This window comes from Vigna unguiculata, chromosome 1 (assembly GCF_037176805.1).
Source record: "Vigna unguiculata cultivar grain cowpea cultivar isolate G323 ecotype 2 chromosome 1, ASM3717680v1, whole genome shotgun sequence".
NCBI classification, from domain to species: domain Eukaryota; kingdom Viridiplantae; phylum Streptophyta; class Magnoliopsida; order Fabales; family Fabaceae; genus Vigna; species Vigna unguiculata.
This window is the reverse complement of record NC_140792.1, coordinates 32048940-32103581: the sequence shown is the minus strand read 5'-3', so window position 1 is coordinate 32103581 and position 54642 is coordinate 32048940. Positions and strand designations below refer to the sequence as shown.

Below are 54642 nucleotides of genomic sequence, written 5' to 3'. Positions count from 1 at the left end.
CCCCCCCAATTTTTTTTTTAATTTATAATATATATATATATATATATATATATATATATTTAAAATTTATTAAATTGTAGGTAGTATATTTTAAAAATTGATGAAAATTAAATTTTGTATTTTTTCATTTATTTTATAAAGTACAAAATTTAGTGTTAATAGATAATAAAACATAAAATTAAATATAATAAAGAATAGAAATATTTAGGTTTAATTTTTTTTTTGGTTCCTCTCTTTCTCAAAAATTGATCCTACAATAATGTTAATTACACCAACAAAGCAAACCATATATTAAGAGTTTCAATTTTAATAAAAAAAGAGTCATTGATTTGTTTTAAAAAATTTAACGAAATTTATAGTAAAAGATCAAATTGTATCAATTTTTCAATAATTGGGACTAAATTAAAACTAAAAACTAGAGGATCAATTTAACATTTTTAAACCAAAACATGAATCAAAAGAGTAATTAAGCCAAATATTTTTTAAGATAATTTTTATTTTCTTTCTCATTATCTTTTTAGTTCTTCATAAATTGTAATAATTTCTCACTCTAATATTGTAATCATTTCTTACTCTCATATGTTTTCTTTCTGTTCTTGAAGAAAAAAAAAGTTAGAAACAAACTCATTATTTTTGCTCTCATTTGTCATTTATCACATCCCTTTCTTGTCTCTTGTATCAATAACGAAAAATATTATTTTTTATCTCATGAGCTTTTTTGTATATTCATTTTTTTTATGAATATAGAAGAAAAAGAAATAATGTATTATGTGTTTTTTCATAATCGATTTTTAATTATGACTTGATTATAATATTTTTTTTAATAATTATGTGTCTCAATTATAAAAAAATACTATGATAAATTATTTTTTAATGTCATTTACAAAAGAAAAGTATATCGATAAAAAATAAAAGAATAAATTCATTTTTTAAAAGTAATAAAAAAGAAACTATTGATGAAAAGAAGATAAACTCTATTTCTTCACATATTTTGAAGCATTAGACTAATTATCAATTCAGTTAGAGAATTCATTTCTTAAAACATTATACTAATGATCGAATTTAATAATCTTAAAATTATATTACTTTAGCCCCTCCAACATTTTTTGTCAAGATCCGCCACTATATATATATATATATATATATATATATATATATATATATATATATATATATATATATATATATATAATCAAACAAATAACATTTTTTAAAGATATAAGTAGAATATAAGTAAATAATGTAAAAATATTAGAAAACTAGCTAGAGGAACGTGTGACTACCAAAGAAGAATAACAAGATTTAACCAGACTTATTTTGGTGAAGTTCCTTAAAACATGAAACTAGATTGGAAAGATTTGAACAACAAGAATAATATCTCATAAAGTGATAGGTATAAGTGGTAAAAAGGCTCAAATAAAAAAAGAAAGAAAGAAGCATTTATCGACAATGGCATTTTAAATTTAGATTTTAAATTAATTCATTATAATTAATAATTGAAACTAGATTAGTAGGTTTTAATAATTTAGATTACAATATTTTTACATATTTTCATCATTCAAATAGTATAATGAAAAAAGGATTAAAAAGGCTCACCTAACCCATGGAATAGAACCCCCACTTTATTACCCGTGTAAAATTATTATACTACATTTTAATACATATTTCAAAAATATTATAGTAGTGTGAACTAAGTATAAGATCATATCTTTAAACCTACAAATATAGCTTAAACGTATACCCAAATTTTTAAAATATTATATGTGAGCTCCTTTTCTTTTGTTATTTCCACCGTGAGTGCCTAAGTGAGAAAACTAAAGTCAAATTCCTTCAAAACACCCTCCACTTTCACATTGTTTTCCATCTGCCCTCTCTCCCAATAGTTGCCCTTCTTGTTTTCCATTTGTATTCCTTCCTTTTTCTTGCAATCAGATTCTGGAGGTGAAGTCCCTGCAGAGTCCTCTATTGATCTCATTCTTCGCTTTCTTTCTCCGAGTAAGTCAACACTCTCGTTTTGATTTCTTTTCTTCTTTCAATTTGAAATTTCTGACTATGTTCTGAGACTAATCAGAGATTCATTCTCCCCTTGTGTCCTCGTGTTACAATTTTGTAGGTTGAATAAAGATTTTTGTGCCCTTAGTGTTTGAGGTTATTTCTCACCAAGCTTAATTTCAGTAGAGGTAAGGGAAGCTAAATTGTTTTCTTTAATTTTGTATAGGAACTACTTTCTCATGACCTTGATTTCATGTTAGAGTGTTGTGTTGATGCTTGAATTGTATGATAATGTTTGTGGATGAGGTTTTTGCTTGATTTTCTAGATTTCATGTGAGAGCAGGTTGAGAATATGATTTTTTGCCCGAGCAAGCGGCTCTCGCCTAAGCGAAAATACTAGAAACTCACCTTTGCCCTTTGCTCGAGTTGTCGCCCAAGCGAGAACTTGTCGCTTGAGCGAGAAAGTCTAGCCTAAGTGATAACTCGTAGAGTTTTTAATTGCTCTCTATTGTGAGCCTCGCTCAAGCGAGAGAGCATATGTTGCTTGGGCGAGACCTTTTGGCTTGAGCGAGAATTATTGCAGTCGAGTGCTTAGTTTCTGTTGAGTTATGGATGAATGAGTACTTTAAATTCTAAAGCATGAATTATGAGAATGAGTATGTATGAAATGGTATTTGATAACAGGTGTGAATTTAATGTGTGATTTCGAATATGAGAGATGTTGTTGATTTGAGAATTTTAAGGAGGAATTCTAAAGGGTTATGTTTTTAGTGTCTGTAAGGGCATAAGGACTCACTATTGGAGGTATCATGAAACTCTAATAATCATTCACGTTCAGATAGAGCATAATGGATTATGTCGTGAGGAGTAGCAAGAGGTCCTAGTCATTGGACTTGATCAGGTCCTAGACGTGAAAGGGACTTACCTTGTGAGTGATTGGGTGATAACCCCTTGAGGTCAGACTCTGCAGAGTTTGGAAATCACACACAAGTGCTAACCACCAAGAGGTCCGATGCCATATACATAGATCCGGATAATTGAGTCTAGTGTCAATTGTTTATTCGGTGTTGGTCTGATCTAGTGATTTTGCTAAAGCATGAAGTTGATAATATGTTCATGAATGAATTGTATGATTCTTTTAATCACTTTAGCTTACCCTTTTTGTTGTTCTCTGTGCTTGTGCTTGGTTACTTCTCTTGCAATGATCACTTAATTGTGTGAGCAGAGGAGGATGCAGGTGAGGATACTCCTCTCTTTGATAGCAGTGAGATGGCAGAGTAGGATCTGTTGGTGTTAGTGTTAGTTTATATGTTTTGTTTAGAGTTGAAAATCTTTTAATTCTATTTTATGGCAGTGTTGTAAATATAGTTATCATTAATATGGTTATTTTGGGATGGTTGTATTAATACTCTATATTGACATTTTTATACTATTTGTTTTGCATTATCATTATATGATGTTTTGTTTAGTAGTATAATAACTATTAAATGGGATGTTAGGTGTGATTTAAATTTATAACTATGTTTTAAACACATTCAAAAATGTTGACAAAGGTGTATTTTAATAAAACCTCATTGTATGACAACAATTTAAAAAATATTGTACAATATTCAATTATTTTTGCTTTAGAGAAAAAAGTATTATATGAAAGAGATAACATTAAAGAAGTATGATCTAAAAGTATTACAACATTTTAAAAAATATTGACTAAAACACTTATAAATATGTTGTTTAAACATAATACAAAAATGTCGATATTATAATGTTATGGGTAGCATTTATATAAAATTTGTTGCCTTAAAAAAAATGTGTTGTTTATATGCAATGCCTCCAACTGCAAACTTCACAATTGAAATTTCGTTATCAAATTGTTGCTAAAGCTTATGTCACTTATTTAATTTCAAACATTTTTTTTTAATTATTGTCTATGTCATCACTTTTGTGGTAATGATGAGTAAAATTCACAATGGATCCAAAATGAGTATATTAAAAGGAAATAAGTGGGTAGGATTTAAAAGATATATCTCCATTCTATGTCCCCTTCCCCGTACCTTCAATAATTTGTTGTCATGTGAATTAACGAATACTTCCATTTAATGATCATGTGCTATATTAACTTATGTGGAAAAAAAAATCATTACATCTGTAATTTTAATTTATATGTAATTTTAATTTATATGACTAATGGATCTCACTATTTTAATTACCTTCTTACTAGCGATAACATATGAATATTACCCCATTGTTATAACCATCTTTATTTATATGTTAAAATACCTTGGTGCTAATTTTCGTCAAGTTTTGTCAAATACATTTTAATTTTGTATTTGTGCTAAAAAAAGTCATATTTTTTGTCAATTTTATTTAATTTGGTCATTTTTTGCTAACACTGTTTAAATCATTAACGATCATTAACAGTGACGGTCACGTGTCACTCGTGATTTTGTTTTTAATTTTTTTATGGGTTAAATATGTTTTTGGTCCCTTAAGTTTTAGTGAAATTTGGAATTGGTCCCTTTATGAAACTTTTGATCAATTTAGTCCTTCATCTTTAGAAATGTATGGATTTAGTCCTTTTAACCAGATTTTGTAAGTTTATCCAACGTTTCAAGCGCATTTCATGATAGTATTTGAATTGTTTATATCGTTTGACCCATTTTCGCTTAAATGTTAACTCAAATATTATCATAAAACGTATTTGAAACTTCAAATAAACTTAACAAAATTTGATTAAAAGGACTAAATTCACGCATATCTAAACATGAAGGATTAAATTGGTCAAAAGTTTCGATAAGGAACTAATTCCAAATTTCACTAAAACTTAAGGGACCAAAAACATATTTAACATTTTTTTTAATTTTTTTAATGTACATGTGTCAACCCAACAACGTGCCATGTGTCAAAGTCAATGTTTTATATTCAATTTGGTTCCTATATTTATTATTTTTGTTCAATTTAGTCCATATTTTGTTTAAAATTAGCCAATTTTGTCCTTGTCGAAGATGTGACCAAATTTAATTTTTATATAAAAGTTATAATTATGTGAATTTTAATATTATATTAAAATATTTAATAAAAAATGTGAATTTAAATATAAAAATTAAATTTGGTTTCAATTTGGAGAAGGACAAAATTGGTTCATGTTAACATAAATTGGAACTAGATTGAACAAAACTAACGAATATAGGGACCAAATTGGATATAAAATATTGACTCTGATATGTGGCACGCCTTTGGGTTGACACGTGAACATTTAAAAAAAATATTAATAATAAAAAAAACCATGAAGTGACACATGACATACACTATTCATGATCGTAATGATTTAAATCATGTTAGCAAAAAATGACCAAATTGAATAAAATTAACGAAAATTGGGACATATTTGAGCATAAAAAACAAAATTAGGACTTATTTGATAAAACTTGATGAAAATTTGAACAAAAAGGTATTTTAACCTTATTTGTATATCTTTTCAAGAATTAAGTTATACAAATAAATTTATTTGAGAGAGAAATGTTAACAATTGAAGAATTGTTTACTTTGATTCTATATATTTAGATTTTTATTTAGACTTATGGAGGTAAAGTTCTTTTTAAACTGCATAATCTAATTTATTAAAACATTATAAGATGTAAGATGTGTTATTCACATTTTTTTTTTAAAGATATGTATTGTTCACTTTTATTTGAATTAGTTATGTTGTTCAATGTATGTGTAATGTACTAAATGAAGAAATATAATATTCATGAATCCTAACAAGATGATTAAAAAGGCACCTTATGGGCATAAAGGCATCGAGAAAGTCAATAATAAGTTTATTACACCTCAATTCAATATGTAAAGTAAAAGGTAACATAACAAGTAAAATAGATTATTTTATTAAAGAGTCACTCAATGAAATATATTAAATGTCATTTAATGAAATATGATGGTTTTATCTATTCTCATAAAATAGATACAACTTGAATATATATTATCGATATTTCCTAATGATTAGCTTTCTAAATCATTTATTTTTTTTTATATATGAACACTTATAAACAAAAGGACATAAGAGAAATCTATCTACGATTCTCTTTGAAACCAATCTTTGCTAAATTGATATCACTCTTTCTTTGAGTATTTTATAAAATAATGTGAACTTTATTTTACATTTATTATCTAAGAGACTTTAGTATGTAAATAAAATTTTCAATTCGATTTAAATTGATTATAAAATCTATAGAATCTATTGGGTAGGGGTGGCAAAACGGGCCAGTTCAGTCCGTTTTGGTCCACCCCGTCTCGCCTCAGGACGGGCTAGCGGGCTGATTCGCCATTTTTTTATTATTAATTTTTTTTAACTTTTTAAAATGTTTGTTTATAAAATATATATATTTGTTTATATAATATAAAAATTTATTTATTTTTAATTTTTAAACATAAAAAATAAAAAAACGGGTTGACAGGCCAAGGTGGACTGATCTGCCTTTGGTTCACCAGTTGGACAAACTAGGCAGGTCTGGCCACAGCGAGTTGGCGGGTTGGAAATTCCACCAACCGGTTCGCCCTTTTCCTAGCGGTCGACTAGTCCAATAAACCTGACATGTTTTAATATCCTTACTATTGAAAAAAAAATACATAGGAATTTCCTCCAAGAAACAAATTAAAGAAGACTTCTATAAATTAAAAGTATTAATGAATAATGCTTGTAATTTAAAGTCTCAGGAGATTTTCCAAGAATAAAATTTAATCTTAATAGTTAAAAGGAATCGATTCAGAAAAACCTACCACATTTATTCCTCCTTCTATCTGTACTTTAAAACTTGCTTTACAAAAGATACACCATCTCTAATTTTTACTCCAAAACCTACAATCACTTTTATTAATACTAGCGTAACACAAGCGCTATCGCGCTTATGTGTATGCATTTTTTAAATATACGTGATATTATATTAGTAGGTGATGATATTATAATGTTATTAAGTTAATATATAAATTAAAATTATATTTATTAAAAATAAAATAAAATATATCAAAACAGATAAAAGAATAACCATTGATAAATAAAGAAGAAGAGAAGAAGCAAAGACATCCGATTTTATAAAAAGTTTGTAAAAGTAACGGTCAATTTTTAAAAATTTAATAAATTATTATATTTAAAGGGTAAAATCGGTATTTTGAAAAGTGGACACAAAAAGGAGAATCCCCTTTATATATTGTTATAGATTTCATTTTATATTTTAAGTACATAATTTAATTTAATATTTCATTATTGTTTAGAGTTATTGAAAGGAACAATTGAGGTTAAAAATTTTATTTCCTATAATAATATAAAAATAATTATTATTGTTTATTTCTAAAAGCATAATCTAAAGTATATAAAATATTTATTTATGTAAATTTTATTATTATTTAAAAAAATTATCATTCATAATATATTAAAAATAAAAATAAATTATAATTTATTTATTTATTTGTTAAAAATATTAAATACTTTACTTAATTGAATTAGACACATAAAACAATCTATACAATGATGTTATAATTATCAAAATTAATATATAGGAAATAAATTATACTATTTAAATGTTTAAAAAATATTTTGATAAAATACATTTTAAAAATATTTATACGTAATTAATTTATTTATATTAAATAATAAATATATTACCTAATTAAATTAGGTACTTAAAAAATTAATTATCTTAATTTGAAATATTATTTGTCAATTTAATTATATTATTTGATTTTAGTTTTTTATTATTTAAATACTAGTTATTGATTTTTGTAAAAAAGAAAAAATCATGTGACATCCCATTTATAAATTCTATTAAATAAAACATCACATATTATAATATAAAGTAGAGCACGCGATAGAAGTATATGAGAATCAACCTTCTACAGTTATCCAAAATATACCAAACCAGGAGTATTATAAGCACAAAACAATATCATAAACAAAACTTAAACATTAAATAGTTTTGCAAAAGGACTGCTCAACAGAGTAAAAAAATACAATTAAAATTGTTCTTCAAAAGGGAGCTCTAGTCTAAACAGCGACATCTCCCCATCAGAATGATCTCCAAGATTCTTCACATCTACTCACACCAAAATTTAATGATCTTTGCAAAAAGGAAAACCATACAAAAAACATATACAAGGAGAAAAGAGTAAGCTAATTGCAAAAAGAAAAAGAAATACACACACGTGTGCGCGTGTGTGTGTGTATATATATATATATATATATATATATATATATATATATATATATATATATATATATAACACTCAAAAGAATTGCAAAACAATATACCAATTACACCAAGCTAAGCAAAATCAACTAACCCATCACACATGATGACACTCTAGACTCAATTATCCGGATCTAGACATTGATGTATGATTCTTGGTGGTTTTTGCACTTGTGGTGGCTTCTACTACCTACAGAGTCATTGTCAATGGGTTTCACCCTACCACACAAGGTTGTCCCTTTAACCGTCATAAGAACCCTGAGACTATTCTTAGAGACATAACCTCATACCCCTCTTAATACATGACTCATTCCACTCTACATGAGTCTTGAATGAGCATTAGAGTATCAGGATAAACCAGTACTGACTCCTTACATCAATGAACACAATACTAATTAAATCAAATATGATTTCCCTCATGGAATCTCCTATGTTCTCACACAAGGATTTAAAAACACATATTAGAAACCATACAACATATGTCTCTCTTGGACGAAATTGGGTGTTGACAAATATGAGATAAGAGATAAGAGATAAGAGATACAAAACAAGAGATAAGAGATAAGACATAAGAGATAAGATATAAGAGATCAGAGATAATAGATAAGGGATAAAAATTAAGAGATAAGAGATAAGAGATGAGATATAAGAGTTAAGATATAAAAGTTAAGAGATAAGAGATGAGATATAGGAGGTAAGAGATAAGATATACGAGATACGAGATATGAGATAAGAGATACGAGATAAAAGATAAGAGATAAGAATAAACAAAAATAGTTTTTTGGTTGTAAGGGACCCGACAAGGTTAAGTGATAAGTGATAAGAGATAAGAAATAAGTGACAAGTGATAAGCGATAAGTGATAAATGATAAGTGATAAGGGATAAGTGGTAAGGGATAAGTGGTAAGGGATAAGTGATAAGTGATAAGTGATAAGTGGTAAGTGGTAAGTGATAAGTGGTAAGTGATAAATGATAAGTGATAAGTGATAAGTGATAAGAGATAAGAGATACGTGATAAGTGATAAGTGGTGATAAGTGATAAGTGATAAGTGACAAGTGATAAGTGACAAGTGATAAGTGATAAGTGATAAGTGATAAGTGATAAGTGATAAGTGATATGTGATAAGTGATAAGTGATAAGTGATAAGTGATAAGTGATAAGTGATAAGTGATAAGTGACAAGTGATAATTGACAAATGATAATTGATAAGTTATAGGTGATAAGTGATAAGTAATAAATGATAAGTGATAAGTGATGAGTGATAAGTGATATGTGATAACTAACTAAAGGGAAGAGACAAGAGATAAACGATAAGAGATAACAAATAAGTGATAAGAGATAAAAGATATTATCGTAACCGGCATCGCGACGGGATGATAAATTAAAAATATAATTTGAAAAAACTTAGTTTGAAGTCGCCACCATAGTTTGTTTTAAAAAACTACGGAAAAACCAAAAAAATAAGACAATGTCTGCAAAAACTAAATTTTAGGTATGAGAGTTGGTTACGCGTGAGACATGTATTAGCACTCCGATATTGTCTGTCCTAACCTAAGACAATTTCCTTTACTTAAATTTGCAAAAGGATGTAATTTTTTCAAAATATTTGTTTTCCCAAAATATAATAATAAAAGAATGTACAAATGAAACTAAAATATTTTTATTTTGGGTAGTATCTCCATTTATAAGGGAGAATGAAGGTTACATGTAGTTCTTTATGAAAAATCTATTTGAAAAAATATTTGATTTTTTTTTTATAATTTTGAAAATATTGTTATGTTTTTTTAATATTTTTAATTATTTGAAAATCATATGACTTGAACCGTCAGAAAGATATAAAAAGTAAAAAAAAAATTATTTTTTAATTTTAGTTTATATATATATATATATATATATAATAAATTTTAAAATGGGGTCGCACGAAATTCTAACCACAATAAAAGCAATAAGATAAACTTTTTTTTTTATTTCTAGAGTAAAATATCTGTGAATAATAAAAAATAATGTTCTTAACCCGTAATACAAATGTCATGTGTAAAAAAATTGCTCGTAAAATATTAAAACAAAATATAATAAAAATTAAAAATTCACAAATATTTTAGTTACTGTACATGAAAATAGTGATTTAAGAATGCGAAATTGTTGAATTTAAAATTCACCATTTTTTAATAATATTAATAATAATTTATATTTATACTTTATATTGTTTTTCTCTGTGACCGTTATTTAGTGACATATTTTATTATCTATTTTATCTATAGTATTATATAAAGAATGTGTACATTATTTTAAATTTACCCTTTAAGTAATATATATATATATATATATATATATATATATATATATATATATATATATATATTTATATAACCGTTTTTTATTTAATTGTTTTCTAACTTTAACCATTTTTAAATTAAATAACTAAAAATTGTTTACAAAATAAATAAAAATTATTATAATCAAATTTTAAATTTATTTAAATTTATTTTTATAATTATAATTTTACTATTTTTTTGTTATTATAAAACATAAATACAAATGTGTATAAACTTATGTGTTTTAACTAATTTTTATTGATATACATTATTTTTTTTATCCTTTAAATTTTGTATTATTTTTTGTAATAATTTTTAAAAATTAATAATTTTTTTATTTTAATAATAATTAGAATAATTATTTTTATTTTTTTATTATCGTAAGATATATGCACGGACAGGTGTTTATATTAGTAATAAAAATGATAATTATTTGTGTTTATTTTCATTTTTCAATTACTAATAATTATTATATTCTTTTAATGTTTATATGTTTTTTAACTAATAACATACATTTATAAGAATAGTGTTTACTATTGTTTAATTTTTAATTTTTTGATATGGAATATCGGTTTTGTGTATATAGCTTTGTAGTTTAATTTGTTTATACTATAAATAGATATGGAAAATATGATTTTTTAAAAGTATTTAAATTCTTTAAATAAGGTGTTTTTATTGAATATTCTTTTAAGTAGAAAAGAAGGGTAAGCCGCCTTACTCTTTCCATGGGAGAGGCTGTTAGACAGAAGAGAAGAGTCCAAAGAAAGAACTCATTCAGTCACTTTTTTAATATATTTTCATTTCCATTAATATATTCTAATTCAATTAAATATTAAAATTGATTCATTATAAACTAAACTCAGAAAAACTCTAAGGAGGAGCAACACAATAACAGCGTAGAGAAGGCAAAAAACCCCAAAAACACACTGTCGAAAGGTCGTTACTTTCTGCTTCACTGCGAAGATGAACGGAGGCCCATCTGGTTTCAGTGCGTCAATTCTCTTCCCCAAGCCGAATAATCATCTGGGGTGTTCATTTCCACACCCCCTTTATGTTTTTGTGTTAAAGTTTTGCCCTTTTTGATTTGTGTTCATTTTGTTCAAATGCTCTGTTATGTGTTTGTGTGTTCACAGCAAATGCTCCTGTCACAAGGCTTTTCATCGTGGCTTCGGCTATTTTCACAATCTTCTTTGGGATCCAAGGCCGTTTCGGCACTCTGGGGTTGTCTTATCAGGTGCTCCTCTGTATTTTATTTTTAATTTCTCGTTTTTTTTTTCTTTAACTTTTATGTAACAAGGTGATTAGGTACAAGGTGTTGTTTTAACAATGTGTAACTGGTTTTTTGTGTGATGTTCGTGTGTTTTTGGACTTAAGGGTGAATTGGGTCGGTCATCTAGTTTTGAAATTTTAATTTTGATCCAAAATTAATTTGAAGGTCGTTTTTGGGGAATGATTTGGATTTGTTTAGAATTTCCTGGCATAACATGTTAACTTGTGATGATAAAGGTACATAGGATTGATCCACGGGGTAAAATCGCCATTTAAAATTGAGCTTCGGATTCATTTCATTATTTCTCTTTGAATTGTAGTTATGGAAATGGTACGAGTAAGCAAATCTGGTGGTATAGAATATATGCTACATGTTCGACATTTGCTTTCTCGAGTGTTTAAACACTTGAAGCACTGGAATTGTGGTATCTCTCACACGGAGCTGAACTTATTGTGCATTAACTATATTGTCTTAACCTGTTCTTTTCTCATTCTGGCAGGATATTTTTGGAAAACTTCGCCTTTGGAAGTTGATCATGTCCATATTTTCCTTCTCATCAACGCCAGAGTTGATGTTTGGACTGTATCTGCTATATTATTTCAGGGTCTTTGAAAGACAAATAGGCTCCAATAAATACTCAGTAAGTAATTGATCTTTTCTAAGTTATATTCAGGAGCTTATGTTCCATATCTATATATATTTTTTGGAACCAAGTTCTAGCTCATAAAATACAAGGTACATGATTTGTTAGATTGATTTGTAAGATTGTCCCCTGATAAAAAATAACCACTTATTGGTCATCAACATGTGCCTTGATGTGTCAATGCTACCATATCTATCCCTATCATTGGTTCTCCATCTGCATGACAACAACCTTACAAATGTGCATGTGCACATAGTTGAGGGAGTGGGATGTTTTGCTTTATACATTTTTTGTGGTTTGAAATATCTGTGTTCGCCCTTATGCAGGTCTTTATCGTGTTCTCAATATTAACTTCACTACTCCTTGAGGTCTTTGCTGTAGCACTTTTAAAAGGTATTATTCTTGATATTGGTCTTTATATCGCTTTCTTTCAATCTTTAACTTCGATTAATCTTCGTATTTGATTTTTTTCTTATGATACATTTTGCTTAATGTTCAGTTCTACATTTCATGTCTGTTCACTTGCTGAATTTTTCTTCTTGACTGTTTCTTGTCTTATCTTTTGACCCTTTTTTGACATTTGGTGACCATTTTCTAATATCAATCTATTAAGGAACATATGGCAGTTTATATAGTTGACTGTTTGTCAGGAACTTCCCATCATATGAGATGTTAATGACAATAATCATAAGCTACAAATTTTCAGATTCAAGAGATCAAGTTATTTTTGCAGAAAAAACTTATCTTAACAAATTTAGGTTATTATCACAAACACAACTTATTTTACTAACGACACTTTTTTCTCACTAAACAGCTGAAATTCCAGACGTGCTCATCATGTGATTATTTTCCTTCAAAATGTCTATTATCAACTAATCAACTATTAATAACTTTCTGTTCTAACAAACAGGTTTGAAGTTTACTGTAAAAATTGTTTGCTAATCATCCTATTGTTGCCCACTAATTTCCATTAAAAACTAGTTCCTAGTTCAAAAGTGCTCTTGGCATTACATGTAACAAACTAGGTTCTGAGATAGTTTTTCCTACTGATCATTTTAACTAAGTAGGGAATAAAAGAGAAACAATGCCCAGAGTAATAAATTTATGCTGATATTTGATGTAAAGGTTGTATTGCTAAACACAATGCACTAACCTAGGCGTATACTAGTGTTAAACTTCTAGTCATAATTAATAAGAAACAATTCGTGCAATATAATGAAAGGTGGAAACAAGTCCCAAGAGATCATCTAAAGTGGTTTACCTCCTCTAAGTGAGGAGCCATGTAAATTTAGAAAGTAAGAAATATCCACCTTAGTTCAAACTAAAGCATTTCATTAGCATAATCCATTTAAATCAATGATAGATAAGCCTTAGCTTTCTTACATTACACATCTTATGGTAGAGGAGCCAAATTCATCTTATTAGAAAATGGAATTTAACTCTAACTCAATCTCATAAAACCGGCTTTTAAGGTAATGATTGCACCTATTTATATATTATAATATGACCTTGTTTCTGGTTGATATGAGATCACCAATACACCTGCTAATGCTAAGAATTGGATTTCTCTAGTGTGGAACTAAATATTGTATGGGTAGTTTGATGGAAGATGACATGATAGAACCATTGAACCTCACTAGGATAGACTCTAATATCATATTAGAAAGTGGATTTTAAGCTTAACTCAGCATCACAAAATTAGTTTTTAAGGTGGGCTTTGCATCTAGTAATATATTACTATTTGATTTTATCTCTAGCCAACGTGGATTTTTTGACACATCTAAAATACACTAAATATTTTATAATACAACATTGATCATGAGGTATTTTCTAGGTATTCTAAAAGATCCTTGGCAGGGACAACACACCCACCCTGTTTGATTAATGGTCTGGAACTTCTTTTAAGCTTCAATTCTGTTTTGAATTGAGTTCCAACACATTGTGTTGTGGGTTCATTCTTTATTCATTCTTCAAGCTCAAAGAGCGTTCACATGATGGGGTGTTTTAGAAATGAAACAATTGTAAGTCATATTGTTGAAGATCCCTCATTGACTGTTGATATGGCAAAATCATAATGTATAAGTAAGTTGTAAACTTCACCTTACAAGCTTGTGGTTGAGTTTGGCATAAACTCATTTACTAAGGTGGTATCAAAGCCATTTAGAGCCTATGCTAGAGAAGTTCTTTTGGGGCTATTATGCCATTGTTGTCGGGCTCCTTTAGACCATCCACAAATATCATTCCCACGATCAAGATGTTCATTCCTCTATGTGAGGGGGTGTGTTGAAGATCCCACTTTAACTTGTGATATGTTAAAATTATAATAGATAAGGTGAAATATATGTTCATAATATATGGCAAAATCATAATACATAAATGGATGAAAACTTCACCTTACAAGCTAGTTTTTGTGAAGTTGAGTTAGGTATAAACCCATATACTAAGACTCATAACCAACATTCCCCTTTGTTTTTCATCCTAACAAATAACTGGCTCCAATATCAGAAGTATTGTGAGAAATCATCATTATTTGAGAAGTCATCCTTTGGAAGGCCTGAAAGGGTTTTTCTTTAGGTATATTTCATCTGCCCAAGCATGAAATTTTGATTCCTAAAACTCTACTTCAAATCTTCATATTGTGAGCTGGGTTTTGAATTGAAATCAACGCATGACCCATGATTATGATATCTTCCATCAAGAAGGTTGAAAACCGTGAAACATATTACTCGTTTATTGTAGACAGTTTGGTCTGCAGCAGCATACCTAAGTTGCAGTATAAACGAGTTATACTAAGCTGATCACATAAATCCCAAGCCTTGCTTGCAAAAAAAAAAAAAATGATGCATAGTATTGACTCTTCTGTTTAGAGGAGTTAAATTTAAAGCTTTAGTTACTTGTTTAATAATGCAAAGCTTGAGCTGAACTTATTTAACTCTATTAATTTAGTATTTGATTAACAATTGTGGTAAAAGATGAAACAGTGATTTAAATCAAATGGGCTAAAAAATCTCTAAACATGGGAGTTTGGAAATAATTGATTTAGATAAAATATATTTTGCTAAGTACACAGTTTTCTTATCTAAAATTTATACCTCCTCAGTTATTTTATACAAGAAACAACAAATGAGAGCAATTTTTTGGTTCTAATTATTTGAAAAATTATCTCACTTAGAAATGTTTGAATTGCTAATTGTCTTTCACACTGTTAGTTTATTGTGAAATCAAGTGATGAGATATTGGCTCATTGAGAGAAAACGGATGTATTCATTGGGTATTGACAATATAAGTCAATATAATGCATACTAGGTTGAAGAAATTATCCCTTAAATTATGAGTAGTGTCATTGAATATTAACACAGTTTATAATTCATTTAATTCTATGGACTCTTGTAGAATGAAAATAAAATTTATAACATTGTTAATTAAAATTAATTTATGATTGGAGGTGGTATCCTTTTATCATTATATGAACACATACAGTCACGAGTGACTCATGAGTTTCTGGTGTTGAACTTAAAGTTTGAGCTTGGCCGAACTATCTATTTGAGTCTGTAGTCAAGCTTGAGCTTGTTAGCTTTGTAAACATAAACATGCCTGATCAATATTCAACAAGCGGAACTCAAATAGTTCACAAATAGTTTTTCTCAGCTGTAATCCTCTTTTGGGAATGTTGAATGATATTGAATGTTCTGCCTTCTTTTTTATAGTGTCAAATGAAGCATACATATTATGTAAGAATTTGATACATTTATGTCCAACTCTTTGCAGATCCTACAGCAAATCTAGTCACTCCTGGACCATATGGCCTTATATTTGCTTCATTTGTACCCTTTTTCTTTGACATTCCGGTTTCAACACGGTTTCGTGTGTTTAGCTTCTTCTTCTCAGACAAGTCATTCATATATCTAGCTGGTATTCAGGTATTGATCAACTTAATTATGGGTGCTTATTTTATAACTTGCATTTCTAGAATCATTCAATGTCTAAAAATTAATTTAAACTATTGTAGCTTCTTTTGTCATCATGGAAAAGGTCCATCTTACCAGGAATGTGTGGCATCCTTGCTGGTTCCTTGTACCGTTTGAATGTCTTTTACATCCGCAAAGCAAAGGTAAGTTAAAGTCTGAAATTTGAGTTTTTTCTTTTCTAATTTTATTTTAGTTCAATTCAATTATGTGTTATGGCATTCAGATGCCCTGTAATATCATCACCTTTTATGTATATAAAATTTTATATATACTGTGTCAGGTTTCATTGATATTGATAAATTGTGTTAGTATATGTTAATATGATTAACTAATACAATCATATTAACATATACTAACAAATTGAAATCAATCTTAATCAAATTAATCACATTTACTAGGTTGAATATTTCGTCTGTCTCACTGATAAGGAAAGTTCCATCATTCACATAATGTTTTGTCATTTGATGATGTATCTTTAGATTAATAGAAGTCACAATTTTTGAGGAAAAGTTCATAACCTATGTGATCCGTCAAGGTTATTTTAAATTTTAAAAAGTTGGTGAGCAAGTTCAACATATCAATTATAATTAAATTATCAGATTGTGTCCCTGTATTTATACACAACATACTTTTGGCTGTTTATGTTTATAAAGTTTGAAATGCAATATCGACATTTTAAATACAATTGGTGCTTAATTTTATGTAAACACCTTCTATATTGAGTCACACGCACATATACAAGTATCGATATGCATTCATACATATAATTACATAAATGTATTTTAAAATTTTCAAAATTCAGCACAAAAAAGTCAACATATTCATTACTCATGATTCCATAGTCAAATTGATTTAAATCACTTTTCAGGTTATGCATGTTTTGAACATTGCTTCTTAGAGGTAAAACCAAATGAAAAATCTTTCTAGTATTTGACTATTACTGTTGACACACAATTTGTATCGCTACCTAGTGATAGCCAGATTTTCAAGTGTACTCTAGCCACTGTTATCAATAGCACACTTTTGCAAAAGTGCGTGGCGGAATGGCCACTGGCTGCCATCTTTTCAATAGTGGCGTGTTTTTCATTTGCATGTGATGTCATTTTCACAACCCAAAATATGGCATTTTGCATTTGCATGTGCTATTCACCACTATCCAAGATTGATTACTATGATTCTACCAAGTGAGTCTATTCATCTAGGTTTGTGTGAAGTCTATTTCATCGAGCATGAGGATAAACGATTAAATTCCTCATTTATCAGTGGCAGTAGTTGACTCTATTAAAATTCACTGACAGCTTTAGGATATGCATCACGCAACTTAACAAATCCATCTTCAATCTTCGTGGGTATTTTTCAGATTTTGCCTGCCCTTTTATCTTTAAACCAAATGCTAGATATTGATATTTTGTTCTGATTTGAGGTGGATGCTGATGATAAATTAAGACTTTGTTTCACTATCAGTATGACTCCACAATGTGTTTCCTTCATTCAGTGCATTGCGTAGGTATTAGATATCTATCTGTTCTCTTCATCGAAGTCTGCTATGTGAAGTATATTCATGTTTCTCTTGTTACTGTCCATTACATTGACATCTATTATTATGAAGTGCAACTGCCGTAAAAAACTATTTTTTGAGTTTAGACTATCTTGTTATTTCACTGTCTCCACTTTTACTCTTCCCCCATAATCTAAATGTGTAAATTTCAAACAGTATGCAGTATATTATTAAAACCATAAGTGCATATTGATAAATTGTTATTTGTCTTGTTTATGTAATCTTACACTACAGTTCCCAGAGTTTATCTCGTCATTCTTCTCACGAATTACATTGCCATCTATGGGAAGTACACATGCAACATCATCATCAACAAGGCATAGTGTTGGGAATTTACCTTCCCATCCAGCTCGCCAAATGGAGGCAAGTTTTGCTTTGTGCCTAATTCTTTTATCGTTACAATCTATTTACTGTGATTCATCAACATCTCAATATGCAAGGCTCATGAGTTGGTGAACTTTGCTTGATACTCAACTTAGCTTGGGGCATTTCCAACCCTAGAGCTAGTTAGTAGTGTGTAATAAACCCAGAATGCTGTGGCTAAACTTTTTCTGATAAAATCAAGTTTGTTTCAAGCTATGATTTGGCTTAAGAAGTGTGTGATAAAATTTGATGATGTGATTTATGGCCTTGCAATATTTAATGTGTCAACAACATTCCTAGAAGGAACATTTAGGATTCTATACTCTCTTGACAATGAGTATGATCTTTGTACTGCAGAGAAACTACCCTCCTCCAATGCAATCTGTAGAACCATCGGAGGACTCGATCACTACACTTGTCTCGATGGGCTTTGACAGAAATTCTGCGAGACAAGCTCTAGTGCAGGCCAGAAATGATGTGAATGTGGCCACCAACATTCTATTGGAGGCACAGTCCCACTAATTGCATTAATGTTGCAAGTAAATGAGAGCCACATTGTTCAGAGTTGATTGATGATAGATGAAATCCTAATCATGAAGGATTGGAAATTCGCTAATGATGTGAGGATGTTTGTGAACTTCAGGCATTCGTATATATTCATATATATTATCATCATCATCCTCAAGGACTCCTCCTTTCTCAGGATCATTTTTCCCACCTTAACTTGAATCTTGACATTTTGATAGACAAATGAGTTAGGATCTGTACAAATTACTTCAATATATTCAAAGTATGCACATTTATGAATTGTGAATCAGATATTTGTTTGTAGTTTCAGGTTCTATGTGCTGTTTGTTCAAAGCACATAAATGCATACCAGTTCCACTCTGTTGAGGTTTGCTATAATATTCTACAATGAAATTACTTGCCCCTCCACTCCCACACTAAATAAATCAGAAAAAGAAAATCGTAATATTGCAAGTTGTTGAGGATGATTTCGTATCCGAATGGTGAAAAAAATTTAAGCTTTTCTTGAGGAAAGTAATTGTGATTAGTTATCCTTTACTGGTTTTCTCTTCGGTATATAATTAAATCGAGAATTGCCAGCAACATTATTTTTCTCCTGGTTTAAAATTTATTGAAAATTATATATTTTGGGAAACATCACTTCATATTTAAGTTTTTCAATAAATTTTTATCATGGATTATATTTGAAAGAATGTGTTCTTGTAATGCATTATTAAGGCTTGTTGATTGTCAGTCATTGTATGTGTTACTTTTGTTATGTGAATAAAGGTTTACAAACAATTATGAGATTAGATTCTTGTTTCTTAGGGCAGCAACATGGTTGTTTTATTTGCAAATTACTGAAATTAGTTGTGATATTCATCCATCATAAAACAGAGCTCTCCTTTTTATCCTTAAATTATTAAGTGCTGATCATTTTAATTATTAACTTCATAATATTATTGTTTTAAAGGGAGGTACAATCTCCAGAACAAAAATATAAGTTTTCCCCCCTTTGTATAAGAAACCGCTGGTTGCTTCAATCAAAGCTGAAAAGAGCTGAAATTGGATTATACTTATTTCTTGGGGAATAATGAAAAACATTCAAATTACTCTATTTTTCAAAGATTTGACAGCTCAACATATCAATATTGAAATCTAAATTATGCTCATCTTATATTAACAAAAAAAAAAAAACATTCACATTAAAATAAAAAGTTGTTTGAATGCAAATGAAAATCCTGATACAAGAACATATTTCACGTTATTTCTAAATTCTGGAAAAGTCATTAGATGTAAAAATATTGACAATTTTTTAAGAATAAAATTCTTTAAAGGCTTAGACATTTAATAAATTTGAAATAAAACTAAAATAAACTTTATATAGATCTTTAATTGATTAACAAAATTTTGTTTTTAAATAGTTATAGATATAAAATTTTAATTATTTTTTAAATATCAATTCTTTTTAAAACTGACTTTTTGTTAAACATTACACTATTTAATTGAAAATTTGAAACAAATAATATCAAAATAATTGAGATATGCATTGAGGAGATGCTTTATTAAAATAAATCATGTCATATTTAATTAAGTAGAGGATATAATTTTATTAAATACGGTAAGTAAACATGAAAAAAGATAAGGCATAAGCTCAAAATGTTATGCCAAGTGATGTTTGGAAAAAAAAGGCTATAGGTTAAGATCATGTTTATTAATATTGTATTCAAGCTTAGAAACTAGCCATTAAAAATACTTGTAAAACACTCTTTTAAACCGAAAATGTTCAATAAGGAACTCGACAAAATTTGTGAAGCATAATAACAGCGTTCAGAAGCACACTAGAATTTTAAGAAATAAAAGAAAGTCAAGGAACATATATACAAATCAGAAACACTTCCTACGAAATTTTACTTCTTATATATTAAGATGAGAGTGCAAAATTAAATCATGCTGGCTTTCAAGAATGAGCTTGAAATTTGACTCCAGCCTTGCATTAATTGCCCCAATAATATGAACTCCAATATCTGAGTGACCAAAAACTTCATAGCATATGCAAAGAAGCAGGTCCAAACACAACGACTCATTGTTGACTCAGTCATCACTAGTTGACAAGAAAAACTTCATCAGTGCTCAATAAAAAGCATTAAGATCGTATTTGAAATACAAGCAGCAACCCTAGATTCAATGTTCCGAAACAGTCACATATGGTAGCACTTGAACAAACGCAGTTTGGAAGTGGACATATGTTCGGATCATAAACGTGGGAAAGAAACTTATTACACAACTTAAGCAATTAATGCCACCAAAGGAAATCAATTGACTGTAACAACAGTTGGATTGTCAATCCAAGTGATATAATCAAGTGACATGTCAGGTAAAACACTCAAATAATACTTTCCTTTCATCTTTATTTCACTTAGCAACTTAATTCTTGTATGAGAGCAGGTATTCATTTTATTACTACCACTGGCTACTCAAACTAAAACAAAAATACACCTACTACATTGTGTGTAAAGAACCTAAGCAGAAAAATGGCTTAAAGTTGGGGATGAAATATACAATATTGATGGATCAAGGATTCATAGATGATACTGAGTTTTCTATGAATCCAACAACTGCTTATGAAAAATATGGTTTGAGAAAACAAACAGTCGTCTAATGCTTGCATTTTAAAAGAGTATAATTAAGATTTTTCCAAGGATTCAGCAACAGTTTACCGCTAACCTTTCAATGCAACAGCATTCGATGATAAACAGAATAATTCGATGATGAAGATCACTGAAGATGGAAACTCCCAGACCTATTAAAGTTAAACATGTATTGCATTTAACATCATAGACATTAGAAGCCAGAGGAAGCGGTCAACAATAAAACTAAAAGGACCAACTTAGATTTCCTCATTGCATATATTACCATCATGGCAACAAGAAAAATCTTGAAGTAACTTGAAATCATTAGTATGAGCAAAAGGTCAATGCCCCTGCATACATGGATAATTTAAGCTGAAGTGATCATGATGGTCCAGAAACACCAAACTGACATGATAGAATTATAGAAATTTAACAGAAAAAAAAAAAAAAAAACTAATGCTTCCATAACAATACAACGAGAAGAAAAAGTGTCCCAAAATCTATCATGCATTATCTTTTCTCATCCCATTCATTACAAGGTTTAAAAGTTGCAACTTGATTGCTTATCATTAGGTCTATCAACTTATGGCGGCCATCTAGGGCATTAGTATAGAATGCTAGTCCATTACAAGTCAGTCACAGCAATAAAGCCACAGCTGTCCTAAGGCTAATTCAGCTGTAACCTACATAGCACAAATTCTGACATGAACACTGGACACAGACACCTCTCAACACATGTAGTCTCCAAAATGTAGGATACCCGGACATAGATTTATATATTAAATCATTATGAATTATTTAACTTAATAACCAACATTTTCATATTCAAAATCATCTATAAATTAGGTTAGTCAAATATAATAATCTACAAATATTGTCACTTAATACAAAAATAAATTTAATCCATCTATCTAATATCCAAAAAGTTAAAAGTAGTGATCATATAATATTTGTTTTTTATTTCTATAATCATAGTAAAAACTTATGCAATAAGTTTATAAGTTTATGACTTTTAGAAAGTCATTGTATTTGTTCTTATTAACATTGTATTTCAACCATGTCTAAATTTTGTAAGCATAAGCAACAAAAATATATCTTCCAAACTGGACACTTCACATGTGTCGTAGGAGTGTCATACGCGTGTTGGTGTCTAGTACTTGTCGGACACGGACACACCATTTGTGAGGCATGTCTGAGCTTCCTACCATTTTCAGTCACTACATAAGCTAAATTTGTACTCTTGCAAGTTAAAGCAATGAGTTTCTTCTTTTTACCAAATTACTTAACTTTTCTAAATCTCTCTCTCAAACTTTAACAATATATCATGTAAAAATATTTCTAAACTCATACTCATTTTTGTAACAATAGAAATAAGGAACTCATTTTATATAATCTAAGAATGTTGAAATAAGGAATTGATGGCATATAATAAAAAAAATTCTAGATTATATATGTATTATTAGGAACATTTTTATTTATTCCCATATCATATCTTTGTTATTAAAGAATGTAAAATCTCCCCAATTTATTATATTAATTCCTTTTTTTCTCAATATAAATAAAGCACCTGTGTTGTATCAGAAACACACTATTTCATCTCAATGTTTTTTTCTTCTCTAGACTTCTGAATACAATATTGGAATCTATCATAACGAGTTTTGTTGAGTATAGTGTATTACTAGCTATTAGATAACTATTGGATCACTCACAAATATCTAGTTTCACACTTAAGATATTCATTCTTCAATGTGACGTTTGTTGAAAATCTCAGATCATCTAGAGATATGACTAAATTATAATACATAGGTGGATGCAAACTTAGGGCCGACTCGCATGGTATGTGTTGAAAGTGTCCCATATCGACTAGAGATAAGGCCACTTCACAATATATAAGTGGGGTGTAATTCTCATCTCACAAGCCGGTTTTGTGGGGTTCAGTTAGACTTAAATTCCACTTCTAACATGGTATCAGAGCCAAATTAGAACCTATCCTAGCGAACTTTCTTGGATATTTTGTTCCACTAACGGACCACCCACCCCACTTCTAACATAATGTGATTCAAGTCAGGTCAGGCTTCAAAAACAAGCCAAAATAAGTATAGCCAATTTGGCCCAATGCCCATATGGGCCAAGGCCGGGATGGCCCACAGGCTAATACACTGTCCAATTTATTCTTCTATTTTAAGTTCTTAATTCTTATGAACCCATATGAAAGAAATAAATCCTTAGGGAGCTATAATGGGCGAGTTAATAACTTGAAACTAGAATTGGTTGTGTTATATTTGGGGAGTTAAAATCTTGAAGAAACATCTTAACTATATGAATCTTTACATGTTTTAATTACACATGTTATGGACGTTGGAGATATTAACAAAATTGTTTTAAGCAATATTTAGACTAAGAGGCATGTTGCATCTATTAAACTTCAGATTTTTGGCCAACGATATATCATGATTTTAGTTATGGACAAATAGTAATCTTTTTAATTGTCAATTAGGCCAAAAATGAGATGTTAGTGTGTCGGCCTAATATAGGCCAAGGTAGGAAAAACATTATGGCCCATTTTAAATATAAGTCAGGCTGGGTGGTCAATTTTTTTTAACTCGGGTGTAAGCCTAGGTCAGGTTGGGACAGATAGCCTATTTTGGTAATGCAAACCTCAACTTACAAGTCAATATTGTAATGTTCAGTGAAGCTTAAAGTCCACCTTCTAATAGTCAAAATAGGCAAGACCCTAGAAGCAATTATCCTTATCATATATAAAAACACACAAAATGTCTTTAATTTATAATTGTGATAGACTCGGGGACAGTTTTGTTACTAAATCTTTCTTTCAATTGCTAAAATAACAAACATATTTTTACTTTTTCCTGTATTACTAATTGTCCTTTCTTCATCACAAGGTATGGCAAATAAATAAAAAATATATACCTGGAGATGGTGATTGATACATGAAAAAATATCTTAATCATAAAGAAGAAAGTTAAAAGAAACATAAAGTTCCCAAATAAAACATCCACCAGCACCTGACAATTGAAAGCCACAAAACATTCATCATAATTGATATAAAAATCCAGACTAAGTAATTTGAGAAAAAGGGTGATTTTAATATAGATGTCTGAACCTTCGAGCATATTGATAATAATGAAGAGAAGCTCATTGATGAACCCGTTTTTCCCTTGCCACTTTCCAAGATCAAACATCTGTCTTCAACAAACAATGAAGTCCTCCTATGTGATACACGGTTTCGTAAAAGAAAACCAAAAGCTAGAATATATGATTTTATACTGCCTAAGCATTAAAAAGAATGATGTCTGCAAAAGAATGCATACGAGCTTCAAAGAGAAGAAAAACGACAGCCAATTTCCAGAGTAGTCCCTGCAAAGTCATGGAAAGTATCAGCTTGTTAGTGTTGTAAGGTAAAAATTAACAGAGTATGGAGTACAAGTAAAAGAATAATGATGAATTGGATCTCAATATTCTGAGCATTACACATGCCACACGTTAAAATGAATTTTATCAGTGTTTATTCTGTGAACGTTCATTCAGAAAATGCACTCTTACATAGAACCATGCATATTATTCAAGTTCTACCTGATTATAAAACCAAAAGAAATATCTTGTCTGCATTAATCAGGCAAAAATGCAAGTAGCAACTGAAGCATATTAATTTATTTATTTGACTATCCAAAATCTAATGATGAGATATTCTTAATATAAAGATTAGGCTTCTCCAAAAGTAACAATGTAAATACTGTTGGAGATTCCAAATATAGTTCAAAACTAAAATGCTTCACGTTTGTTATTATCAGACAATAAAATTACGACTGCATAATAAAGCAATACTAATGTCAGCAGCAATGCTAACCGGAATAATTTGATTGCCAATATGTAAAAAAATAATAATCACAATTGCACTATTCAGAACAGCAAAAATAAATTTAGTGCTCATTAATAAACATAAAAAAACAAGACTCATGCAATAACAGCAGGAGGGATAATGGAGGAGCTCAACCATACCTGAAACTTCATTGTTTTTTGATTGATGACATTGTGGAGGAGATGTCTATAGGCCTTGGGCTTGTGAAGTATCAAATCTATTACCAAAATCTACAAAGGGGAAGGGGAAACAGAGTCATCTCAAGAAAAAAACTACGGGTCCGCTTGGCAAGAGGGAAAGAAATAGGGCAGATGCAAATAGAAGTGGATGAAAATAAGTGAGAATAAAGTGGATTTTATGGGTGTTTTGTTTGAGAGAAATAGGAAAGACACAAATAAAAAAAAAAAAAAGTTTGTAAATCATTTTCAGAGAAAGACAATCCATTGCCACCTTCATAAACAACGAGAAAGAAAATAGATTATAGGCAGCTGAAAATGAACCGATTTTATAGTGTGACAATCTATTGTAGACATATGAAAATCGTTCCACGACAATCAATTGAGTTTGCTTTGAAACTGTTACTGTTGAATTTTCAAATAGTTGAGCAAAGAAATAAAAAGGTATTATTCTCCTTATTTCTACGCTGCCAAATGATTGCAGATTTAAAATCTCCACTCTTTTTCTCTGTCCTCCCTTCTCTCGTCCCACCATTTCCACCATACCAGACAGACTGTTAAGACGTTTTAACTCATAAATCAGTGGCAAAGGGAGTACTAGGCACCATGATTTCACATTCAATATATTCGTCTGCCACAGCCCTGCAATTCTTCTACGACACAAAAAGGGTCCGAAAATCAGTTCACGAATTGGGTAATTCAAGACACAATAGAATGAATAATCATGAATTTCATCTTATTCAGTAAAAAGAAAAAGACCTACGCATTTCATCAAGCGAATGTTGCCTGGAGAATACTGCACGTAAAGCGTTTTGACAGGGCACCCGCACTGAATGCATTTGTAATCCATTGGTGATGAATTTATAGTTTAGATTTTATCAAAACAGCACCTTCATGACAGTCAGCATCCGGAAACACACCGAAGTTCTACAAACAGAGACAAAGGAACCTCAGGTGCCAAACCCGATAAGAACATAAAGAAAGAAAATATATTAAAATTTAAAAGTTAGGGTGACGCATTTTCTTTCAAGGAAGGTTAATCAAGTTGCAAATGAACTCAGAACAGCAAAAGAAAAAAAATGCATGCGCAAGGTCAAAAACACCAACAAAATTGAAAAGCCAATATGATAATAAAAACATGAGGAATAGAAAAAAAAAAAAACAAAGAGAAATTGCAAGCAGATTTTATCATCTAGCATTGAAGGTGGAAGTCCTCTGCACTATCTACGGCAATGCAACCATTAAAAAGAAAATGGAGCAGAGTGCAAGATTTATCCTTCAATCAAAGAGACAACGAAGCTTACAAAATTACCTCAAATAAGCATAAATCAATTCAAACTGTGTCACAGATGGCGAAGTGGTGCAGTTCTGAACCCGCAAATTTGTTGGGTGCTAGCAATTCTAAAGTCTCTCTCCTCTGATTTTCAAAAATGGACTGGGCCTGTTTTGGGCTTTTAATAATTTTAATAGTTTCCTCATTGGTGTTTGTTAACTTTACTCCCCAAACTTGTAATTTCTTTTATCATGATAGAAACTTATTTATTTTGTAAACAATACACAACAAAGATGTAATTTTGTCAGGTAATAACTGGTGTGAGCGGTTGTGACATCGCATTACTTAAAAATACTTTTTTTTTTCTCTTATTGGAAAGTCACATAGCCTAATAATGCAATGAAAATACATTTTTGTTGTGCTTTGAAATGTCCAATGAGAGACAATAAATAGATACAAACACTTGTCATTTGAACAGATTCTACACACATTTTTATAATTTTTCTAAATTTAGGTTAATTAAACAGTTTTAATTATAAAATAATTAATTAAAAACTTAAAACTACAACTTTTACTAAACATAAAATATATTTTTTATTTTTTATTTAGTTTATTGTTATTTGTGTATTTTTTATTTAAATAAAATTAATAAATTGATATATAATTTAATTAACATGTATGTAAAAATAAAAATTGTCAAAAATGATGTAATAGATTATTTACAATTGATAAAACTCGGTAGATGGTCATGGATATTAAAATGGTTGATGGACTACACGAATCATCTTAAAATAGTTACTATTTATTTTCATTTAAAAATATCACATGCTTCTATGTAGGATGTCAACGGGGCGGATAGGGATAGTAGCTCCTCGTACCCTATCCACTGGTTAAATATTCATCTTGTACCCGTACTATATTCGTCGGGTATCCGTTATGCGGGTACTTACCAATTTTATTTTATATTCGCGGGTGTCCAAGGATACCCGCGAATATTTACAAAATTATTTACAAAACAAATATTTAATCATAAATTCAAATAAAATAAAATAAAATACATCACTGTCATAAATATAAATATATATATATATATAAGGGTATTTTGGTGAATTAAAGTTTAGCAGATACGGGTATCCACGAGTACGGATATTATGATACTCGTACCTGTCCCGTTAACATGCGGGTATAAAAAATATTCGTACCCACGGATAGCAGGTATCCATTTTTAATATCCATTTCCTATCCGTTGCGAGTTTTATCCGCAAATACCTACGAGTACGAATTTTTTTGACATCCCTACTTCTATGTTTTGTTATTTGACTGATAACAATGAAAATATATCACTTCTAACTGGTCAAGGGGATTTAGGTCATTTTATTGAGCATGGTGCATGGGTTATTCTAAACTATCTAATATATATATATATATATATATATATATATATATTCATACAAAAATTGTAACAACTCATTTTTTACATAAGTGGAAAACAAGCCTTGGTAGTAATATTTTTTGTTAAAGTCTAGGCATAAAACCACTTAAAGCTACTTTATCTTAATCAGTTTTAATTTACAATCAGTTCATAAAATATAAAATCAAGCATACGAATATTTACTTACAATAATATTAACTAGTGTTTTAGTATCATGTTAAGTGATGCCACGCAAATTTAAACACCCACAAGAACTAGATGTATACAAAAAATGTTAAGCCAAGGAGAAATCCTAATTTTTTTTAATATATTTTAAACCGTATCCTAAATCAAAATTTGACAAGATATCTTTGTACATCCAGCGCATCTTGCGGAGACATGATAAGATCTGATGTAATGTTTAACAATTAATTGTGATCTAAGCAGCAATCAAGTTCTTATCCAATTGCCTGGTGGATAATGATCAAAAGAGAAGGGGCCTGGAAATGATAGACTAGAAATAATATATCAGCATTCGGGTTTTCGCGTATGTATTTCAACTTGTAGCCAATTTCTTCACACCACAAGAAAAAATTTGCATATTTGAGAATAATGAAAAGAAAAGTACAATGGTAAAATCATTCGAAGATTGCTTATGGTAAAATCATTGGAGGAACAAATCCTAATATTGAAAAACCCAAATCATGCCTCTCCATCTGCTAAAACCCGTAATTTTTTAATATCTAATCGTAGCTCCAAACGCCATTCTGGAAGAAGCGCAAGAGTGTAACACTATAATCCTCCCCCTTTCATAACAGCATTGGTTTTACCTGGAAAACTTGAACAAGACTTCAATCTTCTTTCCATTACTTCATTGGCAGTGGACCGACTTGGAAAGCTTGAGGCAGAACACAAGTCCAAGAACAACGACAAAAATATAGGGTGCATCCCTTATTGAGGAATGAGGATATGCATAAAGTGGCGAAAGAAGGGTTACATGGGGCTTATGTCTATCCGACTTTTGTGGAGTTGAAATGCTGGGGTTATCCAGCTTCCGCAGCTGCACTGTAAGCCTGCCCAAGTGAAGTATCCCAAACGAGCATCACAATGAACACAGGACAGCTTTCCCTCCAGTGCACCTTCCTCAACTGAGTAACAAGAAATATCAGTAAAAAATTGTCAATTTTCTGCATATTTATGTGTATAATTTTCCAAGAGGCGCAAGAAAAAAGTGTTAACACACTTCAAAATATCAAAGACCATTCTTTATCTATTATACAAAAGTATGGGAACATTCTTCACAAAAAGTGTGGCATAGATTCCCATCTCGTTTGAAAAATAGACATTGTAGTATTGTAGTTGAATGTTTTCTTACCAGCTTTCATCCACCGTAGAGGCTCAATAAATATGGATGAACATTCCGATTCTTTAGATTTGTTGAAAGGGTTGCCACCTCTTCGCTTGTTCCACCCAAAGGCTGTCTCACCCTCACCAGGAACATGATCTATGACATGTTCATGCAATGCAACAAGTCGTCGGCACTTCCTACAGCGATATGTAGGTCTTCGATTATTTTCTACTTTAGTAGTTTCTTCAGCCCCTGAAGAAATTTCGACAGGCATGCCAGGATCTGCACCAAGTTTAGAACTGTCTATCCTCAACCCTGATAAATGATTCTCACCTGAAAAAAACATCCATTTCTTTCCTCAGATTGCATAATTTTTTCCATATTCAAACTAAAACTAGTAAAAAGGATTAATATGAGCACAAAATAAGCGTAATCAAAACACTAAAACAGAAACTACAAGGAATAACTCAACTTGAAAATTAATACAACTAGATAGGATGATGACACATAAGAATGAAGAAATAATGAGAATAAACACTTAACTTTTGTCAAACGTGTTTCTGTACAGAATTTGGGAGATGAAGGAACTCTAAAATCTAGCCCATGATTTTCCTACTTCCTAAAAATGTACTGGGCATGGTGACATGTGAAAATAAAGTAAACAATGCAAGTTGAATCACTCCAGCGATGACATGTGACAAACAAGAGGGTACCATACACACCAAAATGATGCATGATGTAGCTTAGACCCACCCACTATATTCTTTTACTAAGTAGGGTCAAACCAAACATCTCCATTCTCTTCAATACCGCCATGACACTTGTATGAATAATAATAAGTACCAAAATAAGTCGGGGAGAAGAAGTCATACCTAGTGCTTTTAGACGAAAGCGCTTGTATATAGGGCTGGAGTGATCAACCTTGAAACCCATCCCCTCAAACAGTTTCAACTAAGATTTGTGAGAGAGAGGAAAAAACGTCATAATTTTGATTGGTGTTTCGTTAAAAAATAATATCTTCACGACCATACAAAGAGACCTTTAACAGCACACACCTGCTCTAGAAAACCATCATTGGGACAAACATTTTCACAGCTCTGCCTCAACGATTCAAGGGCATCTGAAGTACATAAAAATACATTTAAAAACAGAAGAACATATAAGTCCGAGACACAGACCATTCAACTTCTAAAAATAAGCAATAACTACTCAGCCTATTTTCAAAAAAAATACTTACATCAACTTTTAACAACAATACTGAATTGATGATAATGATGTTAATGCACTATGCACTATAGAAACTAACAATAATATTTAGGTTTAATTATGTATTTGATCTAATACCTACATAAATCTTTATGCCTCATCTCTATGTCTAGAAACTACTTATTTTAGTAATACACTTTTAAACTCGTCTTAATCCCAACAATTTTGGATGACAAAGACTAAAAACGGATTAAATATCATTTGTGTAGTGACTAATACCACCAGTGTTTAGGTGTAGAGACTAAACCATCAAAATGTGAGGGTAAAGCATCAAATTAATAATTAAATATGGTATTTAAAAATAGCTATACATAATTTCTTGAACAAAAAATTTTCAACTCAATTTAATAAACTTGGCAGAATAAACTTATTTTCAAGCTTATTTCACTCAGCTTTTAGGTAAAGCTTATAAACAAACAAACTTTGTATTGAATTATTAGTGTTTATTCAATCGCGCGTCAAATACACGGTATCATAACTTTTTAAGTATTGGTTTCAGTTTCACACCTTCTACAGATAGACGTTCGATTCTCATCAAATAAGCCGTAATAACCGCCGCACTACAAGAACCACCGCAAAATCCATCAAACTCAGAAAAATGATAATAGTAATAAAGAAATCGACAAAATTAAAATCAATCGGCACCTTCTGGAAACTCCGGCGAAACAGTGGACGAGAACGGAACCTTCCTTCCGACCGCGATCAATGAAATCGATGCAAACTTCCAGGTAATCCAACAAGTTCTCGTTCTCGGTATCTCGGAGAGGCACGGCCATCCTCACGAGCTTCAGGTCGCGACCGGCGTACTCGAGCGAGTAAAGAAGCTTATCCGACGCGAGCGCCGATTTGGCGGCGCCAGCCCCGGCGTCCGCCACGTGGACTTTGGTGATTTCCTTGGCAGGGATGGAGATGCTGGGACGCCATTCAGAGAAGAAGGAGATGGAGGCGGAACTGAGTACGGAGAGAATGTGCGTGACGCTGTGAACGGTGTCGTTTTGAAGAATCCTCGCCGCGTCGCCGATGTTGCCGATCGAGAGGTTCTCTCGTACCGTGTAAGGCATCACAGTGAATCGAAATCGAAATCCAAATTCAAATTCAAATTTAAATTCGATTGCGTTAGGAAACTGGACTTTGTGTATGAGAAACTCAAGAGAAGTGCGAAATTAGGGAATCGAAGGAAGACGAGTAAAAGGTTGGGACGATTGGAATAAATAAATAGTGACGGCCAAGTGGGCCCCGCATGTCTTTATTCACAAGGGCTATTATGGTCAATTACTGCTTATCCATCAGTTTGTTCATATTTTTGCGGGAAGATGGCAAGTGATCTAAATTTAGTTGAATTTAATTTAATAAAATTTTGAATTAATTTTTTAAGCTTTCAAAATTATAATTTAGCATCATTTTATTTTGATGGAAAGGAAATACAGACAAAAATATAAACTAAGTCAATGCGTCTAAATTAAGAAAGTCATGGTCCCTAACTTGGAAGAGTATACGAAAATATTAAATTTTACGATAAATAAATAAAGGAGATGAACTCCATATATATATATATATATATATATATATATATATATATATATATATATATATATATATATATATATATATATATATATATAAACAAACGGAGACTTACGTTTTAGAATACAAAATAGATTTGATATAGTAAATTTAATTTGAAGGGAGTGGAATACATATAAATTTAAATTTAGGAAGGAAATTCAAAACATTTTTTATGTCAGGTCTTATCGAAAAAGTTTCATTAGAGAGATACAACACCAAATCGACCACACTGTACTCATTTGAATAAGTTTTAACAATCAGCTCTGATACCACTTGTTAGCTTTTATAAAGACATTGATGACACCACTCTCAACCCAAAACCTTAAGACAATGAGTTTATGAATTTTTGTTTTATATGTGATTCTAGTTTCTCATTTATAGTCAACATGGATTTAGACTTACATTGATCCCTAAAATTTAATATCACTTATACTTAAAATTAGAGAAAACGTTATATTATATATATTTTAATTAAAACATTGATATAACACCAATTTAAGTTAAGAAATTTTACTGTTAATATATAACGGTTTGAAAATTTAAATACGAAAACACCGAATCATATTTGAATAATTAAAATTATAATTCAAATTTATGGTTTGTGAGAAGTAAATTTTAGAATATGATTTTATCAAAGTTTATCGTCAGTTAAAAGACTAAGATGGGGTGGAGCTACTGACATTGTTATTATTTAACTCTAGCATTGGATTTAAATTTTAATTATGTATTAATGCTAAATATGTAAACACAACATATATTATTTTCTATTATAATTAATATAGTTAATTAACATTCTTAATTATATTATTGATATTTGATTCCTATCTATGTGAATAAAAAACTTAGCAAGAAAATATAATTTTATTTTATTATTTTATGCAATGAAAATAACTACTATAAAGATAAGAATAGTAATATGAATTGGTCTATTCTCGTCTAGTTCCGTATAAAAAATATTAGTTTTTCTAACGTTAGGCCAGTTGCAGGAAAGGAAATAAAAATGAATAAGTTGCTTAAAAGAAACACTACAATATTTTGTATTGATATTGCTGAATTTTAAGAATTTAAGTTAATATAAACTGGACCAGTTTTTTATTGACCTGTGAAACAGAAATCATCGAACTAAAATATTAAATCCACCTCACGATTTTTTTTTTCGAATTGACCCATCCTAGTATTATTCCTAAATATACACATTTTATACATATATATATATATATATATATATACTTTATTCAAATGATTTTTTTTTTGCGTCATCAGAATTATGTTAAAGGTAATATAAATATTTATAATATCACGAAGGTCCATGTCATTTATGGTACATTTAATTTGATGATAAAAAATAAAAACTAAATACATTAATTGTAAGTTGAATTGTGAAGTCTAAACCAGTGAGTTAGGTTCCATTTTTCGAAATTCTTGGCTGTAATGAAAATCATGCCTTCAAGTTTCACTGATTATAATAAGCTGAATTTTAAAGTCTTAATGACACATAATGAAATCAAATCTATTGACTCATATTGTCTGATCTAATTAAATGTTGACATGGGATTAAAATGACACTTTTAAACACTTAAGTTACCTATAATGTCAATCCTTTATGTATATAAAGGTTATGTTACAACTTTGACGCATGTAAAATTTATGTAAAAGATAAGTGCTTTATTTTATTATTTAGAAGATAAAAATGTCATTGATAATTTATTTGATATTAAAATGTAATTAAGTAATAAAATAATTATATTTAATATTACTAAAATTAAAATATAATTAAATATAAAAATTAATAAAAAAAAATATTGGTTGTTTTTTAATACAAACAATATTACATTAATTATTTTTTATCTTTTTTATTAGAAAACAAATAATCTTTCATTTCTTGTTAATTTTAGTTTTTTTAGGTCTAATTATATTTTAATTTTTAGTAAAATTAAAATATAGATACTTTATTATTTAATTAATTTTTTAAATTTTTTTTAGTACGTAACAAATATATTATCAATTACAGCTATATAATATTTATGGACAATTTTGTCTTCTCAACAAAATAAGTCTATTAATATTTATTAAGGTTATATAATTCATTTAATAGTGTAGTTACCTATGAACTTTTACAGAACTCAATTTTTATTAATTACACCTTCAACAAAGTCTCCTAAATCTTACGATACTAATTAAAAATAATTAATATGCATTGAATCTTATAAAAAATCAGAATTAACTCTAATTTATGACCGTTCTTGTTTCCCAAGAACACTGCCTCTACATAGTTTTCTTGGGTACCTTCATCAAAGGTTATCTGATTCTCTCGAAAATTGTACACTTGCACTCTTCGTCAAAGCCTCTCCAACTGAGGTATATAAGCATCTTGTTGTAAGAATTTGGCTTCCAATTCTACACCCCTTTAAGATAATCTTGCATGCAATCTTATTTCTTCAAAACTCTTCGGTAGTTGAATATCTGCAACTATGGTTTTCTCCAAAGCCTCCATTCTTAATTTCATGATTCTTGTAGTGACCGTGTGCAATAAACCACAGAGTTCAAATTGAGCTCTGATACCAGCTTATAGAAACCTATTTGATACTTCAAGTGCCATCTAGTTTGAACTTTCATTTGAACAATCTACCTCTAAATTTCATAAATTCAATAAATACATTGAATAAATATATTAATTTGTAAAAGTTGACTGAAACTGTGTAACTAACATTAAACATCATTAAATGTATCTAAATGTTTTTATCTAAATGTTTTTAAGGTATTTTATAAATTCTTAAGACAACTTCTATGCCTACTACTATTTTGGCTCTAAACTAGTCTTATCCCTTTATTGCTTTTTTAACACTAAAACTCTTCTCGCCAGCTCATGAGACTCGTCAAGATGTGTTCATGCAACATAATCGGTCGTTGTTTGGTGCTTGTTAACTAACTCACCTTACTAGCTTACGTAAGTGCTTTGAAACTGTAGCTTTTTAATATTGTTAAGTTAAGATAATTATATTCATTCATTTTTAAAGTTTGAGAATCAAAATGTATCAAAATTAAAATTGAATTTCGATCTCACATAAAAATATTGAGACTAAAAATATATTTAACCCTTAAAATAAATCTCATAATAAATTAATTATATAATATGTTTTCATCTAACATATTCATTTATAAAAATTTATTGCATCCAATCAATTACGACAACCAATTATATCTATTAAAATAATCTATAAATTCTTCAACACACATTTAATGTTGTTCTGTAATTAAAATTATAATATTTCCTTTAGCTGTCTATTCTATTTAATTTAGTTATACTCATCCATAATATATAATATAGTTTTGAAAATTCTCATCTGGTAATAGCTCAATCTTCTTTCTCGGTGCATGGGTGCGTGGCCTCTCTTATCTATATGCACTTACTAATAATAACTTGAAAACTCCACATTTAGAATAATTCCACCTAATGACATTCGCAACGTGGAGTTATACTGAGAGTCGTAAATTTGTATTTTAAAACACTTTCATTGAAACTTGTTGATGTGATGTAAGAAGTTCATAAATTTAAGATAATTATGTGTCATGGAAATAAAAATTTAATAGAATTTGTTAAGTTTATTAATCTCTTCCTTTAAGTATGATATTATTTTTCATTAGATCATATAGTGGTATTAAAATAATATATAAATATAATAATTGAATTAATTTTAAATTTTAAAAATTTAAGTGTTAATAAATATTATTAAAGTTTGAGTCTTGTACAATTTACATTTTAGAATAAAAGTTGCAAAAATATTTTTAAAAATTTGTAGTGCAATTAGATACACATAAATTAAAATATAGTCATATAATATGACCCCGTAGAGATCACTTAAGGTCAACATTATCATTCCTTTATTGAATTGATGTATATAATAGAGTTCAATTTATGTGCTCCATTGTTTCTTTATTACACATTACATCATGACTCTAAACTCTAAAAATAACTAAAACAGCCTCACATTAGTTGATCATCGTGGTCAGTGATATATTAAATTTAATCTTATATAAGTATTAATTTATATTTTTAATTTTGTAAGTTGATTTTAAATTTTAAATTTTGGTTTAAAGTAATTTTATTTAATTTTTACATTAGATATAAATTAATAAGTCTAATATTAAACGTTACTGCTAATTAATTTTTTTTAGAATAAAAGTGTCTAGACACATATCACTTTATTGTAAAATTAATTTCGTAAATGCCTAGTCTAACATTCAGTAAATTAATACAAGGAAGTCTACTTGGGGAAGAATTTAAAAAAGGAGGACCAACAAAGAATTGTTTATTTGTTTAGATCAAAGGAGAGGAAACACACTTTTGGTGAGATCCATTTCAAATATTGAGTAAATTATACTACCCATTTCAAGGATAAAATCACAAAATTTCGCTACTTTTTTTTTATCGCTAATTAACTTCCACTACTATACTAGTTCAAAAATATTACATTCTTGTTATTTATATATTATATTACCTCCTTTATTCTTTGAAAAATAAACAAAAATATTCACTGGTTTTTTTATGTTAAATAATGTTTTCAAATGTATAAAATAAAAATTGTGTTAAAAGGTGAATTTTAAGTTTAATTCAATGTCTCTATATACATATCGATGAGACTAGATTTTAATTAGTGGTCCGATAGGGGCCTAGTGGATGACAAGATAGGCCTAACAAATAACAAATTTCGCTAAGATAGGTTCAAATTCATGACCTTGAAACCATGTTAAGAAGTGAACTTTTAAGTTTAACTCAATCAAACAAAATCACTTTATAATGTAAGGTTTGCTTTGCACTCACTTTTATAAACTCACTTTATCTCTAGTCGATGTAGGAGGTTTGCACTCACTTATATACTACAAATTCATTTTATCTCTAGTCGATGTAGAATTTTCAACATTGTGATATCGATAATACTAATACTAATTCACTGGTTTTAAAAATGATTCATCTCTTTAAAAAAAACCAGGTAGATCACTTATAACAAATATCTTTTAATTTTTGTTTTCATCACAATAGTAAAACTAAGGTATTAACTTAAAGGGAAAAAAACTTAAGGAATTTTAATCCACTCAAACCATTAACATTAATGAGAATTTTCAGTGGAAATGGTTTTGGCTTATCATTAATCCAAATGAACAAAGTTGAGAATCATGGAACCAATTAATTTGCTTAAACTTTGACATAACTATGCAATTGCCAAGAAATTTGAAGTTTCTTGCGAAGATAGTGGTCGTAATTTTATATACGGGAGGAGACACAAAATATCATGTCCTATCATTTAGCAAATTATATATATATATATATATATATATATATATATATATATATATATATATATATATATATATATATATATATATATATATATATATATATATATATATATATATATATATATATACTTGTTTGGTGTCAACCAAATTGCAGATACCTCTCTTGGCCAATAATGGGAGGACAAAAGAGTTGGAGGCAATGAAAAAGTCAAGATACTTGCTATGGTACGTGAATGTAAGCTTCATGCACCAATCTTTTTCTCATGAGAATTATATCAAGAAGGGATAAACCTACCTCATACCATGTACCCATCTGGGTCCCAAAGACATGTTACTTCTCCATTTAATAAAATTTAATTAAAATATTATAAGTAATTGTTAATTTCTATTGATATTAAAAATTTAAAGTGATAGTTTTTCATTGTACAAATAAATTTTGTATATATCATTACGTTTCAATTCAAAATCTTGATCAACTGTACGATTGATCTTCAAAATAATATTTTTGTAATTGTTCTTGATTAATCTCAAAAATGAATTGTGCAGGTTTATGAATGTTGGGATCCAAGTGTGAGTTTAAGTTTCACATTGAGTAAAAATGAAAAAGTTGAACATCATATAAGAATTGAGACTCATAAATCTATCGCTTATGTGTTGATCCCTTATGTGTTAATTGGACTCATGTCTTATTGATGTTGTATCTCCCAGTGATCCTCTCTAGAAAGACCCAACAATGAAAAACTTGAAATTTGAAAATTAAATTTATGCACTTACTAAAATAGAGAAAGAGACTTGAGACTTCAAGATACTAAATTCTATGATCAAGTTTATTTTCTAAACAATCAAAACCATATTTTATTGATTAAGTTATTATTTTTTTATATATTTATCTTCATTAGTGTATCATTTTTTATTTCATATATATATATATATATATATATATATATATATATATATATATATATATATAACTAGAAAATATGAATCGGATTATTCAAAATTTCATAAAAAAAAAAGAAGAATTGATATTTTAATTGCATTACAAAGAGATATGGATAAATTACAAAAATAAATAAGAAAAATAATTAGAAATTACATGTGTGATTTATGTGAAAGCAACACTAAAGAAAAAGAGATAGTTAGTGATTAAAATTTATGTAATTTTATATTTATGTTTGATTATTAACGTGTGCATACCAATATAATAATAAATATATGTCATCTCTTTTCTTGAATTGAAATTCCATCCACAACAATATAATTTAGAATTAATATTTATACTACTTGTAATTATTAAAGGAAATTTAAGCATGTAAGTCATATAATGTTTTACATGCATATAAATTGTTTTTCATATATTGAAGTTATACCTAATAAAATTACAACTATTGATAGTCATCGCCATATAATTTTATCATCATATTATTTCATCGTCATATTATTTCTGTGCAAAGGAAAAGTTAGACTTTACATGAGGTTAGAGTAATAAAAACGTGTAACCCAATGAAAAAATTAACATCAGGAATAATATGATATGTTCTCAAAACAAATGTATCTTCTAGAAAAGTAATTATCATGTTTTCAAATTCTTATTTTCTTCATATTTGTTTGACTCAAATGATTAATTTGTTCAAATTATATGGTATGATGACAATATGAAGAACTTGAAGAAGAAAAATAACGTTTGAAATTTTCGCCTTATCCACACCATAAATTTCCTCTTTTTTGTCTATTTCTCTAACAACAATTATTTGGGTCTGAAAAACACTTGTGCATCACCTTTAACATTATTGTGTGCCTTCTTAAAATTATTCCAAAATGTTTGAGTGATATATGCATTTTATTTTTGAGTAAAAAAATTAGTTGAGTTTGTAATTTAAATGAAAACATATCATTAAATTGTATTTTATTGCATATACATAGCAGTCGAGAAGCCTTTAGAGACATATGTTTCTATCTTTTAATTTGTTTTGAATTTTTTTATAATAAACAAAATGATATTAATTAAATTTCAAATAGAATTTATGTATAAAATTATTCTTTAATATAAGTTAAAGAAGTTATCATTTCTCAATAAAATATTTTCTTAAAAATAAAAAAAAAAACAGTTGATTAAAAATAGTAGTTTATAACATTTACACGTCTTTGGGGCTTCATCTATAATGTATGAGCAGTTTTCTTATACTCTAAGCGTATAAGAACACATACCATGATTTAAGTACAAGAAATGGTACCTTTTTGTTCAAAAAATTATTTGTATTTTCACATATTTTTATTGAATACTTCCAAATAGCATTAACCTTCGGAATTTTGAGGAAGCTTAAAAGAGCTTGTATTATAAAATAGTAGAGTTAAAAGATTGTGCGAAAATGCTTGAGAAATAAGGAGATAACGTTGCCTTTATAAAGAATAGTTGGTATACGTCATAAAAATCTTATATTTTTGACCAAGAATTAAACGAGAATTTAAATATGTAAAATGAATCATTCCATTTATAATTAAATATAAAGGTTATATAAGAAAAATATTTTACTACCCTCTAAGATTTATTTAATTATATGGAATAATTTATTCAATCGTATTGATATAAATCAGTTATAAATTCTTTATGGTCCTAACTTAAAATATAAAAATTAATGTTTAAGTAGAAACCATTAAACCAAAGTATATTTTTTAAAGTTATAAAAGACCGTGTTTAAAATCTAAATAAACTTATCCAAATATGAATGAATTATGACTCTAAGTTTTTTTTTTTTTTCTGTATAAATACTGAAAAAGAAAATCTCTTTGCTACCAAATTAATGAATTTATGTATAATGAATATGTGATATGTGAGAAATCAGGAATTGAATTTATGTGATATTCATTCTCATACCAATTATTAGAATTGAGTGTTTATCATTAGATAAAGTTATTAAAACTGATAATCTGATCCAGTCCAGCTTAACCTGCTACGGACTGGTCACTTAGTGAGCCAACCTAACCTGACCAATTTATTAGCGAGCCAACAAAATTTGAACATGTTCTGATTTATCACAAGTTTGTGAGTTAAACGAGTTAACTCACTTAATTAAAAAAAAAATTTCTTCAATATAAAAAAATTTATAATTCTGATTAAAATCTAAATAAACTTCAATAAAGTCCAAATGCAATCTAAAAGGATGTTAAACTCCAACTACAAACCAAAATAACAAAAAATATAAATGTGTTGCCTAAAAAAACAACTTAACCCAACCCAAATACAAAATTCAACATAATAAAAAACACTTGTGTGATTCTTTATTTATGAGTTGGTGAACCGAGTTTCAGGTGGATCGGATAAAAAATTAATCCGTATTAAAATTTTAAAAAAATTTCAACCCAATGCGTAATAGGCCAGTTGGCTCGCGAATTCCGACATATTTTAACAATTCTACCAATAAGACAAATATTATAACTATTAATAAAAAGATAACTTTTTTTACTTACAAATATAACCTTCCAAATGTATAATTTAATTATGATCTGATCACTTAATATCGAGATAATTAATATCAGATACGATAATTAAATTCTGATGTGCCAACTACAAAACAGTATATTTAAAACCCTAAGAAGACTCCTAAGTGAGACCAGTCACTATTTAGATAAAGGAGGTGCTTTGGAATTTGATTCCAACAAGAAATGTGGTGGAAAATATAATAAAAAGCATATACACATGCATATGGTGAGGTCAAAGAATGAAGAACGAGTGTTTACAACAATACAATAATTCAAACACTTTTTTCCATAATTTGGTTTGGAATTGGTGGTGCCAAACAGTTCCAACATGCAGTCACATCTGAAGTTAATATCAGCAGGATTCAGGGGTAACATCGTGTGTGTTACACCTAGAATGTCTGGCCACGTGGATCTCACTTCTTGGAACATTATAAACATCACAACAACTATCCAAACAGGTGGCCATTTCCAGACTACAAAATGTTACTCATCAACCAACACATCACATGCACACATATTATTCAGAGTAACATGTTTTTTTTTTATGACCAACGAAACTAAATATCATTTTTTTTAACCTTTTTTTAATAATAAAATCAACAAGTAATCCTCTATACATAAGAAACTTCTAAATATTCTAATTAGGTTATTGGAGTTGGAAACAGGTGTGGTACTATATTGCATTGCATGGAACAAGCTCCATTTTCTATGGGACACATATGCACCACTCTCACTTCTCATCGTACCCTTATCTTATCTTCTAAGTATTCAAGTTTATTTTAAAGTTTTATCTATTTTTCTTAAATGGTATTTTATACTTTGAAACTTGGTAGCTCCAATTCTTATACTTTTGAATAGAGAAGTAGTAATTAAAGTAGTAGCTTTTGTAAAAGTACGTTGAATGTGTCATCCAGGATAACTTAAACAACCCATTTCAAATTAACTATTACATAATTGTACTTATCTGTTAACATCTACCCTACCCTCATCCTTACATTTTTTTTCTTTTGGATTATTTAAATATATATATTACAATTATCAGATTTAATTTCCATATTATTTTTATGATATTTAAAAAAAAATCAAAGTAAATATATATAAACTAGCTTTTCTTAATTTTTTTAAATTGATAATAAAATTTGTTACGCAATTTAGCTATAAATAATATATTAATCATTGTTTAGTATTTAAACTTATATAATTTATTTTTTAAATACTTTTATAAAGTTTTGACTTACTAACTTCATTTGCTTCACATAAAACACGTTAAAATGGTTTTGTATAAGAGCATTTTTTTTTTCTTTCTTTGATTGCGTGCATTAATTTGTTATTAAAGAGACATCATATGTGCACATCTTAATCTTAATGCATAGAGTTATGTAATGCAATTAGTTTCCGCATTAAATCAAATTTTTAAAATTTAATGAGTTCAAATTGTAAACTAAATTATTTATTAAACTAATTTAAGGATTGTAACATATAACTGTTCAAAAACTTAATTAGCAAATAATCTTGCATTAGTGTTTTTTTTTTCTTTTAATAATGAAGAATGTCTTGTAAAATGGATGAGATCATTGTCATACCAAAGGATAAGCATAACTTGTGGTGTTGTTACATGCGCGACTTCTTTCTAAAAATATATTACATTGATTAGTTATTTTGATGTGTTTTATATGTTATCCTTTCTTTTATATACTTCTGAATATTGAGTAACTTTTTTCATAACAATTTATATTAAAGAGGAATATAACAATAAAACATTATTTATAAATTAATACTAATTTATTCATAAAAAGAACTTTATAATTTAGCTACTTTTATTTAACTTCTATATGCATTATAGTTTCATTATAATTTCGTCCAATACATCTAATTTCATACATTTATAAACTTGTGAAGGATCCAACCGTGAACAGTAGCTTGTTTCCTAGCCTCTTTTTCATCGTCTATAGTACATATGTGGATTTGAATAGATCATTATTTAGGAATAATAGAGATCGACGATATTTGATGTTAAAATTTTAAAATTTTTCTTATTCCTAAGTAATAACACTTGGTATCTTAGCATGAGAAAAAGATAAAACAAAAAATGTGTACATCTTTTCAACATCAAAGGAACCAATAAATTTAAAGAAAAGAGAAAACATTATAAAATTAATATTTTTTAACTTCTTTTTTTAACGAACTCATGTCACTCGAGCAATATTAGTTTTAAAGGAGTGAAAATTGATATATTATGTGTTTCGTTCAAGCATGCACTTATAACTTAAATAAGCAAAACTCTAGATAAATAACATCAACACTAAATTTTCTTTACTCAAGTGTGTCATTATCTCTTCTCGATTCTTATAATGCTTTTAAAAAAATTTATGTATTGTTCATCGCTTAAGCAATCATTTGATTCTTGAATGATGATAATTCTAGAGTAGATAATTACTTTGACATTTTCTTTTGTCAAACGTCAAGTCATAATTTGAGTGAGAAACATTGTCATCTAAATAACAATACTCAATGCAAAAAAGATATGTAAATAAATATTACTTAGATTTACTCAATCGACAATTTGACACTCAAACAAGATATGCAAATAAATAAATACAACAACAATTTCATAATCATAGATCTTGTGTACTGAACTTTTTTTAAGATGTTGTGTCTGATGATCGTAAATGATAGCATAAATGTGTCTAATATAGTAGGAGCATTTGATTACTCTATTATATGTTATCTAGTGAACCAGTCGTCCAATATATACATATAATTATGTTAACTAGTTGTTGTCATGTATTTCTAACTAACATGTAATCGTTTTAAAACTCTATGTACAAGTATCATGTACTTCTTGTGAAATTATGAAGAAATATGATATGAGTACTCATCTTTAACATGTTTTAATGTGCTTTTTGTTTGTTATCTTTTGTTGGTGTGATTTGTAATCAATATTGCACTAAGTGTACAACAAACTAGTATTAGAGCCAAATTTTATCTTGATTCATGTTTGTTATTATTTCTTTTAAACAATAGATTGTTTTTTGTTACATATGAAGAAAGGTATATCCCTCACGGTCAATTTTGATGAGTTTAATTCAATTTTGGTGGAACTATAAGATAGAAAAGTCAAGATAGAAGATTAAAACACAACTAACTTTAATAATCTATCTCAATTCTACTAGAACTTTGTGGTTATTTGAATATATAAAATGATTACATTACAGTTAACAAGATTAAATCTAAAATTTACATAAGAGATTTTTATTTCAAAATTCATTGTGTATCATCATCAAGATTGATGGTCTTTAAATAAAGACAAAAAGTCATCAAATAAAAAAATGTTTATACTATGAACAATCAAGATGTTAGAGAAAAAATTGCCAAAAGACTAGGAAAGTTAAATCATGTGACAATTGCAATTCAAAAGGAGAAATTAAAAGGTATGAATATGAAGTTCATATTTTAGAAAAAACGAAATAATAATAATAATTTACTTTATGAAAGAAAGGAGAAATATATAATAAAAGTTAATATGGTATAAAACAGAGTAAACCATTTAATAAATAATATAAATAAACACAAAAATATAAACATAAAAAAATGAAAATTTAGAAACTAAGTATTTTTTTTAAAGTAAAAAAATTAGTAAAAGTATATTTATTAATGTCCATCAATATATAATCAAATAAGATTTTGAAACCATAAACAAATCTAGAATGTCAAATATAATTTAAAAGTATATTAAAAGTTACCAACATTATTTGATGGTAGTGCACTTCACTTCTATCTCTCTATTAAGTTGATAATCTACTACTTTTTACACTCTTTTCATGTTTAATTGGTTAATTTAATTTTTCGGTATGTAAAACTCTACTTGTTGATTTATTACTAGCAGAGTACTATGTTGTTTATATTTTATCCATAAATATTATTTAAAAAAATAATTTAATTATATTCTAACGTTTTATTATAAAAAAAGCCATATAAATGTTTCAACTTCAATAAAACTTTGATGGTAAAATGTAAAAGTAAAATAAAAGTAAAAGTTGTATTTAAATATATGAATTTGTTTTAAAAACTACAAAATATATAAAATTTTATGCAACGAATTTAATATTATTAAAGGGAGGTGTTGAAATATATGATTTTTTAATAAAAAGTAAGAAAGAAGAAATCACATTATAAGAAAATGTTTTATTAGTAACCAATTTTAATTATTAAAAGTTGTTAGTAATTATAGTGACCAATTTTGATACCAATTTACAAAGTAAAAAATTATTAATTACTAAAATAGTCACTATGATAAAAAAAAATATAATTGATCTTTAAAATTAACTATCATGATTCTAACTACAAAAAAGAATAATTGGTTACTAAAAATTAGCTATCTAGGTTTTGACTACCAAAATGACTTAGTTTATAAATTGGTTTTAATTAATTAATTAATGACAAATTTAATAATCAATTAAAATTTTTTATTTATAATAATAAATATTTTATTAATCAATATTTTTTTATTTTTTGAATTGGTATTTAAATTGGTTGAATAACAACTTTTAATCACCAAAATTAATTATTAATGAAGTATTTTCTTTTAATGTCATATGTCAATTGATAAAATAAAAAAAAAACGTAAAAACTAAAATACTAAACCCAACGTCTTCGTTAAAAGTCTTGTTATTGAAACGGAATGTATTTATTTATGTAACTATAATAACCTAACCATTTTTTTAATTTTTTGTTTTAAGAAAATAGCCATTCGTATAAAGAAAAATTACTCGATGGTGATATTCTGAATAGAAAATATGACGAATAGGTTAGGATTTTTTTTTTCAGAAAGCTAAAACAAAACTAATATTTTTTACAAATTCGAGTTAATTTGTAGAAGTTATTTTCTATTAGTTTCTTCAAATTGATTTTTAACTCTCGTTTTAATTTATAAAAAAAAGTGATAATATATTTTATTTAATATTTATCATCTAAAAATTCTTGAAAAAAAATAGTTGCTCCAAAAGACCTGGCTTTCTTCATAAAAACTATTGAACACAACTTCCAAGATAACAAATTTCCTTTAATGGTGCTCTCATTTCTAAATTTTAATTTCCATTAAACGTTGGTTTTAGTCTTCATATTTTTCAAAATACTCAAATTTTGATTCCATACGCTACATATAGAAGACAAAAATTAGAAAATAAAGTTTGAATATTTCTAAAAAATAAAGACTAAGAGTATTAATTTTAAAAATCCGATTATTTTTTAAGTAAGCAAATTTTCCAAAACACTTAGCTCTCTTATATCGAGTATGACCTATTTAAAAGGAATGTTAAAATCACACCATCTGACAAATTCTTTTAATAGATAGTTGAATATCAGATAAAATTTATCAAAATCTAAAAAAACCATTAAATAGAACGAAAGATCCATAAAAAGTTACCATTTTTCAATCAACTTGAATAATAATGTATGTAGTTTTCCTATTATGAGAAGAAAAAGAGATGTAAAAAGAAAAAGCAGTTGAGATAAGTAGAAATAGTTTATTGACAAGTGTGATGGGTAACAGAGATAGATAAACCCCAAAACACAACTCACTTTTATGGAAGTTCCACTACTTTCTAAGTACAACCTGTGCTCTACTTTCATCTGTACAAGCCTTAACTCCAGCACCACCAATCAATCTGAAGCAAAGTGTTGTGTTTCAAGAACGCATAAGGAGGGAACTTCACAGAGGGAGATGTTGCAGATCACCACCCTTCTTCTAGCTAAAGCTTTTGCCTTTGCTGAAGCCATGTGTGCAACCAAGATCAAGAAACTCTGCTGCTGTTGGAGTATCATCAATAAGGGTCACAAAAAAATAGTACCAATCATGTCTCTTCTCTCTCTCTCAAGCCTTCTGAAATGTGCGAGAAGAAACGCCATGCAGGAGTCTCACAAACCCCAAGAAGCTAAGCTTCCCATCTGAGTGTCTTATCCAATCTTGCAGTACCACATGAATTGGTACTGAAGGGCTAAGACCAAGTTCCTGAAACAAATCAAATTGCATAAGCTTACGATATAATGTGGTATTGAGAATTTGGATTATCTGTTAAATTTTTCTAAATTTTTCTCGATTTTATCTTCAAAATACACTGATTGACACTTAGTTTGATGTTAATGTTTGACAGATGACAGCGCCAAAAACTCCGATAAAGAATCTGGACTCAGTAGAAACAACATGTTGGTCATCAAGAATCTGGTTTTAGGTAAAGAGAACCGTAAAATGCTCTCTTAAAGTGACATTGTATGTGAAATGCACAGATGAAAGGGTATCCACCCCTAGACACATTAAACTTTGAATATGTGCACGTTAAAAAATGGTGATTGTTGGGCCTTTTTCTGAGTGGTTTATTGCAGTTCATTGGTTCTGATTCTCTACATACATGAAAATCAAAATTTGAAATGTAGTGTTTGTTAATATTAGAAAAAAAAAGGTATTGGAACAAGAGGAGTACCGAGGCAAGCTCTTCAATCATAATTGGTCTATTTCCTTCCTTTTCAAACAACTCATAGGCACGCCTTGCATGTTGCTCCCAGCTCTCCATGCCCTCTAGCTGATGGACACTTATAGCAGCAGCACAAAATTCCTCAAAATCTAATTTGCGATATTGGATTGAACTAACCTGCAAACATAAATAGTAACAGTTCAATTTTCAAGGGAAAACAACTATGTCATGTGAGTAACAGATATGAAAAACATTCCCTCATAAACTTACCATGTTCACATAATCTAAGACCCTTGAATCCTTTGAGGCATCGGTGACACTCCTCAAAATACCCTGTTCATGCAAATGTGTTAGTGGCTCCAAAGTTATTTGAAGAAAAAACTACACAACAACTTTTGACGTGTGCCACTGACCGTCTTGAAGTTCTGCATGGAGATTAACCCACTTTTGTTTGGCCCTAACATGTTGAACTGTTCTCTCAGATATGCTAGCTGCACTAATGTTAATGTCTTTGCAAGAGCCTGCCAAAATGACAAAACCGATCAAAACATACGTATTCAACAAGAATTACCGAGGTTGTACCAAGACATTTCAAGGGTTCATTACACATAATGATAAGCAAGTACACAAAATTCTCCTACTTGTGCTCAATTTGTCAGTAAATAACATAATCTGCAAATGCAAGCTATTATTTCATATTAACAGATCAATCAGAATAGATAAGATTATACCACTTAAGATTCTCTCGCTTCCATATTTATCTAAAAAATTAGCAATTAAAAAGTTTCTATTTTCTTTGGGTCCATTCTATTGTTGCCATTATATCATATTTGCAGGTGAATTCATTTTCGGCCACCAATATTTGAATTTAATTTCTATATTAACTACTGACCCATATTTGCATGATTAATTTTAAAAGCTGAATATTGGTTACACAACTACACCAGTTACAGAAACTCTGCAAGCTGCAGTTATGATAGATAGAAGAATAAGAGAATATGAAAATAAGGAAGGTGGTGGTTAGTGATTACCAGATGTGGATCAAAAAATCTAATAATAGATTAAAAAGCTATGAACAGACACTTCAAAATTGGTAACATGTTCATATAATACCCCATATTGTATTACTGCATTTGTATCAAACGTAAAATCTTTTATTTACACATTGTGTTGTGTTGTGTCGTATCCAATATACTTCCATAACCGAAACCAAAACCATGCATCATTGTGAACAAGAAATATCCAAACTCTATTCAGATATAACATGGAAGGGGCAAAACATAAGCAATAACAAATGACTAGGCAATATCACATACCCCTAATGCTGATTTGCGTAAAGAAGATGAGCATATATAAGCTTTAACAAGCTTGTGGATTATCATATCAAAAGGTATCTTCACATCATCACAATGACTCGTCAGCCATGGATGACCTGTGCATAAAATCAAGCTATGAGCAAGAATTCATGGGATTATAAAATGCAGAAGTTAATGCCACACACAACCTATGGGAAATGGAGCACATACTGAGAGCCTGAGCTGCAGTTAGCCTTTTCCGATAATCTTTGTTCAACAGTCTCTTTACAAAATCTACTGCATCAGCTGATAAAGATGGCCAAGGAGCTTCATCAAAACTTGGATCTGCCTTCAGGACAGCCCGGAATATGCCAGATTCTGTCCTTGCCCAAAAGGGTCGGCTTCCACATAGAAGAATGTAAGCAATTACACCAATGCTCCACATATCTGCTTCTGTCCCATAAGATCTATGCAAAACTTCAGGAGCTACATAATATGCACTTCCAACAATATCATTCAACCTTTCATCTGCAAAAAACTTCTGATCGTTAACCCTGATTGTTTTGTTTTCGGTAAAAAACCAGAGAAAATAGACAGATGCAATAGGCCAGACCTGGCTTCACATAGTCAGAGAGTCCAAAATCAATGACCTTCAGAGTGGAATTTTCCTCAGAAATATAGAGAAAATTCTGCAGCAGAAAATCAGCTTTCTTGAAAATGAGGAAAACAGTATAAAATGCCCAAATGAAAGAATCATTTGGGGTAAGGAACTATATCAGAGGGTAGACAAGGTCACTATTAAACTAGAATAAACCGTGCATCTTGAAGCAAGTAAAATTTATATCAGTGTAACAACGTCGTTCTGTAATCTAATAGAACCGAAAGGTAAAACCTATCCTGATTAATTTTCCCAGATAAAAATTGGTTAGCTTTATGAGCTAGTTACCTCTGGCTTGAGATCACGATGAACAACACCCTGCAGATGACAGAAAGCTACCACACTTAATATCTGAATCATAACAGTTCTTGCATCTTCTTCTGAGTACTTTCCACCCCTATATAGATCAGTATTAATTTGTTAGTCAGAATGGCAGCAGCAAAAGAACAAAACCGGAATGCCTATCTTGGGTTTAATTCATTTTTTCCGCACAGAAAAATGAAAGTTGGAGAAATATGTTACCTGGAAAGAATCTTATCAAGCAGTTCACCTCCTTTGCATAACCTGAATAGCATATGACAGTAGACATGAGATACTGGTGAATGGAATTAATCAACAACTTTCAATTCCCAACAAATACAACATTTCCAATCAATTAGCATTACAAACATAACTATAAGGAAGTATATCAAAGATATATTAAAGAACTAATGCATATATGGAAGTTCTGCCTACTCGGGATTATATCCCTAATTTAGCAGTAGCATCAAAGATTTTGAAGATGGTTCATACAAGAAAAAAGAAAACTTCAATATGAACTTACTCCATAACTATATAAACATTATCGTTGTCTTCATAGGCATCATAGAATTGCACCAGATTCTTGTGCCCAGTCAAAGCTCGCAATATCTTTACTTCTCTCCTTACATCCTCTATAGCAATTGCTGTTGTCATCTGCCAAACATCCCCACTCTCATAAGAACAAAGACCCAATTACTGATTTTCATAACCAACAACAAAGAACACAGATCCGAATCATCACATAAGACTGGAATATAAACAAATCCATGAAAAACAGAGATAGATGCCTACTGGCAGCTAGAATCCACTGCAATATCACGATCATATATACAAGGTTTCTGAATTATACCAAATAAATCTAAACATGGATTCCCCAGATTAACATGTATTCTCCCAGAAGTAATAAAATCACAGAACAAGCATACCCACGAACTTTCGTACAACACGCATTCTTCCAATAACAAGAAAATCAGTCATCAGTGAAGTAATACCACCAAGATTTCAAAAAATTGTGGGTGATCGCAATTTTAGTCACACCATCTAGGATTTTAGAGTCTCTATAGCAGAGATTATGGCCACATTAGTTGAATTTGTCCACGATTTCTTACAATATCAATGATAGCAAGGATCGCAGACAAAAATGTGATCACAATTCGAAACCTGGGATTTTACGATCAAGTGACCAAACACCTAAAAGTTACATCTCTTGGTACTTCCACAACTCAAAGCAAGGTTTCGCAAGATCACGCAAAGACCATTCATGAGTCACCTGTAACCAACACAACACCCAATTTAAAAGGAAGAAACTCAAACAAAAACTTGTAAAAATCAACCTTGGACTTTGGAATGACTTTGACAGCAACATCATGACCCTTGAAGGCGCCCTTTCTTCCCTTGGCAGAGCAAGTGTAGCCAAAGTGGCCACGGCCCACTTCGGGCCCGAGCTCATAGTGAGTGTGGAAGTGGTTGGAGAAGCCGAAGCTCTTGTCGAGCCCAACCTCACACTCACTCCCTTCTGGGATGGAGGCTTCATTGGGCTTGACGGAGCCGTGGCGGCGGGCCAGTAAGGCCCGAATGTGCTTCGCCGGCGACGGAGGCGGAAAGGGCCGCTTGAAGAGCCGCAGAGGAGTCGAACTCACACTAGAGTTCGCCGGCGAGTTCTTGAACAGGCTCGGCAACGGGCTTGGGCTGTAAAACGGAAACTTTGAACCTTTCGTGGAGGTTTTGGGACTCGCAGCCACCACCACCTCTTTCTCGCCGGGGAAAACGTGGTGCCCACCTTCACTTCGTGAGGTTTCAACGGGTTTTCCATGACACAGCCCCATGGAAACAAAAACCCAGAAGCAGAATTCAAAACACCAGACAGAATTACCAGAAAGTTCAGATTTTTAGATCAGGGGAAGTTCCAAAACTGGATTTTGTTTTCTGGCCTCTTGCGGGGTGAACAATGGGACCCTGAAAGGAGATCAGGGCATGTAGTTTTCTAATTGAGAGAGGAGGGTTTGAATTTGGGAGGGTAAAATATTGAGAAAATTAAGAAAAAAGGAAGCAAGCTTTTGTGAGTAAGAAAATGAAAACCTGCAAGAATTCACCTAAAGAAGAAGCAATTTATGGGAGAGAAGGGATAGCAATATATAATGGCATGTAAGGAATAGAACTAAAAACAAGGTAATCTGGTTGAGAAAAGAGGAAATTCCAAGAGGAATGAAGAAGAAGGAAGGGAGATAAAAGAAGAGAAAAGTGAAGAGGCAAAGATGCTTAGCAGAGTCTACAAGGAAAAAGAAAAAGGAAAGAAAGAAATCAATCCTCTTCCTCTTTTTTGCTTTTTGTAAGGCTCTTTATTTTTTTAATTTTATATTTAATTTTGTTCTGCTGCTGCTGGTATTGGTGCTGCCTTGGTTAAGAGGGTGAAGAGTTTTGTGTACAGAAATACACTTTATTGGAGAGGGTAGTGTTGTGTTGGTTTCTTGCTGATAATAATAATGGTGAGTGGGGTTGGTTTTGGATCCTTCCAGGCTGTCCTTATTGATCCCAAAAAAAAACTAGGATGTATCCATTTCATATGAGGTGGAGAATGTAGCAATGAAGGAGTTAAGGGGCTGAAACTGTGTGTGTTTATGTATTTAGCCTTTGAAGTTTGACCTTCTTTTGTTAGGCTCTGAAAAATTGTCTTTTTCTGCCTTGGATTTTTATATCTTTAGTTTTTCCATGGTGGGTCGCTCTTTGTTGCCAATAAGTGACTTGAGATCTGAGAAGAATGGTTCAAGTTAAGGGCAAATTAAAGCTGAAACTATGCCAATTTGGTGATTTGTTTTCGTGGCATTCTTTTGTGTCAGAGACAGATTGAACACTTTCTGCTACTTTTTTTTATTTTATTTTTGTAGCATCACTCAGATTAAATATGAAAATGTAATGAGCAGCAACAAAAATGGAATGTTCCATGGAGGGAAGGAACCTCAGTGCCAGAGAACAAGCGACAATAATAGTTGTAGAGTAAGACAACCAATATACTATAGTTTCTGCACTTCTCATGACAGTGTAATTATTTAATATCAAATTTTAATTGTTGTTAATTGTTAAATTGGATACATAATTTTAAAAGATAAAAGTTAAAAAATGTACGAAAATATTTTTACTATTCATATCAAACATTTTAAATATAATATATTTTTTTAAAGTAGAGAATTCTCTATTCTTAAAATCAGTTTATATGTAGAATGAGCATTGAAACAGAAAATGTTTTCTTTTTTTATTTCAGAAGTATGAGGACCTGTATTTAAGTACAGTTTTGTATTATTGCAGAAGTAACATCTCCATCATTATATGCATTTTCAGAAACTGTGCACCTACAGTTTGTCCAAACAATTGCTAACCAAATACCCTATATTTAGGTGAACCCTTGTTTGCAATACTCTCATTGCATGTGCTTTTCCAATAATGAAGTAATTCCACATTTCATTTCTTTCACTTTTTTCTAATAATCACTTCTGAAAGAAATGTCTTTTGGCCTATCTTATAAGCATCTTGAGAGTAATTAAGAACTGAAAGATCCCATTTTTTTTTAAATATAAACTTTAGAGAAAAATGAATCTCAAACCCTCTTTGACTTTAGACCCCAGTTGGCCACAACTATGCAATGCATATTTTGAATAAAATAAATAAACATTGAATTGCTTAAATTTAGACAAGTTTGACTTGGATGATTGAATATACAAGTTTTATTCAACAGATGAACTGGAATAAGTTTATTCTTCAACATTTAAAATAGTCAAAATTATATTGGTTTACAATAAATTAGATGGAGTTGATGAAAATTTAATTTTTTTTTTGAGGCAGGTGAGTTAGTTAGATTAGATTCAACACAAAAAAAAATTATTCTCCTTAGTTGGTATTGATTGAGTATTCTCTTTTTCTTCTTTTCTTTATAAGTATTTTTAATCATTCCAAATCATTCACTACTTGACTTATTTAGGTGGTTAATATAATCCTAACGAAAATGACACTGATAAAATAGACAAAATGAAAAAGGGTTCAAAATAATAGACCATGGACCACTTTTTTTCAAGATTTGAAACCACACCTTCTTTATGCTATATATGGACATTGTTCTCAATCAAAGATATAATACTTATAGTTGAGATCACCTTGAATGTAAGCATACAAAGCCAAACAAAAATAATAGGTAAGATTAACACTTACTCCACTTTTACATAATGCATTTTCTTATATGTCATGCTAGTTGGTCAATTACTCCATCTTTCTTATTAAAAATATGATTAGATAATTAGAAGTAATAATGTACATTGTTACCGTTTATTTTGCTCCGTTTCACGTTAGACTCACAACAAAAATGATTGAGATTGTGATTTTTTATAATTATAATTTTTTGCGTTGTCATTTTTATATATTTGAACTATGATTTAAAACAAACAAAAAAATATGATAAAAGTAGTCTCAATTCAACTAATTGAGTTATCATAAAAAGTACAAATAATTGGTATTATGTATACTTGTTAATGATTTGAGACATTAAAAAAAAAAAACAATTTACCCACCAACAAAATTAGTGGTTAAATAGGTAAAATTGGTGACTAATACCCTTAGTCACCGAAAATAAATAGTGACGAAAACTATGGAAGTAAAACAATTAGTCATTAATTTTAAAAATGGTAGCTAAACAACCACCGCAATCAACGAAATTACAATTGTTAATTTGTCATTTTGAATTTTGTC

At 29.4% G+C, this 54642-nt stretch overlaps 4 protein-coding genes across 6 annotated transcripts; 1 reads left to right on the top strand and 3 right to left on the bottom strand.

The window, feature by feature from the left end:
- The first annotated feature begins 11279 nt into the window (after positions 1 to 11279).
- On the top strand, positions 11280 to 19253 carry LOC114195486 (rhomboid-like protein 20). The gene is made up of 8 exons (XM_028085976.2): positions 11280 to 11533; positions 11679 to 11779; positions 12315 to 12455; positions 12785 to 12851; positions 16227 to 16378; positions 16468 to 16569; positions 18219 to 18347; positions 18705 to 19253. Exons 1-8 carry the CDS (start codon positions 11509 to 11511, stop codon positions 18867 to 18869), a joined length of 882 nt encoding a protein of 293 aa, XP_027941777.1. The 5' UTR covers positions 11280 to 11508; the 3' UTR covers positions 18870 to 19253.
- A 1354-nt stretch (positions 19254 to 20607) lies between these two features.
- On the bottom strand, positions 20608 to 26962 carry LOC114184890 (protein ARV 2-like). 3 transcript variants are annotated; one of them, XM_028072314.2, is made up of 10 exons: positions 26856 to 26962; positions 26307 to 26470; positions 26149 to 26196; positions 25508 to 25597; positions 24820 to 24865; positions 24612 to 24694; positions 24419 to 24513; positions 21771 to 21837; positions 21582 to 21657; positions 20608 to 20958 (listed from the first exon to the last, which is right to left on the bottom strand). In XM_028072314.2, exons 2-10 carry the CDS (start codon positions 26391 to 26393, stop codon positions 20798 to 20800), a joined length of 753 nt encoding a protein of 250 aa, XP_027928115.1. In that variant the 5' UTR covers positions 26394 to 26470; positions 26856 to 26962; the 3' UTR covers positions 20608 to 20797. The 3 variants fall into 3 exon arrangements, with proteins under 3 accessions (XP_027928115.1, XP_027928195.1, XP_027928269.1); XM_028072394.2 differs by having other exon boundaries at positions 26149 to 26193; XM_028072468.2 differs by lacking the exon at positions 26856 to 26962 and having other exon boundaries at positions 26149 to 26185; positions 26307 to 26825.
- Positions 26963 to 28734: 1772 nt separating this feature from the next.
- Positions 28735 to 32038, bottom strand: LOC114164152 (uncharacterized). The gene is made up of 6 exons (XM_028048699.2): positions 31487 to 32038; positions 31349 to 31401; positions 30631 to 30695; positions 30448 to 30526; positions 29603 to 29908; positions 28735 to 29375 (listed from the first exon to the last, which is right to left on the bottom strand). The coding sequence occupies exons 1-6, from the start codon at positions 31900 to 31902 to the stop codon at positions 29221 to 29223; spliced, it is 1074 nt and encodes a 357-aa protein (XP_027904500.1). The 5' UTR covers positions 31903 to 32038; the 3' UTR covers positions 28735 to 29220.
- Positions 32039 to 46595: 14557 nt separating this feature from the next.
- On the bottom strand, positions 46596 to 52324 carry LOC114183168 (CDPK-related kinase 7-like). The gene is made up of 11 exons (XM_028070088.2): positions 51243 to 52324; positions 50432 to 50562; positions 50131 to 50172; positions 49897 to 50005; positions 49564 to 49639; positions 49182 to 49478; positions 48972 to 49087; positions 48069 to 48176; positions 47926 to 47988; positions 47665 to 47832; positions 46596 to 47195 (listed from the first exon to the last, which is right to left on the bottom strand). Exons 1-11 carry the CDS (start codon positions 51732 to 51734, stop codon positions 47058 to 47060), a joined length of 1740 nt encoding a protein of 579 aa, XP_027925889.1. The 5' UTR covers positions 51735 to 52324; the 3' UTR covers positions 46596 to 47057.
- Between the last annotated feature and the right edge of the window lie 2318 nt (positions 52325 to 54642).

Bases quoted from the DNA above. Each gene is read 5' to 3' on its own strand.
- LOC114164152 (XM_028048699.2), bottom strand. From the start codon at position 31,902: ATGCCTTACACGGTACGAGAGAACCTCTCGATCGGCAACATCGGCGAC. The intron at 29,909-30,447 runs GTATGACTTCTT...TGTTTTTTTCAG, and splicing joins CTTTCGTCTAAAAGCACTAG to GTGAGAATCATTTATCAGGG. The intron at 29,376-29,602 runs GTAAGAAAACAT...CTTGTTACTCAG, and splicing joins TCTACGGTGGATGAAAGCTG to TTGAGGAAGGTGCACTGGAG.
- LOC114195486 (XM_028085976.2), top strand. From the start codon at position 11,509: ATGAACGGAGGCCCATCTGGTTTCA. The intron at 12,456-12,784 runs GTAAGTAATTGA...GCCCTTATGCAG, and splicing joins TAGGCTCCAATAAATACTCA to GTCTTTATCGTGTTCTCAAT. The intron at 18,348-18,704 runs GCAAGTTTTGCT...TTTGTACTGCAG, and splicing joins ATCCAGCTCGCCAAATGGAG to AGAAACTACCCTCCTCCAAT.
- LOC114184890 (XM_028072314.2), bottom strand. From the start codon at position 26,393: ATGGATTACAAATGCATTCAGTGCGGGTGCCCTGTCAAAACGCTTTAC. The intron at 21,838-24,418 runs GTATATATTTTT...CCATGTATGCAG, and splicing joins GTATCAATCACCATCTCCAG to GGGCATTGACCTTTTGCTCA. The intron at 20,959-21,581 runs GTTAGCGGTAAA...CTTGTCAACTAG, and splicing joins GAATGCTGTTGCATTGAAAG to TGATGACTGAGTCAACAATG.
- LOC114183168 (XM_028070088.2), bottom strand. From the start codon at position 51,734: ATGGGGCTGTGTCATGGAAAACCCGTTGAAACCTCACGAAGTGAAGGT. The intron at 50,006-50,130 runs GTAACATATTTC...TGATCTATATAG, and splicing joins CTTGATAAGATTCTTTCCAG to GGGTGGAAAGTACTCAGAAG. The intron at 47,196-47,664 runs GTACTCCTCTTG...GATTTGTTTCAG, and splicing joins TGATTGAAGAGCTTGCCTCG to GAACTTGGTCTTAGCCCTTC.